This window comes from Pantherophis guttatus, chromosome 7, assembly GCF_059756535.1.
Source record: "Pantherophis guttatus breed Tessera chromosome 7, ASM5975653v1, whole genome shotgun sequence".
Classification (NCBI taxonomy): domain Eukaryota; kingdom Metazoa; phylum Chordata; class Lepidosauria; order Squamata; family Colubridae; genus Pantherophis; species Pantherophis guttatus.
Window position 1 is genome coordinate 72,178,113 of NC_142069.1, and position 72,089 is coordinate 72,250,201.

General features: G+C 40.2%; 1 protein-coding gene and 1 long non-coding RNA gene across 3 annotated transcripts; both read left to right on the forward strand.

Annotated features, from left to right (window-relative positions):
* The first annotated feature begins 4,805 nt into the window (after positions 1-4,805).
* Positions 4,806-34,713, forward strand: MAPK12 (mitogen-activated protein kinase 12). 2 transcript variants are annotated; one of them, XM_034421191.3, is made up of 12 exons: positions 4,806-5,253; positions 9,358-9,487; positions 12,822-12,880; positions 15,603-15,714; positions 21,204-21,233; positions 21,929-21,976; positions 25,056-25,170; positions 26,875-26,943; positions 28,371-28,450; positions 30,236-30,314; positions 30,675-30,848; positions 31,932-34,713. In XM_034421191.3, the coding sequence occupies exons 1-12, from the start codon at positions 5,138-5,140 to the stop codon at positions 32,000-32,002; spliced, it is 1,083 nt and encodes a 360-aa protein (XP_034277082.1). In that variant the 5' UTR covers positions 4,806-5,137; the 3' UTR covers positions 32,003-34,713. The 2 variants fall into 2 exon arrangements, with proteins under 2 accessions (XP_034277082.1, XP_034277073.1); XM_034421182.3 differs by having other exon boundaries at positions 4,807-5,253; positions 26,872-26,943.
* Positions 34,714-35,984: 1,271 nt separating this feature from the next.
* LOC148112920 (uncharacterized) lies at positions 35,985-59,940 on the forward strand. Its single transcript, XR_015729004.1, has 3 exons — positions 35,985-44,240; positions 49,773-49,878; positions 56,133-59,940. It is a non-coding gene; the product is annotated as an uncharacterized LOC148112920 (long non-coding RNA).
* The last annotated feature ends 12,149 nt before the right edge of the window (positions 59,941-72,089 follow it).

Below are 72,089 nucleotides of genomic sequence, written 5' to 3' on the forward strand. Positions count from 1 at the left end.
ATGCCTTCTTGACATGCCTTTTTTTTTGTAAAGTTTTTATTTTATTTTATAGCATACAAAAATTCCAATTTCAATTGAACAGTGTGTTGTCTAGGTACAAATCATTTTAAGAAATAATAATTGAAGTGTTTATAACAATATTCACTGCATTAATATCCATCGCATTAATATTAATAACAATAATAATCATATTATTTGTTTAACCACGTTAACATATCTTCCTTATATCACTGATCCTTCTATATATTTCCCTGTTTCTAGCTCCTGTTTTTGTCAGCTAGCCATTGATAAAATAAGTCCCAAGTCAAAAAAGTATGCTTTCATAGTTAAGCACTGTTGGCCCTGATTATGGTGGCAGTTTAGAGAAGTAGGAGGAAAATGTTCACAAAAACAATTTCTCATGTGAAATTAGATCTTCCACAGAGCCATATTGTTGGAAGAAGTCATGTAGGCCATCTAGTAAAATGTGACATCCATGCAAAAATCCAAATTAAAACATCCTTTACAACTCTACTGACATAACCAGTAAACTGAATCAAACCACCACTGTTTTGAGTCATTGGTCCACAAACAATCTGTTCTCTTCAAAGTCTTCCTGCAATTTAAATCCATTTTTCCACATCTTATTTTCTTGGATTATAATGAGTAACTCTTTTTCATGTGTCAGATTTTCACACTTTTTGATAAATTTCAGAAGTGAATAAATGCAAGAAAAGTAAAGACTAACTCTGAAATATGAAGAAACCTCTTGGTGAAATATCTCATTTTCTTCAGATATATGATCTTGTCTTTCAATGGTTATTATCCTTATACAGTAAAGAGATTTGTGTAAACATAAAAACTAAGGAGTATTGCAAATGCTATTCAGGGACAACTAACTACATTGGACTTAATGCAGTACTAACTTCAGTTGGCAGGTTACAGCATCCCAGAAATAATGGGGAAGAGGGATGCAGAAAACAATTCATTATTAAAAGACGCCCCAATGCTGGAATGCACAAAAAATTTGGTCATTCTCTCTGCCACCCAAGAACTAGAAATATATATCTTCTTAGAAAGTATTTATCTAACTCATATGTATCTAATTCTCTCTCATTCTCTCTCTCTCTCTCTCTCTCTCTCCCTCCCTCCCTCTCTCCTCTCTCTCCCCCTCTCATCTATATAAAGATATATATGTATTCATATGTATATGTATATATATCTTCTTGGCATTTAACCACAAATGGGCAATTCATTCAATATATCCCTGATCTAAAACTATGCAACAAAGCATAGCACACATAATCTCTGCCAAAGAAATATTGCAGACTACAGATGGAAGGTGCTCCCACGCAGATTTTATTTTGTATTTCTGTTATCTCCAGCTCTTGCTTTCCTATTGTCTATATTACTCAGATTTCTCAGCCCACTAGATGTATATCATGAAGTACAACATTGGCTAGAGGGGAAAAGGCTGCAATCAAACTCAAACCCTGGCCCAGGTAATATACCGTAACAATATAGTGTAGAAAGCTGGGGTCTAAAGATAAACTCTAATTTATCTTCCCAGCCTCAATAACATTAATCAGATGATCCCACTGCTATGATGTTGGCTCAAAATCTGGTAACAAATAGAAACAATACACTTTTGAAAATCTTGCCAAAGATCAATTCTACTAAAGGTTGTTCGCTCATATTTTTGTGGTGCACCTGCTGTACTCAGGCAGGGTTGTTTTAGGATCTTCTATTTATTGTTCTGTAACTAGTACTGGCATATAAACCCAGAGGTACAATAGGAAATAGATATTGCCAGTACTTTGTATGACGGCCTTTCTATCTATCAGAGATAGAACTGTCTGCTTGAGACACTGAAGTCAACCTTGGCATGGATAGTCACAGCAGTCATACTTTAATAGAAATCCTTGATGGATCATCAGCTAAGATTCCAGGAGGGGGTTTAGTTCGGTTTGCTTGCTTTGTGTTTGGTTTGGTGTTTTGTACCTCACAAGCAAGCTCCCTGTGGATTAAGTATAACATGCCTAAACAGCTTTCTTCTTGGTGAAGGAATCACTCAAGGTAAGGTGTACAAAGGAGTTTTTAGCAATATCTAGTATTTATGTGTCTGTTTCCTCTAAACGTCATTCTTAAGTACCGTAAGCACTGGAGAAAAAATTAAAGAGACCCTAGCCTTTCCCCCTTTAAGTTACCATGTTTAGAAAAGTTAAACCAATAAGAGATTACACGGTATTTAAGAACTCTAGGCTGGAGAAGACACTTTGAGTGATTAAGATGATTCATAGCTTCTACTTATAATCTATACCCGAACTTTTTACAGAGATAGTAGAGACAAGATTGATAAACTGCAAGTAAATGAAAACTAGCAAATACTAAATTCAATTTATATTACTAGATACCCTTAGGGATATGGTCAAAAGAGTTGACATGGCAACCACAAAGTTGCAATTGAAGCTGTTTTTTCATGAGCGATGCACATTTAAAAAGGCAGAGCTTCAATCCTTCTATCATGGCTGTCATCTTGCCTTTTTTGACCATATAATACAGACACCCTTGGTGTCTTCTTCTTGATCTATCATGCCTAATTGAACTCCCCAGTCAAGAAATCAATCATGGGTGGAACATATTTTTGCCCACATGCTCTTCTGCGGTAATCACAGAAGTCTCCAATTAACCTCCCTTATGAAAAGGGCAATAGAATGCATCACAAATCCTTAGAACAGGACAGCATTTCAATTTCCTGGGACAGGGGTCTGCAACCTTAAATACTCAAAGAGCCATTTGGACTTGTTTCCCACAGAAAAGAAAATACCAGGAGCCACAAAACCTGGGTGGGTGTGGCCAACTTGATGTCACTCACTTGCACCAGTCACATGACCACCCCTAGCTACGCCTACCCAGCTGGTCATTAGGGCCAAGAACCAGTTGTTAAAAAACACCGAGAACCACAAAATCCTTTTGGCACATCTCTCTCTCCCCCCCTCCACCCCCCGCTCTCTTTCTATGTCTCTCTCCCCCTCCCTCTGTATCTCTGTGTCTCTGCCCAGGCTGCTTTTCCATCCCCCCCACCCCCCATCGCCCTTACCTTCTCAGGCCAGGTGAGGAGTGATTGGGACGGGAGGACTAGCCAGTGGTGGGATCACCTGACAGGGAGCCACAGCAGAGGGCCCAAAGAGCTGCATGTGGCTCCGGAGCCGCAGGTTGCTGACCCCTGTCCTAGGACATCCTGCAGCAGACCTCACAATGATTATTTTGGAAAACTAGCATTTTAATTCCATCACTAAGCAAGAGATTGCTGAAGTCACATACCTCAAAAACTCAAAAAGACCATCTCAGTGGGTGTTATCTGCCTAAACACTTCTCCATCACCACCATCCACTTCGCCTCAATCAATCTATTTCTGATCTGTTTCTGATGAAAAAGCTGCAGTTCACAAAAGCTTATTCATTTTTAACTGAATCTGTTGGAAAGAAAAAGTGCTATCAGACTAACAGAGGTTTCCTCCTATGATCTCCATAGAATCAGGCTGTTACAACAGCAAGGAATGCATCATTAGGAAAGTTGAAGGATCAGGTTAGGGACAAATCACCACAGACAAAAATCTATGTGGCTGCTTAGAGCTGACATCAACTTGATGACACAAAATCAACCTTAGCATCTTTATTTTGGTTTTGGATAGCATAACGGATCAAGAGAGTTGGTTGAGCTTCAGATAATCCCAGGTCAGTTTAAGAACAAATCTAAAACTACTTCTGACTGAATTTATAGGATGGCACAATACATTACTGTGTATCAACCCGCTTCATTCCAGTTAAATGTGATGGTGGACAGAACCTAACCCTGAGGCTGAAGGGATCTCATCCAAGGAATTTCCCACAAATTGGAAATTAGGCTTACCGTATGTCCTAGTTTGATTGGGATTTACTTATGTATTTGTATCCCGCCTTTATTATTTTTACAAATAACTCCAGGTGGCAAACATATCCCACACACACCTTCCTCTCCTAACTGGCTTTGCATCTCAGCCAGTTTATAAATCCTGGAGAACAGGGTTGCACCAATCCACAAAAGGAGCATATGTGGCTTTAAAGTTTATGGGCCTTGGCACGCTGCACAAAGGGGGAAACTGAATTGCACTAACTTCCCTGCTGCCAGCTTTACTTGCACACTAACTAGCCTGCAGATTGCCACCCCCCTCCTGCTTGAAAAATATGATAAACCTAGACATGGAAATACTTAGGCTAGGAAGACTGGAGGTGAGACTGAGAGTGAGTAATCTGGGGAGACCATATCTGTGGGCAGGATGGGTTTGGAGGCAGTTTTCTGGGTTTTTAATCGGGACACGCCTAGTATGTTAGGACATCAAGCGGTTAATTATGAAGAAATAACGTCTTCCGTTTTCAGCAGCTAGAGCAGTGTTTCTCAACCTTGGAAGCTTGAAGATGGGTGGACTTCAACTCCCAGAATCCCCCAGCCAGCAACGCTGGCTGGGGGATTCTGGGAGTTGAAGTCCACCCATCTTCAAGCTTCCAAGGTTGAGAAACACTAAGGTAGAAAGAGAATCCCAAGGCCGCCCCGCCCGCCAAAAAACCCCCTCATTTTTGTTCCATTATGTTCCAAAGCAGCTGCTTTGCTCAAACTTGGCATAACCCAAGCCGGCAATTTTCTAACAACGGGGAGGCGACAGTAGCCATTCAGGAGCCAGAAATATCCCGCGGGGTTTTTCCTCTCTCTCTCCCCCTCCCCCACGACCCCACCCCACCTTCCCAAAAAACGAGCGCGGAAGGAAGGGCGGAGAGCGCCGCGCACGTGGCCTTTCGGCGTAGCCAAGGGACCGCCGCGTGGCTCTCCTCCTCCTCCTCCACCCGGGGAAAGCGAATAGGAGGAGCAGGCAAAGGGAGGGTGGGGGCGCGCGCTGGGACCCAGTTAGTTCGGTAGACTCCCCCCCCCCCCAAGCAAGAGGAGATGCACGCGCGCGCGCGCTGTGCCGCACAAAAGGCTTTGCGCGCGCCAGCCAGGCATTAGCAGCGGGTCTAAAGTAGCCCGCCGCCCCTTTTTTTTTTTTCCCAGCTGGATTTTTTGGGTTAGTTTTTTTTTTCCTTCCCCCCTTTGTGGGCAATCTGGGGAAGAGGGAGAGGCCGCGATGACCTCCCCCAGGAAAGGCTTCTACCGCCAGGACATCACCAAGACCGTCTGGGAAGTGAGGGAGCGCTACCGAGAGCTGCAGGCGGTGGGCTCGGGAGCCTACGGCGCCGTCTGGTAAGTGGAAGTTCGCCAAGGCACACCGGGCGCCCTTGCTTCGCGGGCGGAGGAAAGAGCCCCGAAAGGAAGCGCTGCGCTGCTGTCGGAGCGTTAAGTCCGGCGCCGTCCAGCAAGGGAACAATGGCACTGTTTCTAACTCACACACACACACACACAAAATACATCCACACCCCATAAGCCTGTTTTCCGTGGCAGCCGGCAACCAGAGGCGGCCGCACGAAATGCCGGCCGTAGCGCATTTTCTTCCGCAGAGCTGCGGTTCGACCTATTCACACGATACGCTCGGTTTTTCTCTGGGTTTCCTCTCACTTTGCATCAGCCGGGGGGGGGTGTCTCTTTAAAGTGAGGTGACACGAGAAAGCCTCCAGTAATCAGCAGTGAACAAGTATCGTTAATGAAGTTAGCATGCAGGTTTTTAACGTGTCGTGTGAATGCAGCCCGCGTTCCGTTGAAAGCGAACCCAGAACCCCAGCGGGGTGGTGTTAGCAGGACTTCGAATGGCTTTGAAGGTTGAATTTCTTCATTCTGCTCTTTTTTACTGTGTTGTATAGAAAATGCGGAGGGAGGAGAGAGAAAAGTTTTACTTTTACTTTATTGTTTTGGGGCAAAGAAGGGAGTAACGATCTTTGGGAGAGGGGAAAATCTGAAACAACCTTGGGCAGTAAGTTATAATTTTGCAACAACACAAATGTGGCTGGTTTCTGTAAAGGGAAATGTTTATTTTTATCCCCCCAGAAATATTCTCGCAACACATGCCGTTTTTACTAACTGGAAATGACTCAGCCTTTTCACGTCTTTGCTGCCGCAATGAATTAATCAAGGAGAGAACCTAGAACTAAGGAGAAATTTCCTGACAGTTACAACAATTAATCAGTGGAATGACTTGCCTCCAGAAGTTCTGGGTGCGCCACCATTGGAAGTTTTTAAGAAGAGATTGGACAACCATTTGTCTGAAATGGTATAGGGTTTCCTGGCTGAGTAAGGGTTGGACTAGAAGATCTCCAAGGCCCCTTTCAACTCTGTTATTCCATTATTCTGAATGTCTTGTGAGCAATTAAAAACAAAAGCCAAATAAACAGAAAGCCAAATTTTCTGTTGGAAACCCAATTCCAATAATTTATAGCCAACATCTAGCCAACCTAGGAGGATCTGATAAAAAAACAAAAACAAAATTGGACTTGTTTTTATGGCTGGGAGGCCACCAGGTGATTTTATAGCTATAGGGTACAATGGGAAGTTGAAAAAGCAACTCAGGAAAAGGCAATTGCAAACTGCTTCTATATTACTGCCAAAAATACCATGAAATCTGTCCATTACATCACATTACATCCTGTCCCTTCTTCCTATTTCCCTTCCCTTTTAATGCTTCATTCTATTATTTCCATCTGTCAATTACTGATTTCTTTCTTCTGTTGATCCCAGATCTCAAATGGAAATAGGAAAAATTGATGTTTTACTTCCTCTGGCATGTGCCCTGATGATGGTTGGTGCAATTGGCAGTTTGAATGCATTGACAAAACTGCACTTCTGTGACCAGTTATAATTCTGACAGATTTTGGAACATAAAATGCTGGAATCTTGACTTCAGTCTTCACTTACTGTAGAGCAGTGATAGCTAACCTTTTTGCCTTCACATGCCAAAAGCGGGGGAAATGCAGGGGGATCACACGTGCACATGGCCACACCCTTAATTCAGTGCCCCCTGCACATGTGCACACGACCCCCCGCACTCCTCCCGCTTTTGGCACGTGATGGCAAAAAGGTTACCGGTAGGCCCGTTTTTCGCCCTCCCCAGGCTCCAGAGGGTTTCTTGGAGCCTGGGGAGGGTGAAAACGGCCTCCCCCACCCCCTGGAGGCGAGAAACAGCCCTTTTTTCCAACTTCCGGTAGGCCTGGAAGGCCCGAAAATCAGTTGGCTGGCACGTGCATGCGTGCTGGAGCTGAACTAGGGCAATGCTCGCGTGCCCACAGATTTGGCGCTGTGTGCCACCTATGGCATGCCATCACGGCTCTAGAGCCTGTCCAGCTTTTTCCTTTCAGGGTAGCGTTATGATCTGGCCAGGTGGATATATCTCTGACTCATTTTGTGCAATTTATTCATTGGGTAAACTAAATGAAAGTGAATTTATGTGGAAAAGGGTATTCTGAATGGGATTAACTGGAAACAATATTTGGCTCCTTTAAACTTTCCAGTTTCCAGTATGTATTCTAAGTCAACAGAAGCAAAATTGAGCAATGTGAAGCAGTGTTGCATAATGGCAATAATTGAAAAGAGTAATTTTTGCAATATTGAGGATAACAAGACATGGGAAAAATACAAAATACTGAGTTTAAACAATTAAAATGAGTAATTATGAAAGAAAGTGAAATTGTTATTCCTGTAGTTATTGATACATTGGGCAGAATACCACACATATGGAATAAATGTGTACAAGCACTAAGTATTACTTATATTAACTGGATTTACCAAACACTCCACCTTGCTGGACATGTTATGTCTTGGGACATAGAATTATATTTCTAAAGAATACCTGTCAAAGATGTGATTCTTTTTATTCTTTATATATAGGCAGTCATTGCATCTCTTAATTCCTCCAGCCCAAATCTTGCTATGGACAAGAACATTAGGCCCATCTAAGTGAATCTAAATAAGCAAAATTGAAGTAGCTACCTGCAGCTTCAGAAACCCATAATTTTCAATATATCCAAGTCCTATAAGGTACGAAGAGATTTAACCTTCTGAAAATGTTTTCAAACTCCTTGAAGAACAGGCAACTATTGAAATTGCGTGGACTCCTGCATGGTTATATCTGGTGCACTAGCTTAAGTCATGTGGATCAGAAGGTCCTGCTTACAGTCACTCACACCTTCCTCATACCTGTTTGAATTAATGTAATATGCGTTATGTGGGACATCCTTGAAACCACCTTGGTAGCTTCTGCTGGTCCAGAATATAGTTTCGGTAGTGATGATAACATCTAGAGTCTCTCATGTAACACATCTTTTGAGAACTACTGGTTATCAGTTTCCTCCTGAGTGCAAATCAAGGTATTTACCGTTAATGCCCTACATGGCTTCAGCTGGATTTTCTCCCAGTGGCTTCTTCCTGTCCAATAAGACATATATAAGAGTATGCCCAGCTCCCTATGGAATATCATCCCCAGAGACCATGTTGCCTCTGCTTTGGAACAACATTCCCCTTCAAGTTTTAACTGCCTCAAATTCCATTGGCTTTTCAGAACACATCAGAGCATGGCCATGGAAGTGGAAGAGGATGGTGTAACCCCACTTGTTATGTTTGGTTGTTCCTCAGGTGTTGAGGTTATTGTAGAGGTGAATCTAAGTCGCTTCAACCTTTTGGATTGGAGTTGCCTATGACCCCCAGTAAATAACAATACATTATATTGTTGATCTATCTTACACACACACATAACACAGGTGTTTCTCTGTCTCTTACATGAAACATGATCTTAAGTAATTATATTCTGCTGAGGTGAGTTCTTAATTCTTTGATAAAGTATCTGTTTCTCATGCAGAAGTTCTCTGTCTCCTCTTAAAAGGAGGTGATGGAAAGTGATAGAAAAGAGGTGTCAGTGAGTCAGTGCCAGTTAGAGAAACAATACAACTTGAGCAGTTTCTTAGGTTTCTTGTTACAATACACCTCTCAAACTGATAAACTCGGGGGTCTTCAAACTTGGTAGCTTTAAGACTTGTGAACTTCAGCTCCCAGAATTCTCCAGCCAGCATAGCTCTTAAAGTCTTAAAGCTGCCAAGTTTGAAGACCTCTGGATAAACTTATAAATAAGCAGACTAGTTTGTTATTAAGGTAGAAGCATGTTGGTGATGCTAGGAGTGAGCCTCTAGTCAATGAAGAATTTTCCCAAGATAAGCAAACTTCTTGCCACACTTAGAAGGAGAACAGGGCAGAGGTAACCTCATTTGAACAACCATCCTTATTGATTCATAGACACCCTTGTAACACAATTAAAGGTAGAACCTGAATCTTTACACCTTAGAAGGTTAATGCAGTAGCTATTTTGTCTTGACAGGTCCACATGTCTTCTCTATTTACATCTAATTCAACTCTTCTGTCTCTGTTAAGTTCAGCTATTGACCAGAAAAGTGGAAGCAAGGTGGCTATCAAGAAGTTGTACCGCCCATTTCAATCAGAGCTTTTTGCCAAACGAGCCTATCGGGAACTGCGCCTTCTGAAGCACATGAAGCATGAAAATGTGAGTACCTGCTCTAACAAACCGTCTGTTCCACAGCCCAGAAAATCCTTGCGCACTCTGATTTAGCAGCCTAACAGGAACTAGTTCACATAGACTAACATGGATGTAGATGATGATCTAAACCACTGTTGTCGTTGTTTTACTATTTCTTCTAAATAAATAAATTTTGCACAATCTTTCATTCCTCCACTGCCTCATCAACTATTATTAGTAACAGGTCATGACTCATGAGATACAGAAGCCTAGTATGGACAAACATTGACTAACAACTCTAGTTTAGCACCTCATAAACAAACTTCCATTTTTTGCCAAGCGTGGCTATGAGAATGCCATTTAACATTAGTTCTGAGCCCAAACCTGGGATAAATTCAACAGAACAATCCCAAATAAAAGTCATCAATAAAATTATCTATTTAGGCAACACATTTTTTGTGTTTCTGCCTCCTAAAAGTTGTTATTCTTCCAGCTTTAACCTCTTCCAGCCTTAAAATACACTCCTAAAGGGAACACTCAGTCTGCAAAAGCTTATTGAACATTATTGAAAGAATCAGCAGTCAGAATTGGTTAAATGAATAACAGTTAAGCTCTATCCATAATTAAAGTCTATTTAGTTAAAACTGGAACTGAAAAAGACACTAATCTCATAGTCCTGATAATAAAGGAACAGAGCAGGTGGGTGAAAATGCTAACCATAGCTTAATATGTAGCCTAATATTACAGAATGCCAAATTTTAAAAAGCCTTAATGATTAAGAGAGAATTGTTATAGAGCCTAATGAACAAGTGGCGCCAGTTTGATATTTTGTTCACCGAGCCCTTTGGCTGTGTATTTCTGTTTCCATGCTATTGCTATCTTAAATGCCTGGAATTCTGTAGGAACTGTGACTTTACTTTACTTTACTTTTATTTAATTTATATACCGCCCTACTCCCGAAGGACTCAGGGCGGTGAACAGCCAACAATAAAATACATACATACAAAATTTAAAATAAAATCGAATTAAATAGTTTGGCCCAGACAGATTAAAAAAAAAAACCCAATCAATTTAAAACAAATTAAACTTTGAATATTAAAAATATTTAAAAATTGTTTAAAAAGAGGGAGAAACTTTAAAACAGTTTTTAAACTTTAAATGCAGTTTTTGAAATTTTGTTTTAATTATAACTGATTTTTAATATATTGGTACTGCAGTCTTAATTATTTTTGTGATTTGGAATTACAGCATTAAAAAACTATAGATAGATAGATAGATAGATACAATATTTAAATATATATAACGTAAATAGTTTACTACCATATCTGAACAATAATACTTTGTGCAAAATGCCTGTTCCCCTTTTTTGAAAGCTAAAGAGACCAAAGGATTTTGTTATACCAGTTAATACTTCCATGTGTTCTTGACAGGATTACTTTTCAGTCCAATTAAACATTATATGTTTTGTCTAGTAATTATCAGTTCTGATTGTGAATCTGGGGGTTGAGGAAGAGAATGCTGTCTTGTTGCTAGTTACAAATATTCCATTCCACTCAAGCCATAACAGTTTTGTTAAAGTGCTGTTTGAGAGTATTTGTTTTAGCATTGCATTTTAGCATGGAGGAAACTGAATATATTTTGAATCCATTAATTACCCTTTTTCAGCACTAATCATCTATTTTTCTGCCAAGCAAGTAAATTAGTGGGTAAGAATCAGGCAGGTTTGTGTTTTCATGCAAGCTAATTTGGTCAAGGTTTTCTTGATGGGATGCGGTAAATCAAGGCTCAGCACATTTTTGGCTCCTGGCTTTGTCATTTCTCAGATGAACGCTTGTGGGTCATGAATTTTCATGAGAATTTGTGAGATAATTGCAGGCTTGTAATATTTTATCTATTCATTAAATATTTACGGGAGGGGTATCTATGCATGCTGTGTTGCTAAACCAAATCTAAAATGGGTAGAAATCTTTTAGTGGCAAAGGATCATAGTTAATCTTTCTAGATGAATGATGTCTACAAGAGCTTTACATCTTCCATATGAACAGAACTTAGATGGCAGTAATATAGTGAGAGTCTTTATTTTTTAATTGTGATAAATCTTTAAGATTATTTCCTTCTGATACCTACCTCAAAATGGTGTCAGTTTGAGCAGAAACAGTTACAGTAGAGGAATCTCTGAAGATGCACAAAGGAAACTTCAGGTCAACAGTTTTCTCTTCTGATCCAAGGAGAGATTTGCACAAACAAAGCAGTGCAAAAGGAAATTTGATCTCTATTGACAATGCTTCTTCATATGAAGTTTTTATAACTTCTGGAGTGTGTTTAGAGTAGTTGAAGAGATGGGAAATCTCAGCTCCAATTTGCTCTCAGTTGCTCAGATCCAACCTGTATACATGATATGCATACAACATATAGTATACCATTTCCCTACAGCAGGGGTGTCAAACTCAATTTCATTGAGGGCCACATCAAGGCTGTGTTTGACCTCGGGTGGCCAGAGTGGGTATGGCCAGCTCAACGTCACTCGTGTCAGAGGTGCCTATGGTGGCCCAAGCTCTTTGCCAGTGAAAACAGGCTCCTGAGCTCCATTTTCGGCTGCGACAGCCTCCTGCACCTTCTGCCAGTGAAAACGGCGGCCTCCCAAGTTCTGTTTTCTCTGGTAGAGGCACCGCTGGCCGGTCCTCTGCTGTTTCCAGGGTGGCTCCACAGGCCAGATCTAAGCACCCTGCGGGCCAGATCCTGACCCCGGGCCTTGAGTTTGATACCCCTGCCCTACAGCAAAATAAACCCTGAATTCACTAATTATTTGTTTGTCATATTTAAGAACTGTCCGTCTCCTTCACAAAGCAATTCTGGGAAGTGTACAATAAAGTATTAAAAACATATAAAACAGAATGTAAAATTTAAAACAGGCAAGGGATGTTACAAATTGATTAAAAATTGGGGGGGGGGGCTTTCAGGGTACCAACTCTCCCTTTCATTGGCGCAAGAAAAGATGTAGAGCTGTGTTTTTATCACCTTTATGGAAGGCCAAGAGAGTGGGGACCTGTCTCACCTCGGGGGGGGGGGAGGCTTCCACAGAGTGGGGGTAAAGGCAGAGAAAGCTCTCTTTGTGGACCCCAGCAGTCATTCATTAACTGACAGGATCTGAAGCACATCTTTCCTGTATGATCAGGTGGATCAGACTGATGTAATGTGATAAAGACAGTTCCATAGGTAACCTGACCTCATGCAATGTAGGGCTTTAAAGATCATAATCAATAGCTTGAACTGGACCTGGAAGTAGACTGGCAATTAATGTTTCTCATGCAAATAATTGCAATGGCAGTATTTTCTTATTTGTGTTTCTCTTCTTCTGTAGGTAATTGGGCTTTTAGATGTCTTCACACCAGATTCTTCACTGGATAAATTTAATGACTTGTAAGTGTATAATTTTGGGGAAAACTTTGGGTCCTGTGTTATGATTTACACTAAAATAGATGCTGATCTCAAATTTCTCTGTATTTATATTGATGGCATTATTGTTCCTTCTTGCAGACCTGGGCATTTTATGGCTCACAGGTTCTAGTCTGGCACATGACATTGGCATCAATGGGAGAACAGCTTCAGCAATGTTGGGGGGGAGAATGTCGGGGGCAGAATACCTGTGTAGCACCTGCAGATGGTGGGGCATTGGCAGGGTGGCGGTGGCCCTCCACAACATTCCCAGTTTCTCATGTGGCCCCTTGGGAAAATTAGTAGCTACCCCTGTTCTTGGTTAAGCTTGGTCTGAAGTTAACTGGAACAGTTTGGAATCTGGTTCTTCATATTAGGATACATTAATGTAGATGTTGGTGAGTATTGTCATTATGCTGCAAGAATCACGTGACTTTATATAGAATAAAATGACATCACAACCATCTATGTTTTTACAAACTATGAACTTAGAGATAGTTGTTACCTCTTTATAGCATTACGTAGAAAATTAAACTGAAAGATCTTTCTAGTTTTAATGGTTAAGATTTTACCAAATAAATCCGGAGGACATACAGAAGTAATTCATTCATTTATTTGTTAAGTTTATATGCCATTTTTTGTTTTGCCAGATTAGTTAAATATCTGATTTTTTTAAAAAAACAAAAGCATGTTTATTATTTATAATTAGGTATTGGAAGATCTAGTTATTTATTAAAAAGTAGATTGGCTTAGCCATTTAAAACCTAAAGCAACTTTTTCTACTCGACATTAGCCAGGTGTTGATCCACAGTTTCTGTTGTATTCAATCAACATATAAAATGTCTGAGACTGATGGGTGCTGTAGAGTGCAACACTTGGGAAGTTTAAGCTATTTGTCCAAAAATAGAAATATGTAATTTTTCCCGCCCCATCTAGCCAGAGAAGTCTATGAAACTTTTATTAGTTACTTGGGTTTCTGCAATTAATTGCTTCTATAAATAGTTTATTTTCCCCCTTTTCTTTTGCTTTAAATTACTATTACATTTTTCCATCTATTTGTCAGCTTTTAACCCTGTATTTAAAGTCCTGCATTTTCTTATTACATGTGAACACAGTAATATCTATCATACATGTATTAGTTTTAAAAGGCTACAGTTATTAAGTTACTTCAACCATATTTTTTGTCATTGGTTACTTATATTATTGGAATAGCTTGCGAGCTATTCGGCAGCTTTGCAATATTCATAAGCTGTGGCACATTAGCCATAATAAAATCATGGAGGAAAGCACACATCAGTGTTTTCATTATCCAACAATTGTCAGCCCTCCAGGTCTGGTTCTTTGTTATCTTTTTTATCAGAAAGTTCTGCTTTTTCCCTTGCACTAAATATAGTTCCCAGAAGCTGAAAAGTACTTGCTTTTTTTCTGCCCCCTTTTTATGTGTTTAATCGGTTTTCTGCAAATTTCACTGTTTCCCTTTGAATTTAAATAATTGATAGCAGGGTATATATTGGACTACCTTAGACATGTTTAGTGGATTTCATTTAATTTAGTAGGACTTCTAATTAAGCATTAATGATATTTTATTACTTCTGGCAAGCAAGATAATAATTCTCCATGTGCCAGAACTTCTCACATTATCTGTCCTGTTCCAAAGCACCCAAGTCTTGGTCCTTCAAAGTAATTTATATTGCAATCTTCAAAAAAGCAGTTGGAACAGCCTTCATCTTTTTGTCAGTCTTAGTCTTAACAGCACATGTGCCTCTCCTTTGATTGATTGATTATTAGGTTGTGAGTTTGACACCCCTGAGCTAGAGGATGGAGGAATTAAAAGAGTAATTTTGCAACCTGCATCCTCTAGCTCAGCCCAGTTTTATGTGCTAGTATAAAACTATGCCAACTGTAGATAGTGTTATCAATCAACATTTATTGTTCTAAAGCATAAATCATTTGTGGTATTCAGTTTTAAAAAAAAGAACAGAAGCCTTTATATAAGATAATGTTTACCGGAAAATAGGACCAATTTTTACATGGTTATTTTATAATCCAAAGTAAATTCTATCTTGCTCTCAACCTACGTAATGCATTGTAGAAAAGAGTTTTGCCACTGGTTCTCTAGAATTTTAGGAAAGGTTTCAAGGTTTCACTTCTTTTTACATTGACCTTTTTATTATATAGATAGTCCCTGACTTACAACCAGTTGTTTAGTTACAACAGTCCTGGAAAAAATTGACATGACCATTTTTCACACTTGCAACCATTGCGGCATCCCCTGTGATTAAAATTTGATTGATTGGCAGCTAGCATGTATTTATTACAGTTGCAGTGTCCCAGGGACATATGCTTCCCTTTTGCAACTTTCTCACAAGCAAAGTCAATGGGGAAGCCAGATTCACTTAACAACCATGCTACTAACTTAATGACTGCAGTGATTCACTTAACAATTGTGGCAAAATTCAGTTAACAACTCTTTTGCTTAGCAATGAAAGTTTTGGGCTCAAGTTTGGTTGTAAGTCCAGGACTACCTGAATTCTAATTTAGTGTTCATATTTAAAGATAGATTTGTTTTTTCTATACTGTCCTGATATCTTCTAACTGAAATTTTTATAATATGGCATGCCTTTACATGTTAAGTTGCTACTATACAATATTACAATTAGACTATGTAACTTGATTTAGTTAATGTTTAACTGCCTTTTCATTTTAGCTACCTTGTCATGCCATTTATGGGAACAGACTTAAGTAAAATAATGAAGCATGAGAAACTAACTGAAGATAGAATCCAGTTCCTTGTTTACCAGATGTTAAAGGGCCTAAAGGTTAGATTTTTCTCTTATAATTAATTGCTTGTTGGTTTTTGCCACCATTTTCTTGAGACACAATAGCCTTTCCTATGATAAGTAGTAGTTAAGGCATCATGCTAGAAATCAGGAGGTAGTGAGTTCTAGTCCTGCCTTAGGCACAATACTAGCCAGGTAACTTTGGACATGTTATTTTCAGCCCTGGAAAGAGGCAATGGCAAACCACTTCAGAAAACCCTTGCCACAAGAAAACCACAAGGACATAAAGGTTTATAAACCTTGATTATTTGCACAAACCCTTGTAGCTTCTCTATTAGTTCTAAATTTAATTAATTTGAAGATAATGTGAAGATTCTGTTTAATTCGTTTACTTATGAACCTTATTTGTACTGTGTAGAAAATGAGGAATCCTAGCAAATAAAAATAAACTGCTTCATGACTTGTCTGAAGCTGGGGTTGCAGTTTTGGTCCTAAAATATCCAAGTTCTATAGGTAAAGGTAAAGGTTCCCCTTGCACATATGTGCTAGTTGTTCCCGACTCTAGGGGGTGGTGCTTATCTCCGTTTCAAAGCCAAAGAGCCAGCGCTGTCTGAAGATGTCTCTGTGGTCATGTGGCCAGCATGACTAAACACCAAAGGCACACCCTGTTACCTTCCCACCAAAGGTGGTCCCTATTTTTCTACTTGCATTTTTTATGTACTTTCGAAATGCTAGGTTGCAGAAGCTGGGACAAGTAACAGGAGCTCACCCCATTTCGCAACATTAGGGATTCAAACCGCTTAACTGGAGACCTTTCAATCAACAAGCTCAGCATCTGAGCCACTGTGTCCTTTCAAGTTCTATAAGCCTCCTTTAAAACATGTTATAAAATTGTTTTGAAGATCCTGACTTATTTGGGAGCAATCATTTACTCTTCTAGATTCAGAATTTATGGTAAATTATCTCTCCCTTTACTTGCTGAGGGAAGGAGAAAGGAAGGGAAGAATAGAGTAAGGATGGAGATGATGGATAGGGATAAAGTAGAATAGAATGGAGTGGAGAATGGAATGGGAATGGAATGGAATTTTGTGGTCAGTTTAGACCTTGTTGAATTTACTGCAAACCAAGCAAGGAAAACAACAATGGCCTTTGATTACCTTGGGCCTCATGTAGTGCTCTGGTTCTTTTAAGCCAGAAAGCCATCTCAGTTGCAATGTGCAATCTGGCCCAGGTGCAGGGAGAATGGAAAGGCCTAAATATTGTACCTAGTGTTTGCTGAGAAGCAACACCTGGCTGTTTTTCATGTTTGTTTATACTGCCTGTTATGGCAACAAGAAATGAAAACAACCTTTTTGAAAAAGAAATGGATATTTGATATTGTAGTACTGTCACAGAGGATTAAGAATGGTTTCATATATTTATTTGATTGATTTCCTACCTTTCCTTTACAAGTTTGAGGATACTGATAGCATTTATCCTCCCATAACAACAACCCCGTGAGATATATTGAATTGCAAGAGTGATTCTAAATCATCCGCTGCGTTTTCATGGCTCAGGTGGATCTTGAATCTCTCCCTTACCACTCCCTAGTCCATCACATTCATCACTACATTACAGAATCTCCAGCAGAAATCATTGCTTTTCCCTGTTCCTTGTTAGCTTCTTAGGAAGCTTTGCTTACCTAAGAATATTTCCATAATGATCCTTTCCTACTTGTAGGACTAGTAATTCATTTCTTCTACACAAAATATACTGTGAATATGTTGTGCAAATGTAAGGGCTCATGCTAAGATTTTAAATGTTTTTTTTTCTGCTAATATAGTACCCTGTTTCCTCAAAAATAAGACATCCCCTGATAATAAGCCCCATCGGGCTTTTGAGTGCATGCGCTAAAATAAGCCTACCCCTGAAAATAAGCCCTCCCCGAAAATATTTAAACGTAGAGCTGGAAATTAGGTAAGACAGCAAGAGGAGCCCCATCTTGCTCCATGCACCCCAAAATAATAAGACCTCCCCGAAAATAAGGCCAAGTGCTTATTTCGGGGTTCAAAAAAATATAAGACAGGGTCTTATTTTCAGGAAAACACGGTAGAAAGAAGAAGGCTAAGATTAAAATGGCTGAAGGCTCTACTTTGGGAATCCCATAATGATGGCAATGCCATTGTTGAAAGGAAACAAGGACAGAAATAGAACCCAAGTAGAGCTATGGTATACAAAAGCACCATTCAAGCTCTGTTTTGCAAATTCGTTTTATCTGGAAGTTTAGTGCTTGCAAAGAAGAAAGACAGATAATTAGTCTTGAGCCATAGTTCAAAAGACTGGTTTCCTATATATGTAGGTAAGGTGAATTGTTGGTCTGCAGCAAAGAAATAATCATCCAGTTAACAGTGCTTGGTTTGATAGAAGAATTCTGAATTTTCCACTCATATGTTTCTCAATCTAGATATCTGATTTCTGACAACTGAAACAAATATTGATTTCTAGGTTTCTTACATTGCAACTTCCATGAAACACAACTAAAGTATAGGAAGTAGAGTCTTTTTGAATTGAAAAACAAATTTTAATTTCAAAACCTTGTCATGGACACTGACAAAATGGCTGCTTCCTATGAACTCTTGCCCATTCACATAACAAACGTTAGAGTAGGGTAATGGTAAAATCCAATTTTTTTTACTACCGGTTCTATGGGTGTGGCTGGGGAAGTACTGCAAAATCCCCACTCCCGGGGGAAGGATATTGCAAAATCTCCATTCCCACCCCACTCTGGGGCCAGCCAGAGATGGTATTTGCCGGTTCTCCAAACTACTCAAAATTTCTGCTACTGGTTCTACCAGAACCTGTCAGAACCTGCTGGATTTCACCCCTGGAGTGGGGGCATTCAGGTCACAAAATAGCATTTATGAGAAAGCAGACAGATGAGCCTCTTCTATGTCTCATATTCTAATCTTGCAAGATTCTCATTATTGCCTCAAATTACCTTTATCTGTTAACAGTTGGGTATTCATGCAAAGTGCACCATTAAAGACACCATTTTTTATTCTTAAAAACTATAAAGAGGTTTTATGGGATCCAGAGGCATATCTGTAAATATAGACAAAATTACAGCCTGATGTTTCGCTTAGCAAAGACCTTTTTTAAAATCAAGGGAAAAAAAGGAAAGTCCGATCACGATGAAGATGACTACTTGTGGTTCACAGTGGTTCTCTGTGGATTGTTTTTGCCATTGTCTTGCAAAGCTTTGGAAGAACAACAAAAACATTTCATCGATAGCGGAGCTTCCGGTTGACGTCGCGGCAAGACAGTCAGGGAAATAGCGGGCTCTGATGAGTCCCACGAAAACCTGCTGCCGAACCGCTGCCGATGGGTCTGTGGACCGAATCTGTCCTGCAGGGACGGGGGAAGAAGAGGGGCGCCTTGGAAGACCAAGAGGAACAGGCAAGTTCCTCAGAGGTCAGAGGGAACCCTCTGTGAGTCGGCAGCAGGGGGCGGCAGCCATGACAGCTGCCACGAAGCTGGGACAACCGGGCAAGAAAAGTCCTGGAGGAAAGCGAAGTAAAACGGAGCCTTTTGAAGCCAGGTGAGTGACAACAACCCAGGCTTGTAACAACGTTTGGAGCTATATCAGTAACTAGAAAACCCCTAGCCTACAACAGCGGCTAAGTAACAAAGGGGCTTTGAAAAAAAAAATTAAACTGCAACTTTAAAGAACAAGGACCCGAGAAACAACTAATTTTGGAACAAGAATTAAGAGACTTAATTTAGAGATTTGGTAAAAAGACTAAACACTTTAAAATCTGAATTGGACTAAGGGGGGAAAAAGATTTGATACTTTTTTAACCAAAAGAAGAAAATAAAGTCAATGGTTATATAATAAGAAATAAAATGGAGTCTTGCATGACTACTGGGAAATGTGAATTATAGAGAGACACCATCTGGCACAAAGAGGAACTTTGTAACCTCCCTTTGTTATGAGAATTTTGAGCTCTACAGAAAAAAAAATTGCTGAACTGTGGAGGAGGATTTTTCTTTCCTGACTGCAAGCAGCTGGACTTGGGTGAAAAGAAAAGGAATTTACAATGGAACTCCTACAATTGAACAAATAATAACTTGAATGTTGGTGCAGGAATAGAAGAAGGATTTAGCGCAGCCCCAAAAGAAAGAGATTTGATATATTATATCTGGAATAAAAATATGAAAAGAGATCTAATTGGATTTATGGAGAATAAAATTAAAAACTTGGAAAATGGAAAGAAATTTATGTTTGCAGACAAGGAAATGAAGATAATGTGATTAAAAATAAAATAAAGTAAAGATGATTGTAATAAATTAAAGGGAGGCTTTTATAGAAATTAAAATTGTTAAATGAAACTAATTAATACATGTAAAGATATGTTTAATGCAAGAACTATGTTTTAATGGTAAAATGTCAAGATAAAGAATAAGGGTGAATATGATTAATTGAAAATGTTAAAAGGAATTTAAAAATATACTTAAAAATATGTTTTAAGCAAGAACCATGTCTCAAGGTTAAAATGTTATGATTGCTATGAAAAAAGATAAAGGAAAATATGACTAAATGAAAAGCAATGCATAGATGGAGGGAAGCAACAAAGAAAGGTTTAAGTAGAGATTGTTAAACCAACTATGAACGTGCTGTATTTAACAGCCAAAAAATTATAATATGCTGTATAGAACAGCCAAACAAATGGTCATGTTGGGTATCAGCCCAAATGAAACTTAATATGCCATGTAACGGCCAAAAAACAAAAATATAGATGCTGTGTTCAACAGCCAAACAAACCTGAAGATGCCGTGTAACGGCCAAAAAACAAAACTAATATGCTATGTTCAACAGCCAAACAAACCTGAAGATGCCGTGTAACGGCCAAAAAACAAAACTAATATGCTGTGTTCAACAGCCAAACAAAGGGCATGCTGGGTAACGGCCAAAAAATAAAAATATGCTATATTTAATAGCTAAAACAAACGGTTATGCTGTGATTAACAGTCAAGAAATAGAAATGATTGGTTTAACATCAAAGATAATAAAAAGAGGTGGAATGATCAAAACAAGGAGGTGCATGTTGAGAGTGATAGTTAAGATAAAATGCATAAATTAGTTTTAATACTAATTAAATAATTAATGAATGTTTAATTTGTCTAATATAATTGTATGATTTATATTGTCAAAATATCTATCTAAGCAAATGAAAGAGAAAAATGAATTGTTAACTGGATAGGATTTAAGATTTAAGTAATGGGTTTTTGAGGATAATGATATAGTTATATATATATTATATATATAGTTATATGAGGGAAATATCTGTTTAAAATATTGAGTTGCGTTAATTGAAAATAAGATTAGTTAATGATTTGTTTCAATTTGTGACCAGAGCGAAAGCTTCATTTTGAAAAGATATGTTCTATTTTATTTATTTTTTGTTTTAAAAAATAAACATTTATCAAAAAAAACCCAAAACATTTCATCGATAGCAAATGAGTAAAATATTTTTTGTTTCTTTCCGCAGTATATCCATTCATCTGGCATAATTCATAGAGTAAGTAAAACTCTTCAAGCTTTCCTTTTTTATAGGTTTAGATAGGTTTAGATATTTTTGTAGCAAGATTCTCTTCAATCACATATCCATATATAATGCTTGGAGTTTTATACTGAAATTTTATACTGAAATATACAAAGAAAGATAATGTTTATTGCACAATTTCAAATATTGATACCTACAAGGCTTCTTTGAAAAAGTCTTTGCTGTTTTAATGAGAACTTGATAATGTATTCCTTGGGTTCTTTGATGTACTGTTTGCAAAGTCACAGTTTAAATGCAAATTAAACTATCCTTCAGGAATTATTACAATAACTATTTCCAATTCAGTATAAACGCAATGAATAGTGTGATTGATTGAAAGGAAATCAGGATTTTGCATGCTTGTAATATTTTCATTTTGCTCAGTGGAAATGTTATAGTGATATACATGCACATACCTGTTTGACTTTGGATTTTTTTAAAAAAATACTTTGCTTGCTCCCTTGGCTTCTGTAATTGTTCAGTCACTGCCAGAGAAGCTTCTGATCCCTTGAGTATCGGTCCCTATGTTCATATTTGGCAACACATCAGCCCATTTGCATTCTGGGCCATTGTTTGTCTTGAACAAATGAAAAAAATGCCTTCCTTTGAAATAAATACTTCCAATTGCAAATGAATTCAATTTTAGATTTCTTGTTTTAAATATTTTATAGGATTTAAAACCTGGAAATCTAGCGGTTAATGAAGACTGCGAGTTGAAGGTAAGAAACTGAATGCTCTAGTGGCTTTTTCAGAAGTAAATACTGGGGAATCTGGAATTATGTCAGATACAACTAACGCAAAAAGCATTTTAAAAATGAGAACAGGTTGCAGTCTGTAGCACTATTGTGTGAAATAATAGACTGTTAATGTCTGTGTGCCTGGATTAACTGCATATTTCCTCAGTAAGGATAGACTCTGCAACATTGCACACTATGTAAGGATGATTGCTTGTAAAAGAAGTTTGTTAACATTTTTCCAGAAGCTTTAAGCTTGAATGTTTTCATAATTATTCGATTTCATCCCGTTGTTTGTAAGAAGACAGCAGAATCAAGTCTTTGTCTTTTACAAAACACCATTTCTCTTTTTCAAAAGGTATCTTTAATTAAGCTGTGGAAAATAAGATACAAGTTGGAAACATAGCATGCAGTCCTAGATTGGGGTAATGGGAATAAAATGCTGAGCAGACACTCTAGGGCAGTGATGGCTAACCTTTTTGCTGGTGTGTGCCAAAAGCGGGGGGGGAGTGCAGGGGGGGTTGTGTGCATGTGTGACCACACCCATAATTCAATGCCCCCCCCCGTGCATGCGTACACGACCCCCTGTGCTCCCCCCCGCTTTTGGCACATGATGGCACAGTGGGCTAGGTAAGCCCGTTTTTCACCCTCCCCAGGCTCCAGAGGCTTTTTTGCACCCTGGGGAGGGCGAAAACAGCCTTCCCCATCCCTCCAGAGGCCGGAAATGGCCCGTTTCCCAGCTTCCGGTGGGACCAGAAGGCCTGTTTTCCGCTCTCCCCAGGCTCAGAGGCTTTCTAGGAGCCTGGGGAGGGCGAAAATGGCCTTTCTCTCCCCCCCAACCCTCCGGAGGCCGGAAATGGCCCATTTCCCGACTTCCAGTGGGACCAGAAGGCCCATTTTTCACTCTCCAGGCTCCAGAGGCTTTCTGGAGGTCCTCTGGAGGCAGGAAACAGCCCATTTCCCAAATTCCAGTGAGTTCAGAAGGCCCGAAAATCAGCTGGCTGGCACATCCATGTGAGCTGGAGCTGAGCTAGGGCAATGTTTGTGTGCCCACAGATATGGCTCTGTGTGCCACCTGTGGCACGTGTGCCATAAGTTTGCCATCATGGCTCTAGGGCTTTTCACTTTCATTTAAGACAATTGAGCATCTTAATAAAGGCTCTGTTGATGGGGTTCATATAAAAAGCTTCAAAAATTAAATTATTTTTGAGTTACTATTGTTAGTATGGATTGGCTGAAGCTACAAGCAGTTCAGTATGATCTTCAATTTGGGTCTATGTTACAACCGTAACTGGTTATTGAGTTCAGGATTTGTATGAATTCATGGCAAACACACAATATTTCCAACAAGCAATAATCCCTAGGACAGCACATAAAGGCAACATAAATTGCTTAAGTTTTGTTAGAGCATCATAGGTGTGTTTAAACAGATTCACTGTTTTTTAAAACATATTCCAACAGAAAAAGAGAAATTAAACAGAGGGTCAGATGTAGAGTATTTTCAAAGAAATCTTGTAGCAAAATCCTCTGAAAGTATGCAAAGCTTCTTACCTGCCAACTATTAAATTGCAACTTTAATATAAGAAAGCAATTACAGGTAGTCCACAATTTATGACCAGTTATTTAATGATTGCTCAGTCATTACAGCCTTGAAATGGGTGCTTTAGAGATCATAAAGTGCTTCCTGCCATAATAAAATGTCACATTGCTCTCCGATCGCATGACTGCATTTTGAGCACTTGGCAACCTGTTCACATTTACAATCAGTTGCCAAATGTCCTGAAAATTACAATTTTCGCTGCCAGGTCCTCCAGTGTTGGGGACAGATCAAGCTCAGAGCTAGCCTAGAATCACTGCTTGACTGCTAAAGGGCTAAGGTCATTCCTAAGAGTAGGCTGCTAGACTGAGGAGATTCCTATATTATAGACAGAACATAATAAAGTAGTTAACTCAAACTGTGTGTGTGTGTGTGTGTGTGTGTGTGTGTGTGTGTGTGTGTGTGTGTGTGTTTGCCTAACACCCAGAAAGTCAATAAGCATTCTGGTGATTGTTCTCCTTGGCCTGGGCCCTCTCCACCATGCCCTGGAAGCCCAAACCACAGCAGTCTGCTTAACAACCCACAGCTGCAAGTTGGAGATTGCAGGATTGCAGTCAGTGAACAAAATAGTTCCATTGTATGTCAAGCAACAAGATTTCAGGTCCAGTTTTGGTTATAAGTGGAGGATTACCTGTAAGTGCTTTATTTCATTTTTTCACTTTTAAAATCATAGCAATTTAATTTTTAAAAAATTGCATTGAGTTGGAGCCACATATTGGTACATGCAGTAATGAGTAGTGAGACTGATTTTCAAATTGTATTTCCATCCACTTTGAGCATAGTAACCCTGAACCCTATGTAATGCTTGGAGCCTGAGGTCTTTGACCCTTTGAATGGCATTTTGGAATATCTGATAATGGGGGAAGAAAATCTATGTCTGCCAGCTACATTGTCATGGCCTAAAGTAAGCTCAAAGCTTTCTCAGTAGCTTTGAATATAAATAATAAGCCAAATTCATGTTATTTCAGTTTTCTGCCTTTATGATTATATATTGTAAAAAATAATTCCTGTGAACTGAGATTTCCACTTACTACTGTCAGGAAAAATGTAATATGCCAAACTTGCATTTATGATGTTTGAATAAATAGCATGTAATGAATAGGCCTTTGAGATTCTTATCCTTTACTTGCAAAAATGATATTTAATATGAACAAAGCTACAAAACCCAAATAACAATTTGCATTCCTCTAAAATAAGGGTATTATTTCATTGCAATCAATTATTTGGATAATGTTGTAAATTGAATGAGAAAATATATGGATATGAGAAATAAGTATTTTAGCAGTGCGACAGAAATGTAATGTCGCCTGTTAGGCATCTCTCTTAACTATTTTCAAGGGAATAGATTTATATTTTTAGGGAAATGTTTAGGAATATTTTCTAACTTGAACAAATCTCATTCCAATTCAAGGTTTTTATGATAATTCTAGAAATGAAAATTGATTATATTTTGTTCCTCTAAAACAGATTTTAGATTTTGGGCTGGCAAGACATACAGATAGTGAGATGACTGGCTATGTGGTTACTAGGTGGTATCGAGCCCCAGAAGTTATACTTAATTGGATGCATTATACACAAACAGGTAATTTTTGTATTTGCTAGAAACTCTTGTTCTGTGCTGGGGTTTCTGTAACCACTGATTATATAATTTCATCACTTCTATTGCAAAAGAGTAGCAGCTTTACAAAAACTACCTTGTGATCACTTTGTAGACCAACCAAAAAACTCAGTTTTTTTATTTGCAGAGACATTGAATAAAATTGCAAAGAATTAAACAACAGATAGTGTAACTGTTTGCATATTAATTTCTATATCATTTCTAGAGGGAAACATCTTAGTTCTAATCATCTGCAGGACATTAGGTAGGTTTCTGAAACTCTTGGGTTTCAAGGCTTTGCCATTTCTGCAATGTCTGACTTCACTTGTCTGGTTTTCCTATTCAGCCATTCTTAACAGTGGCCCCTTACTATAGGGCAGTGATGACTAACCTTTTCCAAACCGAGTGCCCAAAGCACACGCAAATGCGCGTGTGCATGCCCGAACCCCCCAAATGCAATACACGCTCGGCCCCATATGTGCCCCGCGCATGTGCTTGCGACACCCCCACATGTGCCTTGCGCCCCCCCATGTATGCGCATGACCACTGCCCCCATGCACATGCGACTCACACACACACACACACACACACACACACACACACACACACACACCGCCCCTGTGCATGCACAGCAGAGACCCGATGACCAGCTGGCCTGTGGGAGGTGCACGCGTATGCGCAACAGAGCTGAACTGGGGTGACAGCTTGTGTGCCCACAGAGAGGGCGCTGTGTGCCACCTATGGCACGTGTGCTATAGGTTCGTCATCACGGCTATAGGGACTTGGAAGCCAAGTACTATATGTAACTCCTGAAAACTCTGCTACAAGTACTCTTTATTTACCAATCATTTGTTCAGCAACCATTTGTAGGTACAGTAGCACTGAAAAAGGAGACTTATAACTGATTCTGAAAGTTTTGCCAGGTCCCAGCAACCCCATCATGTTGGCCTCTCAAACCATCACATATCTTGCGGCCCAATTACCATCATTAAATGAAGACTACCCGTATTGCCTTTCATACATGTAGTCCTATGTCAGATACATGTATCATCATTGTAATTACATAAAATATCCCACAATTTCCTCCTCCTCCTCTTCCTCTTCATGCTATTCTGCAGACTTAGACCAACAATTACTTGCTCTGTGCTACTTTTGAGTATTAATTACTATATTATTTAATTATTAGTTATTACCATACTGATTACACTTCTGACAAGGGAAGCTGGTATTTGCAGAAAACCTGCCGCAATAATAAGCCAACAATAGAAGCTTTATTTGTATTTTTTTAAAATAATAGTCCACTGGTACATAGAACTCACTGAGTTTTATGAGTAGATAAAATGGAAATGATACTATATCATGCTGAGCTCCTTACATGAAAATTTAAAATGTAATAAAGAACTGGCACAACAGACAGCTTTGATTTGGATATACCTAGCAGCTTCATCAATGCTAAAGAACAGAAACTTTGAAACAAAGAAGATTCCTGTAGCTCAGACTGTTAACGTTCTAAAAAAGCATTCATTGAACTATTGAAATTGCAGAAATAGAACATACATTTTCAGTTACAAATCACAAAACACTGATTTTGCGTTGTTGCTTTTTTTAAAGGTTTTGTTGTTGATTGATGAGCTGAATTTAGATGCTGCTCACATCAATTTAATGGGTGCATTTTCTGTATTTCAGTAGATATCTGGTCGGTGGGGTGTATAATGGCTGAGATGGTAACGGGAAGGCCCCTTTTCAAGGGCAATGATCGTATCCTTTCTTGATGAATGCTTCACATTAAGTTGGAGAAATATGCAAAAATTCAGGTATCAAAGTAAGTCACTTCGTAATCACTTCAAGTGAAAAATGATCAGTTGAGCTATATACCAGTACTTGCAAACATCAAGCCAGCTTTGGAGGTATATAGCTTTGCCACGAAGTTGCCAGATTAATAGTTTGTCACAGCTCATAGCAACAGCATTTAGGCTTATATACAGTACCACCCTGTAGCACTTTACAGCAGTCTATGGGCAGTTTACAATGAAGAAGCATTATTTGTATATTGCACTCATTTTACTGATCTTGGAAAGGTTGAAGGCTCTAGCCATGTCAGGATCGAACTCCAGGCTCTGAGTGGGCAGAGTTTGCCTGCAATACTGCATTTTAAGTACTGCTCCACCAGGGCTCTTATTTTAATTAAATTAAATATAATTAAATGCTGGTTGAAAGTCACATTTTTTGTTCCAACATTTGGCATATAGGATTGCATTTTAGTTTATATGTGTTGATGCAGCTAAACTTTGAGTTTATCCTTTTTTCTCTCTCTCTCTTTTTTTTTTACTGTCATGGACATTTTTAGAGGCACAAAATGAGTTATGAAGAATCAGTGTTTAAAGACAACATAGCTTTCTATCTTCAAAATTTGGAAGATGAGATCATTGATACTAGTTTAACAAAGAAAGAAATCTAAAATTTTAATGTAGGTATCAAATCTTTTACAAATTGTTAGCCTGAAATCACTTGAGATGACCAAAAGTGTGGTAAAAAAAACAAAAGTGAAGATGACCCATTAATGAATATTCGATTTGATTTTTTATTTGATTTTTATAACGCCCTTTTCCAGCAGGACTCAGGGCGGTGAAAGCCGAGATAAAACATAGCATATAAAATTTAAAAACAGTTTAAAAGATATTAAATAATTTCGGCCCACAATTTAAAACAACCCAGCTAAAACCAATTTCAAATTAAAACCGAAAGGATGGGATCAAGCCAGCCCGGCTAGATGAAATAAATGAGTTTTCAGAGCCCGACGAAAAGTCCGGAGGTCTGGTATCGTGCGTATCTCTGGGGGTAGGTCGTTCCAGAGGGCAGGTGCCGCTACAGAGAAGGCTCTCCCCCTGGGGGTCACCAGCCGACATTGTCTGGCCGACGGCACCCTGAGGAGTTCCTCTCTGTGCGAGCGTACTGGCCGGTGGGAGCTATTGGCGGCAGAAGGCGGTCTCGTAGATACCCCGGCCCTAAGCCATTTGAGGAGTATCCTTTTAGTTGTGAATTCCTAGCCAACTGCTGGTAGTTATGAAAAAGTATATGAAGTATGTATGTTACATGCTTTGATTTCAACAGTAAAATCAGATTAATTATATCGTTTTTTAAATAACATGCTGACTGAATATTTGATTCCTGACTTTGACATTCAGATCTGGACCAGCTTACAGAAATTATGAAAGTTACAGGCACACCAACTCAGGATTTTGTTCAGAAACTACAAAGCCAAGATGTAAGTTGCTGCTTTTGCCAAATTTACATGAGCAGGTTCAGAAATAGATGGTTCTGTGGTATTTAAATGCACTAGTTCTATTTTGAGATTTTCTTTTAACACAGCATAGAAAGCAGCAAACCAAGGAAATCTGGTTAGAAACTATTAGAAACTTTTTTAGTTCACAGTCATCCATACCTCATTAATATAAATTATTGCTGTCTTAAACGCTATACATCATAGGAAATTTTACGTGGTTCTAATTTTTAAAGAAATATTTCAGGCACCTTGTGTTTAAAACTTTAAATTAATTATTGTGATTCTTTTACCCTTAAGATGTTGCTGAGCTTCCCCTTTCTATGTGAGGTATACTTGATGTGAGAAATTGTCACAAGATCGCAAGAAAATGATAGGTGGAAACTGTTTATCCTATCCAATAGAGACCTCTGACATCACTTCTGATGAGATCCATAGCTATATAAATTTAATTAATAAAAATTAAAAATCATATAGACAAAAATAAAAGGCACAAGAATGTAAAACTTGATTTCACTACAAATTGGATTTATATTGTATACAGGTAATCCTTGACTTACGACCACAATTGAGTCCAGAATTTATGTTGTTAAGCAAGTTGTTAAGTGAGTCATGTCCAATTTTACAACCTTTTTGTTAAGTAAATCTGGCCTCTCGTATTGACTTTGCTTGTCGGAAGCCAGCTGTGAAGGTTGTAAATGGCAATCACATGACACCCCCCCCCCGGGTACTGGAACTGTCATAAATACATGTCAATTGCCAGTGCCCAAATTTTGATCAAGTGACCATGGTGATGTTCTAATGTTGTAAGTGCAAGGCTCAGTTGTAAGTCACTTTTCTAATGCCGTTGTAACTTCAAATATTCACTAAACAAACAGTTGTAAGTTGAGAACCACTTGTACATAGCACTTTTGTACTGGCCTTATAAGCTTTTCTGTAGTAAGCCAATCAGAAGTTCTAATAACAGCCTGGGTTTGAGATCTGAGCGCCCTGTGACAGGGTGAGTTCCCATTACTTCTACTATCTCCTGCCCACCTAGCAGTTCGAAATAATGCAAAATGTGAATAGATAAATAGGTAACAGTTTGGTGGGAAGATAACAGTATTCTGTGCACCTCAGTGTATAGTCATGCTGGCCACATGACCATGGAAGCTTCTTTGGACAGTGCTGGTTCTCGGCTAAGAAACATAAATGAGCACCACCCCCTAGAATTGGGCATAGCAATAGCATTTAGACTTATATACCACTTCACAGTGCTTTACAGCCCTCTAAGCGGTTTACAGAGTCAACATATTGCCTCCAACAATCTGGGTCCTCATTTTACCAACCTCAGAAGGATGCAAGGCTAAGTCAACCTTGAGCCTGGTGAGAATCGAACTGCCAAATTGCTGGCAGCCGGCAGTCAGCAGAAGTAGCCTGCAGTACTGCATTCTAATGATATGACTGGAAAAGGGAAATTGTGTGTATGTGTGTGTGTGTACACACATTTCCAAGATTCATAATTTGCCTGCATCTATGGTCTGAGAAAAAATTAAATTATCTTAAACTATAGAAATTACTGAAAGTAGGGAAATTGTATGAATTAATTTAGGAACTTCAGATCCAAAGTGAACTCTTATGTAATTTGTCTGTGTATTCCACACGTGCATTTTCCCCCATATATTCACCAGGAATAAAACCCAGTTTGATAGCATCCAATTTCTTTTTCTTCATTTCATTTCCTGAATTAATAAACAATATCCAGTAATCTTTGTGTCTATTTATTTTAAGGCAAAAAATTATATCAAAAGCCTTCCACAAGTACAGAAAAAAGATTTTGCTGCCATTTTGAAAAATGCAAACCCTTCAGGTAAGTTAAATATTGATAGATGTAGTATATTAGAAAATTATGTGATATCAGGATAGTAAACAGACTGACTTATCTTCTATCCTATCACATAAGAAAACTTTCAAGATTGTCTTTGTACCCTGTGAAAATTTTATTGTAGAATTATTTTCTGAATAATTTCTTCATAATTGTCAGATTATCTGGCTAATAAAGGTCAGCTTTTCCTGCTAGATACATTTCATTATAAATTAAACTTCTTTGAGCTTTTGCTCTTTGAAGAACTACATGATCTCTAGAAGATGCAGAACTTACACAAAATACATGCTTGATCTATTTCCAGCGAATTTGTCCTTAAACTTCCTTTCTGATTTGTTGATCCAGCTGTGAACCTTTTGGAAAAGATGCTGGTATTAGACCCAGAGAAGAGAATAACAGCAAGTGAAGCTTTGGCACATTCTTATTTTGAAACCATTCATGATCCTGACGAGGAAAACAAAGCAGAGAAATATGATGACACTTTTGACAACATGGATCTGCCCCTGGATGAATGGAAGTGTATGTTTGGAATTGTTGTGTTGAATAGCAGTCTTCTAATGACGATGAGATTGGTGTAGGAAACCTTATCTACATTCGTCAAATAGATTTTTACACATTTTAATTAAAATATAATTCAGGGGAACTGAAGAATCTGCTGCATTAAATAAGACACATAGAAATACTTCTCTGTCCTTGCTGTTCCATTCTGTCTCTTTGACCTACATTATTCCCTCTCTTCCAATTAATTTTCCAAACTCTTAGACAAATGTCTTTTCTACGCTCAATTCTACAATTGGCTTGAATACACATGGATGGGCAAGAAATGAGAGAACAGCAAGGAGAAATGAAAATAGCTATGAAAGCTGCTATAAGCAGAAGTGGCAAGGTATAAATTTAATAGTAATTACTAAAGCTGCCCTTATTATGAGGGGGAAATATTATTTGCTGACAGCATTCTGTAAATTTTGCATTACGGGAATTAATTGGGGAGATATATGCAAGCAATATACTTCCATGCCATGAAAATCATCAACTGCTTTCTGTATTAGGTGGCTTTCAACGTACCGTAGTAGGAGCAAACTGGCTCTTTTTCTGAAAATCAGTGAAGGAAGAGGAAGGGGAACTGCACCATCTTGGTTTCTAGTCATTGGATGCTTAAAATACCTGAAATATATAATTGGAAAAGCTACCATCATCAACAGCTATGTGCAGCTATGCCTTAATTGGACCAATTCAAATTTACAAAATAGAGCCCAAAATTCAAGATGTTATATATAATGAGGTTAATTTATTGCTGCTAGCATTTTAGAATTGAATATAATAAATTGTGTTTTAAAAGTTAGTCTATAGCTAAATGGGAGACCTCAAGCTTAAGCTACTGACGACATTGGTTAATACACTTATTAACACATTTATGAGATCTCAAGAAAAGATAAACAATTTTAGTGAACAAATGTGACATGCTTGCCTACACCAAGCTCCAGATCACTTTCCTCCTTCTCCCAAATCTGGATTACTGCACCATCTTACTAAATTTTGATTTTTTTTAAAAAAAAAATCTGAATCTAACGGGAATATTTTTGTTTTCTTTAACTTTTATAGGTATCACGTATAAAGAAGTTGTAAACTTTAACCCATTGCAATTGGCTGAGTCAAAAGAAACGGTAGTATAACCTCAAGCTGTGTGTTTGTTTAAAAACTGAGTAAAGAAAAGAGACTGTAAATGTTATATTTATGTAAATGTATATGTATATATGTATATAATTGTATAAATCTTTTATTAATAAATTAGATGTAACCATTTTAATATGAATTTTGAAGCGGTTGTGCTCAAAACTTTTTATATCGTAAATTACAGCAGTCCCTCTTAAAAGAACCTTAGCCTTATTATAATAGAAACAAAACTTTTCCCCCCAAAATGGATATTCATACGATTACCACCTCTATTATGATATTTTTCAAGGTATGCTTCAATTACAGATAGTCCTTGACTTATGACCACAGTTGGGATCAGAATTTCCATCATAAATCATTGTGATTGTAAGTTGAATTACATCTGATTTTATGATAATTTTTACAGCCATTAAGTGAATCAACACAATTGTTAAAGTGAATCACACGATCAGTAAGCAAATCCAGCTTTCTCAATGGACATTTTTTCCCAAAAATGACAAAAAGGTCACAAATTGCTGCAACCATGTGAACCGATTGCCAAGCAGCCCAATTGCGATCACATGACTGCAGGGATGATGCGTTAGTCATAAGTGAAAGTACAGATTATAAATTGCTTTTCCCAAGGCTGTTGTAACTTTGAACCATCATTAAATGTCATAAGTTGAGGACTGCCTGTACGTACATATTGAGTCCATTGAGCACATTTGTTGAGAACCAGTTATCTATATTTCGAATATTTGCTTGGAAGCTAGTGCCTTTATAAAAGAGATTATATGATTATGTGAATGTTTCATTCTGCCCCATGAGCATCTCTAGAAACAATTCTGCAGGCCCTTCTCTTCTTCCTAATTTATAGCTTTCCTAGTATATAGGTTACCTATGTGTTCATAATTTCTGGTACTTTAAAAAAAAATTATTTGAAAAACACAGCAATTTTCTTCACTGTGTGCTCACACTCAATAGGAAAACAACTCATAATGTGCATATTGAACATCAGTTTCATAGTGTTGCAGCTAGCAGTATGGGCCCTTTGAACATGGAAAATTTACAGTCAAATTCCTGTATCTTACAGTGGCCGAAAGCCCCTCAACCAGCTCTTCAAACAGAGATTATCTGAAACATCATAATCTAATTGCCAAACAATTACTGAAAATGTTTATTCTAGAGATCTTTATTTTTCTACAATAGAACTTTACATACTTGATTTTAAGGGGAAACATTGGGTAGTCAGTTTTATTTAGTCAGGTCTAAAAAAAAAGTACCGTATTTTTCGGAGTATAAGACACACATTAGTTTTTGGGGAGGAAAACAAGGGAAAAAAATTCTATCTTTGCCTACCAGCATCCGTCGGTATTCATCTGCTTAGTGTCCTTGCAGCAAATAGCAAACAGCCCGGTCGGTTTCAACACGTTATCGCAGCCTGATTCAGCACGAGCAGCAGATTGGCGGATGGATCGGCCTTCCGGAATACCCCCAATCAGCTGTTCCAGGCTGCAGGGATTGTCACAGACCATTGCCGCCTCCATGCCTCGCATTTTTGGCCTCTGTGCCTCGTGTTTTTGGCCTCTGAACGCTCCATTTTAGACTCGTTCCAGGCTGCGGGGATCGCCACAGCACATCGCTGCCTCCGCGCGTTACATTTTCAGCCTCCACACACCCCGTTTTTGGCCTCTGCATGTCGCATTTTCAAGCGGTTCCAAGTGGCAGGGATCACCGCTGCCGCTGATCCCCGCCACCTGGAACTGCCCGAAAATGCAATACGCGGAGGCAAAAACAGGACGTGCAGAGGTCAAAAACTCAACGTGCAGAGGCGGCGATATACTGCGGCAATTCCCACAGCCTGGAACAGGTCTAAAACAGCGTGTGGAGGCCAAAAACGTGACACGCTGAGGCTGAAAACAGCCGAAGGGTGGGGGCGGGAGGGCTACATTCGGTGTATAAGACGCAGCCAAATTTTCACCCTCTTTGGGGGGCGGGAGTGCATCTTATACTCTGAAAAATACGGTACATGACAAGTGAAAAAAGGCAAGACAGCATAAGAAGGTTTCTTTCAGCATTCTTACTTTGAAATGAAAGCGTGGAGTGGATGTATGTGTGTACACATGTTCATCTGCACTGAGTAGATTACATTTTGATTAAGTCAGATTCTCTTGTTCAGTAATTCCTATTGTGATTGGCACAGGTAATACAAGGGTTTAACTTAGTAATATTTCCTAGTTGTGTTGCTTTAAATTTGATAAACTAATTAAAACAGGGACTTTTTTTACATGCAAAACGTACAATCTGTTTGGTTTCTGCCATGTCTATGCTGAATTTTATCTAAATTCACTGCTTTGTTTTTGCATATTTGTTTTTCTGTGCGGGGTTCTTTCAATGAAAGAAATCTAGAATCCCAAACTCAACCTTCTGTAACTGTGAATATGCTCCTTTAAAAAAACATGTATGAAAAATGGTTAATGATTATTGAAATAATCCATCTCTCTGGTGAAAATAAGCCTTCATAAGATATGACTGTTGACTTGGAAATATAGCATGCCATTCCTTTTACTTATCAATTCTGTTGATGCTGAGAAACTCAGGAATAAAAAAAAACAGTAACTCTTTCCTTTTAAAATTAAATGTAAATACAAGTGTGTTGTAAATTAAATGTATTGTAAATTCTTTGCAATGCTTTGTCTACCTCCAACTTCAATAAATAACAGTAATAATGTTTTCTTCTCCTCTCTTCTGAACAGTTTTTTGTGAGGCTAGCATTTTTTTTAAAGGCAAATATTAATTGCAATTAAAATCAGGTGAAAACAGCTGCAAGGATACAAAAAACGCTCTCTCTTTTTTTTTTTTGTTCAATTAATCACAACAACCATGTGATCCCTAGAAAAAAGGCAGCTTCTTCAAACAGTTCCTGTATCTTTTTGCAATAAAATTCCAAATTGCAGCACAGTTCTATCAGGTTACACCAGTAGTTCAAACTGGAAGGCAATATCAAGTGTTCATTTAGGGAACATCATCTAAATGGAAGTATCAAGTTGGGATTTTCTGGAGCTCTTGTGCTGATTTAGTGGTTGTCAGGATTTATGCAGCCTAAAATTCTCTCAGATTAGACAGTTACCTGTGTAACCTGAACTGGCCTATTGGGGACACAGAATAAAGGAGTGACCTATTATGTATGTTGTATTCAAGTTGCCTATTTTTAAGTGTGAAGAGAATAGGCAGGCTTCATGTGCTCCCAGTAACGTAACCTTCAGCATGAAAGTATGGTGTCCTTGCTAGGTCCATCTTAATGCAAGGAAGATTTTTTTTCCTCAAAATAATTTTCATTTCTAAGTGTCCCTTCAAGATTGAGAGAAGATGATAGATCAAAGACCTCACTTGTTTTGCTTGCCTTCCTTCAGGCAACCATCTATCCTTTTGTATCCAATCTAGTTAGCTATTTGCTTAACTCTGGCAAATATTTCCAACATGGCTTATCGACTTTCTTCTAGTACATCTTCATAAAAGGTACAATTTATTTGTGGAAGCAAATACTGAAGGATGATATGCTAGGAGCAAGGTAACTTTTGATGAAGGACGCTTTCATGTAGATAAGTTTTTTGCAAGATAATCCTTCTGGGTGCATAAATGGCCTTAAATGCTAAATAAGCACATGAAGTGATGCTCCATCTAGCCCCTACTGTTAATACGTAGGCCTGGAAATCCTATTGTCACTGGATCCTTCCAAGGACAAAGCTGGTGAGAATGGAAAAATAAAACAGGTTTGTATCCTTGATCTAATCTGATGAAGAATAACTGATCCAATTGTTCTGGTATGTTAGCCTTTTGGGGATTTACTATTTTTCAGTCATTTTGATACATAGCTTGAAAGTTTTATACAGGTAGTCCTTGACTTATACTATTCCTTTAGTGACCATTTGAAATTACAATGCACTGAAAAAAGTGACATGACCATTTTTCACCTGACCATTGCTGCTCTGATCACATGATCAAAATTTGGATACTTGCCAACTGGCTCATAATTTGTGCTGGTTGCCATGCCCAGGGTCATGTGAACCTTTTATGACATTCTGACAAGCAAAGTTAATGAGGAAGCCAGATTCACTTAACCATATTAACTTGACAGCTGTAACGATTCACTTAACAACTATGGCAACAGAAGTGATAAAATGGGGCAAAACTCAAACTGTCTCACTTAACAACAAATGTTGGGCTCAATTGTCATTAGTTGAGGACTACCTATACATATGGCGTATTTTTAAAACCATGTGTCCCTGAAAGCTGCTGCAATTATCATTTTCTTCACCCTGAATTTCCCTTCTGTGCAATTTAAAAAAATACATTTCACAGATCAGACACCTGTAGCCATAAATTATGATACAAGTATTCAGTTGTGCCTTATGTATAAAAATAGATATTTGTATAGACAGTAATACTGTAATGTGAGTTATATGAAAGTGTCCAAAAGTGGTCTGGGTGTTTTTCTAATTTGAAATCCTTGTCACTTATGGTCACGACGGTCTTTTTAATATTAAAATCAATGCCTTTCAAAGTTATGCCCATTTAAAATGATTCAGATCAATTGCTTTGCAATTTGCAAGGAGGCAGCAGCTTTATGCTTTTTTAATTAAAGTAGGCTTACTTCCTTTAGGTATCCACGGTCCTTCCAGTCTTCCATTTATGCCTGCAAAAAAGCCAATATTAAGAAATCCATTCATTAAAGTAAATGGAATTCAGATTCAAGTGTATGCTGAAAAAAGCCAGCTTTCATCATGGGGCAGCAGAGAATAATTTCCTTGCACAGATCCCAAACATTCCCTCCCGCTCTTTTTGAAGCCTGCATGACCCCAATGAATCCTCAGTATTGCCTTGGAATTCTTGAATTAACACTAACTGCTTTAGAAGAATAATAGGAGAGGCTTGTCATAAACCATAGTACTTGTAGACCTTGACTTACAACAGTTCATTTAGTGACCGAAGTTTCAACAGCACTGAAAAAAGTGACTTATGACTTGCAGCGTACCCATGGTCACATGATCAAAATTCAGAGACTTGAAACTGGTTCATATTTGTGGCAGCTGCAGTGTCCCAGGGTCACATGATCATCTTTTGTAACCTGACAAAGTCAATGGGGAAGATTCACTTAACAGCCATGTTACTAATTTAATAACTGCAGTGGTTTACTTAACAACTGTAGCAAGTAAAGCAGGGGTGGGTTCTACTTACCTTTACTCCCGGTTTGCAGCGGGGCCGCGCACACTTCTGCACATGCGCAGATCGTCATTTATGACGTCCGTTTATGACATAAATCTCCTGCCAATTTTACTACCAGTTCTATAGAACTGGACAGAACCGGGAGCAACCCACCACTGAAGTAAGGTCATAAAATGGGGTAAAATTCACTTAACAACTGTCTCACTTGGCAACAGAAATTTTGGGGTCAATTGTGGTCATAAGTCAAGGACTCCCTATTGTGATTTGCTTATATCTGCATGCACCTTTAAGAAAACATTCGGTTGATTAGGTTGGGAGAAAGAAACACATCCGTTTCTGTGGCTGATGGTAGCCAAGCGCGTGAAAACTTTTGATGTGTCTCCATTATGGATGAGGTCTGTTTTAGAATTATAGATAGTGGTTATAAAAAGACATCACAACCGGTTTTCAGGATTGTATTTATGAATTTATATTCATCCTGTCATAACAGCTCAAGATGACATTGAAGGGAATCCTTGACCTATTATTTCTCCATAGCAACAGCTTTTGATTAGATAAGCATGTCTTTATTAGGGTGTTTGCATAGTGCAAAATAAGAATTAGCCAGGGCGTTATTATTGTTAATGGAAAAATTTTTCAGCAACTTTTTATTGTAGGATGTGCTCAAAGAAAGTATGGCTACTGCACAATTAATAAAAACATAAATGCAACCACTGATGGGAGATAATTATTTTAGAACTATTTACTTAAAGGAGAAGGGATATAGGCTTGAGAATTTATGAAAATTGATAAAAACAACTTTTGAAATAAACACTACTTTTACTTCAGCTGAGAAAAAACAATGCATTTTATTGTAATGATAATAGGGAAACACTCATTTCTCAACTCACAAGAGGTTTTTTTTTTTAATTTTTTAGTACCTATTATTTAAGATTTAATTTTCAATTCAATTCACAGTCTGGGACTGATGAAAATTTAACACTTTAAGTCCTAACCAAGGACCTAAGAGCTGTTAAGGTAGCATCTGAGTATATAGGCAGTTCCAAGTAAGGTGTTTGTTGTTGTTGTTGTTGTTTCAAAGTCAGAATATTCAGGTCTAATATAAATTCAAAATTTCCATGTTTTTTGGGTATTGCTCCAAGGGTTCCTCTTACTATTGGTAGAACCATTGATTTCTTCCTCCATAATCGCTTAACTTCAATTTGCACATCACGATATTTCATTATTTTTTCTAGTTGTTTCTCTTCAATTCGTGCAGCACCTGAGCCACACTTTTTTCTTTTCTTTTCAACAATAGTGATGTCAGGTGTGTTGTGGGCCAGATGTCTGTCTCTGGACCTCACAAGATCTCGACCTGTTCGTTTTCAATAACTTTGTCAACTTGGTGTCCCCAGTAATTTTTGCTGCATTCGTACCCAAACTTCTGGCAAAACTTCCAATGTATAATTTTGGCAATTCAATCATGATGTTGCAGATGACAATGACTATTATTATTATCTCTTTTATTCATTAAACATGAAAACTCACTCAACTGGACATTTAAAAATGTGTCACAAATACCATTGATTGGTGCGAATGGCTGATACAGGTTGCTGCCAGCATCCTAGGTATCAACCAAGTATCTTCTTAAAATATACGATGTTCCAAATAATAATAATAATAATTGGGCATGGCTTAAGATGTGAACCATCAAGAAAGAAAGGGAAAGTTTAATACTCGCTGTTCAAGAACAAGCACTACAAACTAATGCCATGAAAGCGAAGATACAAAAATCCACCGACAATCCAAATTGCCGACTTTGCAACAACAAAGTCGAAACTGTTTCACATTTAATATGTGAATGCAGCAAGACTGCACAAACTGATTACAACCAGGTTGCTAAATTAATCCACTGGTCATTATGTAAAAAATACGATTTACCTGTATCCAAAAAGTCATGGGAACATAAAATGGAAAAAGTTATAGAAAATGAGAAGGTGAAGATCTTGTGGAACTTCCGAATACAGACAGATCATCATTTGGAACACAACACGCCAGATACCACAGTTGTCAAAAATCGAAACGTACAATTTACTGACATTGCGGTACCAGGAGATGCCAGAGTTGAAGAAAAAGAACTGGAAAATATCACAAAATATCGCAACCTGACCATTGAAACTATGCGATTATGGATGAAACATGTAACAGTGATACCCATTGTGATCAGGGCACTTGGTACCATATCCAAGAATTTTATAAGATACATCAACAAATTGCAGCTTCCTGCAATAACACCAGCAGAACTGCAAAAAACTGCTACTTGGAACATCGTATATTTTAAGAAGGTACTTGGTTGATACCTAGGACGCTGGCAGCAACCCGTATCAACCATTCGTACCAGTCAATGGTACTTGCGATGCATTTTTGAATGTTCAGTTGACTTGAGTTTCATGTTTAATGAATAAAGTATATTGTTGTTGTTATTATTATTATTGAAATTTCTTGATCCTATCCTATTGAACCCAACTGCCTAGGATTTGAAAAACATGAAGCAATTTACATGTCATTTCCTTGAGTAAGTTTATATGCCCTAATTTAAAGTTTGCATTAGAGATGTGAGAAAAGGAAATCCAAATCCAAACAATTTATTTCAATAGCTTTAATGTACAACAAAAAAACAGCAACCTACCAGTGCATACTGTACACGGAACAGTGGCTTTCAATCTATATATCTTCATGGTGGAAAATCAGAGGTCAAGTCAAACATGTTGGATGAAAAGGGTGTGATCAGATGCATCCAGTCATCTCCCAGAAAGACAGCCTCCTATTCCAGTGATGGCTAACCTTTTTGCCATCACGTGCCAGGAGAGGGGGGGCGGGGGAGGGTCACGCGTGCACGTGCCCATGCGCATGTGTGCGCAACCCCCTCCCCCCCGCTCCTGGCACAGGATGGCCTGGTAGGCCCGTTTTTCTTTCTTACCTAGTTCCAGATCCTCTCTGTGTATCTGGGAACGGTGAAAACAGCCTTTTCCACTCCCTTGGAGGCCCTACGGAGGCTGAAAGGGCCCATTTCCCAACTCCCGGTGGGACAGGAAGTGACATTTTTTGCTGTCCCCAACCTCTAGAACCTCTCTAGAAGTCTCTAGGAGCCTCTCTAGGAGCCTCTCTAGGAGTCTCTGGAGGCCGGGGACAGGAAAAAACGTCACTTCCTGTCCCACCGGGAGTGGGGAAATGGGCCCTTTCAGCCTCCGTAGGGCCTCCAAGGGAGTGGGAAAGGCTGTTTTCGCCGTTTCCAGATACACAGAGAGGATCTGGAGCCAGGTAAGAAAGAAAAACGGACCTTCCCCCCCACCCAGGCCCTACAGAGGCAGGAAACAGCCTGTTTCCCTACTTCTGGTGGGCCCAGAAGGCCCAAAAATCAGCTGGCCGGCGCGCACATGCGCCCCAGAGCTGAGCTGGCGTGCCCATTAATATGGCTCCGCGTGCCACCTGTGGCACACGTGCCATAGGTTCACCATCATGGTCCTATTCCCTCTAAAGATCCAGGTATTTCAGAAATATATGACTTTATATTAAAGATAAACAATTTAAAGCTCCAGACGGCATTCTTGTTGCTTGAGCTGACAAACCATAAAAGCTGTGCAATTCTTTCAGCAGCTGTGAAAGCTGCCTGATTTTAATATATAGCCTGCAGTTTTAGCTCTTCGTCGGCTTGAGGAAGGGCTACTACACCATCTGCCATTTTTAGTAATAGGGAGTCCGTTCAGTAAGAGCTCTGACTTACATACAAATCCATGTTAAAGACAGTTAAGAACTGTAGCCATTCTTAATTAGTGATTTTGTTTGCAGGTGATATATCATCTATTGTAAATTCTAGTAAAACAACTAAGGACATTAAGATAGATTTGAACTAATTTGCAGAAGTACCAGGGTTAACCAATCATTTTTTGTGTTCTTCCATACCTTTCCTAAAATATTAAGTGAGATAGCTAGTATTTTAAATAGACCCATAGGAAATCCTTCTAATATCTAGGAATTAATTTTATTTAAAAAATCAACAAACTAACAATAATTTCACACCAATGTGAAAAAAATAAATAAAATGAAAAAGTGGGATAAAAATAGTTAAATATTCTCGGTTGAATTGCGAGAGTTAATGTGATGGCTCTTCCAAAATTAAATACTGTTTTTTATTTCAAACTTTTCCAGTAGAAGTACCAAATAGAATATGGCAAAGAAAAGGTTTTTTTCTTGTTTCAAAACTAAACAGTTAAGAATTAAGAGAAAGAGCATGTAAAAAGGTTCTATTTTTACAATTATGCTATCAGCAGCAGATTTGGGGCACATTCCCTTTACATTGGAAAAGTAGGGAAGGAAAACCTTGCAGTAGTCAGCATTCATTTGTCTGCCTGTCTATCTGTTTACTGCTGTAAACAGCTGTGTTTTATCTTCAGTGACTTTAAGGCAGTGGACAGTTTACAAACAATAATAAAAACAACAACAGTTGTAAAAAGACAGAAATCAGCAAAGAACCTCCCAGATCCCCCAAATGCAAGCCACGTCCACCACCAAAAGCAGTAACATACAAGTGGAAAAGGACCGGACAGAGAATGTATGATCGCTATTGAGTACACTGTTATCTATATGTATATAAATCAATATATGAACTTTATATATAAATGGCAAATTGAAGTAAGGGAGAAAAATGGATATGTAAGAAATGTTTACCTATGTGAAATTGTTGAAAAGAAAATTGTAAAAATTTCTTTGTTTTTCAAAAAAAAACCCTTTAATAAAAATTATTTTTTAAAAAAACATGTTTCTCTTAGCAACAAATTTTGGGCTGAATTGTGGTCGTAAATCAAGGACTACCTGTTCCACAAATCTGTAAATACTTTATATTAAACATGAAAAAACTCTCTATAGCAGTAGTTCTCAAACTCTGGGTCATACTTTCTAGGTCATACTGGGTCATATTTTTCTAGGGGAAAATGAACAAATTTAAGTGCAAATTAAGTCAGCCTTGCACATAAAAAAAACCTTCATCTGGTGTGAAAATTGGCTCCATATCTTCCTGAATCTATGGTGATCACATGAAATGATTCCTCTTTTTAAAGCACCATGTGGTTTTTTTATTTGGCAAGAATATATTCTATAAAAGAGAGAAGTTTTTTCCCTGATCTGGGTTTAGGGTTCTGCATGTTGGAGAATGCACCTGGTGTTGCAAATCAATTGAGCTGAAGAGGAATTGCTAGAAAGTGATTGCTGGTTTTAAGACATGGCTCTGTATCTTGGGGGAGGGATCTGGTTGGGGAGGGATATTCTCTTCCCCTCTCTTCCACTTGAACTTTGCTGTGTACTGTTTCATGCAAACAAAGAATTGAGAGGGGGGAGCTGTGATGTGCACCAAAGAACAAAAAGTACTGGCAGAGAGCTATCATAATAAGTCTTGCTCGAGTGGGTGGTTTAATAGAGCTTCCATTCTAAGGGGCAGTCTATCAGCCTGTTGGATAAAAGGGAAAAATCTGATCCGTTGGCTTCCTTAAGAACCGGATCCCTCAATACTGGAACTAGTCTAAAAGAGTCATGTGATTTGGGGCCCAGCATCATTAAGCTATGCAACATTTTCTTTGGGTAGAATCTTTTCTATAAATATTTTTTTTCTGGCCTGAATTTGTTTGAGAAATGATGTGTGAAGTTAAAAACCTCAAGAGAGAATTTCTCTGCTCTCTTTCTCTGTCCTTAAACTCAGCACTATCTTAACAATAGTTTGGCCTGCAGAAAAAGGTATTTGAGAGAGCTGACTCTAGACCCAGCAGAGTTGATATACACACACAAAAGCAGTTTTGCAAAAAAAACCCTGATTTTGACTGGAACAAGAGCTATAAGGCAGGCTATATATAAAGAGCTTTGGTTTCTGTACCAAAAGATGAGAAAAAGGCAGCTTTAAAGATTTGTTAGTAGGTTCCTAGAAATATTTGGCTGCCAAAAGCGTACATAAAAAAGGTGGAGCAGGTCACCTTTGGTAGGATCCCAAAGGAGGCCTTCACCTCTCTGGGAATTCTTTTGGCTCTATGACTTCATCCACCCAAGGTCAAAGGTCACTAACTCAGTTGTTAGCGAGCAAAGCGAATATGGCTTCCAAGATGTAAATAGGTCTTCAGTTGGGCTAGCTCTAAAGATTTTCTCAATTTTCCATTTTGTTGGATGGAATAGTCCTCGATTCTAGCTGAAAAGTAAAGCCGGGAAAGGGGGCTCTTCCTTTAGGGGGGGGCAGTGATTGGGGCTTGGTTGGCTATGATTTAAGTTTTCTGAAGACAGGCTGCTGTGATGCCTGAAGTCAGATTGCTTCTCTCCTGTGCTTTTTTTCATTGAAGTATAGAACAGCTTGTGACATCCGGTAGTACAACTTGAATGGCTTTGTCTGGTTGAACCGTTGCTTGCATATTCTGCAATCTTTTCAGGAAAAAAAAAACTATTTAGGGGGAGGGAGGTTTGTTTATGTGGGTAAGGAGGCAGGCTGTAGAAGACATCTATGATCTGATCTTCAAAGTTGTCCAGAAGAAGCAACACACCTAGTCACTAAATGACTAGTGAGGGAGAAAAAAATAAGTTTGCCTATTGATCTCTGCAATGTATTAAGTCTGCTGAAGTAGGAAGTAACATTCTGTTCGTTGATTGGTTAAAGTAACGTTCTGTTCGTTGATTGGTTAAGCCGCCTGACAGCTGGCAATATAAGAGCTGTCAGGCAGAGTTCCAAGCTGTTTTCAGTTATAGCTGTGGCAGTTAGCCCAGCTGTTGTTAATAAATGGTTAATTACATGATCTTCGCATTGTCCATCGTCCTTGATCCAGCCAATACATTTCAACTGGCGACGAGGATCAACTGGTCGATCTACCGGTCATAGTAATAAGAAACAAGAGAGATTTAAACTGAAGAAGCAAAACGTGAGTCAGTTAAGGAAAAAAAAAAGAAGAAGAAGAAGAGGAAATGGCGTCCGCACAGACCGTTCCTCCTTTCAATCCCAGTGCAGAGACGTGGGAGGCTTATTTGGTACGTTTTGAATGTTTCTTAATTGCAAATGATTATACAAAGCTGACACCTGAGCGCAAACGCGCTTATTTCCTAAGTTTCTGCGGTACTGAAATGTTTGATACTGCAATGACATTAATGGCCCCACAATCTGTACATTCGGGAACATGGGAAGACTTTATAAAAAAATTAAAAAAACATTACGCACCAGCCCCCTAAAGAATAGCCCGCCGCCAACACTTTTACCATCGTGATCAGGCCCCTGGAGAGACTATTAATCAATATGTTGCGGCTCTGAGGAGGGCAGCCAGGCATTGTGAATTCTTTGATTTAGAAGATTATCTCCTAGATAGACTTGTCAGTGGGGTCAGGGACCAAAGTCTTAAAAGGCATCTGATTGCGAATCACGACCTCACATTTCAAATGGCATTGGATGAGGCGTGTGCTGCAGAACTGGCAGCATTGTCACTAGCCGAGTTGCCCCGTGGATATACTACACCTAAGACGGAAAAAGACTCATTGTCTGTAAATGAGACAAATGAGAATCTGTCAGATTCTGATGGTGACTTTGAAGTGTGCTGTCTTCAAGAATCTAGAAAACAAAACTCTGGCCCAACTAGAATGTCAAGGGGGCCAAACGCATGTTTCAGCTGTGGAGGAAATCATCTGCGCGCTAATTGCCATTTTAAAAACACAGAGTGCCGCCGCTGCAGCCACAAAGGTCATCTCGCCAGAGTATGCAGAGCCCCTCAGCCACAGTTCGAATCACGTGTGCTGCAGGATGGGGGCCGACAATATCGTCCTAATCCGTCTAAAGTTCGTAATAGTAACCAACGATCTTCCTCTGATGTGAATTTAGTAACACCACCAAATATGTTGAGCCAGCAGAAGATTCGTCTTACAGTATTCATTGAATGGAAACCGTGCACCATGGAAGTTGATTCCGGCTCCACTACATCCTTGGTGTCATGGAGTACAATTAAACGACTAGTTCCAAAACTGGCTAAACGACAACTAGATCCCTGCCATCTCCTGCTAAAAGATTGCCAAGGAGCCAACATTCCAATTGTCGGAAGTGGCACATTCTGAGTACAATTTAAGAAGTTTAGTGGATTATTATCACTAGTCATTGTGGAAGAAAAATTCCCCAGCCTGTTGGGCCTTAATTGGTTCGATGCATTAGGTCTAACTATACAAGGGATTAATGCCATCTCAACATCTGAACTGGACATGTTATGTAATGAATTCCCCTCAGTTTTCTCTGAGGAATTAGGAAAATACACCGGACAACCGGTTTCGTTCAGTCTCGACCCTCAAGTGCAGCCTCGCCGCCTTAAACCGCGAAGAGTACCGTTTGCATTGCGACCAAAGGTGGATGCTGAATTTGACAAATTAATAGCACAACATATCCTGGAGCCTGTTGAGTACGCACCATAGGAGACCCCCATTGTTATTGCCATGAAGGCGGATGGTTCAGCAACAATTAATCGTGCATTACAGGCGCATGCATACCCCGTTCCTATTGTGCAATATTTGTTGCACTCCTTGGGTAGTGGCTCCATATTTGCTAAATTAGATTTAGCACAGGCATATCAACAACTGCCTGTGGATGACCAAACAGTGGATGCACAAACTATAGTGACACACCGGGGTGCTTTCCATTGCCGCCACCTCCAATTTGGGGTTTCAGTCACCCCGGGAATCTTCCAGAGCATGATGGAGCGTTTACTTAATGGAATTCCCGGGGTTGTACCGTACTTTGACGACGTATTAGTATCGGCCACCAGCACCACCGAACTCCTTAAAAGACTCAGATCGGTTCTAACCGAATTCCAGAGAGTGGGGCTTAAAGTTAACTGAAGCAAATGTATTGTAGCTGCTTCCAAAATCGAGTTCTTGGGTTTCCTAATTGATGGTAAGGGTATACACCCTACAGAGTCTAAGACAAATGCTATTTTACATGCCCCTGCTCCCACCAACAAGGCCGAACTTCAAGCCTTCTTAGGCCTTTTAAACTTTTATGCAATTTTCATACCACACAAGGATCTATTGCGGAACCTTTGCATCATTTACTGAACCGGGGGACACGTTGGAACTGGGATTCAACTGCAGCTGCTGCATTTACTAATGTCAAACATATACTCATTTCAAACTCTGTCCTCGCTCACTACTGCGAGTCCCTACCCCTCGTGCTAGCGTGTGATGCTTCTCCTTATGGCATGGGAGCAGTCTTAAATCACCGTTTCCCTGATGACCGTGAAGCCCCCGTTGCATTTTTCTCCTGGACTTTGGCTTCAGCGAAGCGAAATTATTCACAGCTAGACAAGGAGGCTCTAGCATTGGTAGCTTGAGTCAAGCGGTTTCATCATTACCTATATGGTCGACCTTTTACACTAGTGACGGATCATAAGTCTCTGCTTGGTCTACTAGCAGCTGACCGTCAAACTCCGTAATTCCTATCCCCGAGATTCACCAGGTGGTCTGTGTTTTTATCTGCCTACGACTACACGCCCCTGTACGTGCCAAGCAAGAATCTGGCCCATGCTGATGCCCTCAGACGGTGCCCCTTGCCAACGTTGCTCTCTGACCCAGCTCCCGCCTCATCAATCCTGATGATTGAAGACTCACCTTTCGTTTTGACGGCAGCTGACATTGCTCAAGTTTCATCCCGTGATCCAGAGATCACGGGATGAAACGAGCTTTTTGTCTGGCCTGAATTTCTGTTTGAGAAATGATGTGTGAAGTTAAAAACCTCAAGAGAGAATTTCTCTGCTCTCTTTCTCTGTCCTTAAACTCAGCACTATCTTAACAATAGTTTGGCCTGCAGAAAAAGGTATCTGAGAGAGTTGACATATACACACACAAGCAGTTTTGCAAAAAAACCTGATTTTGACTGGAACAAGAGCTATAAGGTAGGCTATATATAAAGAGCTTTGGTTTCTGTACCAAAAGATGAGAAAAAGGCAGCTTTAAAGATTTGTTAGTAGGTTCCTAGAGATATTTGGCTGCCAAAAGCGTACATAAAAAAGGTGAAGCAGGTCACCTTTGGTAGGATCCCAAAGGAGGCCTTCACCTCTCTGGGAATTCTTTTGGCTCTATGACTTCATCCACCCAAGGTCAAAGGTCACTAACTCAGTTGTTAGTGAGCAAAGCGAATATGGTTTCCAAAATGTAAATAGGTCTTCAGACAGGCTAGCTCTAAAGATTTTCTCAATTTTCCACTTTGTTGGATGGAATAGTCCTCGATTCTAGCTGAAAAGTAAAGCCGGGAAAGGGGGCTCTTCCTTTAGGGGAGGGGCAGTGATTGGGGCTTGGTTGGCTATGATTTAAGTTTTCTGAAGACAGGCTGCTGTGATGCCTGAAGTCAGATTGCTTCTCTCCTGTGCTTTTTTTCATTGAAGTATAGAACAGCTTGTGACATCCGGTAGTACAACTTGAATGGCTTTGTCTGGTTGAACCGTTGCTTGCATATTCTGCAATCTTTTCAGGAAAAAAAAAACTATTTAGGGGGAGGGAGGTTTGTTTATGTGTGGGTAAGGAGGCAGGCTGTAGAAGACATCTATGATCTGATCTTCAAAGTTGTCCAGAAGAAGCAACACACCTAGTCACTAAATGACTAGTGAGGGAGAAAAAAATAAGTTTGCCTATTGATCTCTGTAATGTATTAAGTCTGCTGAAGTAGGAAGTAACATTTTGTTCATTGATTGGTTAAAGTAACGTTCTGTTCGTTGATTGGTTAAGCCGCCTGACAGCTGGCAATATAAGAGCTGTCAGGCAGAGTTCCAAGCTGTTTTCAGTTATAGCTGTGGCAGTTAGCCCAGCTGTTGTTAATAAACGGTTAATTACATGATCTTCGCATTGTCCATCGTCCTTGATCCAGCCAATACATTTCAATCTCCAAAAAACATTGTGGTGAGAAGAGCCTTTACCCTGGGATAGAGAAACTGAGAAGGGTAAGATAGGGAAGGGATGTTCTCAGGACTGGGCTCCTTCACAGAGGAGCTTCTCTCTTTGGCCAAATGCTCTCTCTGACCCAGACATAGAGCAGGTAGAATCTGGAAAAGAGATTTTAGTCAATTCCATTCATTTTCTTCGGTTCCTGAGATTCCGAGAATGTTCTAGGCAAGTCTTCCAATGCTGTTTTGGGACAAAAAGCAGAAACACCAGGAGAGCAAGTCCTTCAAACTCTACATTGAAGGACACAAGCAAGCTTTCTGGCCGAAGAAAGATGAAAATTATCATCAAAATGGAACTCCACAAAGTGGAGCAGCATAGTGAGTACACACTTTGGACTGGATGGGGACACTGAGAGGGAAAAGGATGGAGCTCCTTCAGGAGTGGACTCTTCTATCCAGGCATCTTCTGCCTCTTCCTATATTCAAGGATGCGAAAAGGGACTGGGCAGAGCCAAAATTGTTCCTGACCCTCTAAGCACCCCTTGTTATCGAAAGAGACCTGAAGACGAGCCAATACTTGCAGTAAGAGGTCTCTGAGAGGAGGAGCAAGACAAACCAAATAGCAGGTACCCTTGGAAGTAGAGGTTTCTTTGGCTGGGCTTTGCCTCTGGGTTTCAATCCCAGTCTTTTTTGCCCAATCTCAGTGTTATACAAAAGATTCCTTAGGATGGATAGAGTCGCAGAAGGGTTTCAAGCATTCCTTCTATACGGAAGAGCACTGGGGACTCTGGGAGAAAGTGCTCCATAGCTGCCCTGACTGACAGCCTGAATCTTTTCAATCGCATAGGAGCATCACATAATCCAGGCCCTCAGTGTGATCACTGCACTATTTCGCCTTAAGAATAGTGGGAAAATGAGGGTCTCAGTACCCAGAAATAAATGTATATATAGTCTTCTTGTGATGGGAAGCGGGGAGAGTTAATGGGTGGCAGTCAAGGAGGATGGGGAGATATCAGAGGGAAAGGGAGAGGAGGAAAGCTACTATGAATTCTCAGGAGGTTTAGCAAAAGCTCAAAAGGGTCTTTAACATGGGGGCAATTTGGACTGAAATGTGAGGTGCTGCAGCAGCATAGCAAGTTAAAATGGGCTGGGACAAAGAAGAAGTTCTGAAGCAACTTGGTTGACCTTGAAACCTCTAATTCTCTCCACTCGTTTCCTGGCAGGCTTTGTTGCAGAATTTAACCAGCTTCACGGCCAGATTAGCTGCCTTGCTAGCAATATACAATATCAGCTCAGCCTTTTGTTTCTTTTGTAGTGTGTAAAGAAAGTCTGTTTGTAGTACTCAGTGAGTAAGAAGGGGAAGGCCACTCAGAGAGTGATTCAAGCCCTGGTCACCTTGCAGCTCAATAGGCCACAATTTACATAGGGTTGGTCTTGAATACTACTCAGAAGTTTCATTTAAAGCATGCCCATTTTGGATCCTTTCAATTGGGGTCACCAAAACAAAGGAAACTTTTTCCTTATGAAGTGGAGAGAAGAGAGGGAAAGGTGGCTTAATCTCCCCAGATCTAGCAGTTGACCCAGCTTATCCTATTCTTATGTGAAAAATGAAATAGGGTTGCTCACTAATATGGGCACTCTTCTTTTGATCCCACAGCAAGGTCACACCAGCCATGGATCCACCAGTGGAATGCATGCTGTTAGACATCTCTATCTTCTACTGGATGGCTACCATGGAGATACAAGATGAAGATGTTCCTGAGGTACCTTCTTTAGCAACGTTTCTGGGATTTCCTTTCTGCTGTTGGTATTGATGGGAAAATGTTTCCCAAAAGTAATAAGCACCATCTCTTACGTTTCATACCAGAAATACCTTACAATGTTCCTGCTATGGTAAAATTAAGTAAAGAAACAAAAATAGAAGTATTATTCAGAGATGGTAATGTATTGTTAACTAACAATGGAAAAGAAGTTGGAAACGTAGTCATATCAGGAGGACTACCTTACTATATACCATCTCACGAGTCTATTGAACAGATAAATGCTAACTTTATTAATGAAGATGAAAATAGTGATGGTGTAGAGGAAAAAGAAGGGGAAGAGAACATAGATGACAATTGTAATACTGATGACTATGGAAAAGAAGGGGAAGAGAAATTAGATGATGGTTGTAATACTAATGAATGTAACACAGAAAGGGAAAATAATAACAATATTGATAACATTGATGTTGAACATGTAACTGAACCAATCAATAACAAATGTATTTTTATCGGTAAACCTATACATGATAATTGCACCCACCTATTACACCGAAGATTGGGACACATTGGTTTCCTGATTATAAAAAAGATGTTAAACTGTTCAAAAGGTCTTAAAGTAAACAACTGTGATAATTATTTAGAATGTTCTATTTGTAAAAGCTCAAAATTAAAAAACAGACCCCGGCCAAAGAAATCTATAAGGAGCACCACACACATTTTTCAGCTGGTGCACATGGATATAGCAGGGCCAATGAAGCCTTCAATTGGTAACAAACGTTTCTTCCTTTCGATTGTCGATGATCATAGTAGGTACAGTTTCACTACTGCAATGCTCTCTACATGGGGCTCCCCTTGCGGTGCACCCGGAGGCTCCAGCTGGTGCAGAATGCAGCTGCGCGGGGGATTATGGGAGTGAGAGGGCGCTCCCATGTGACACCTCTCCTGCGTGAGCTGCATTGGCTCCTGGTGGACTTCCGGGTGCGCTTCAAGGTATTGGTTACCACCTTTAAAGCGCTCCATGGCATCGGACCTGGGTATTTGCGGGACCGCCTTCTGCCACCAATAGCCCCCCACCGGCCAGTACGCTCCCACAGAGCGGGACTCCTCAGGGTGCCGTCAGCTAGGCAGTGTCGGCTGGCGACCCCCAGGGGGAGGGCCTTCTCTGTGGCAGCACCTGCCCTCTGGAACGATTTGCCCCCGGAGATACGGAGGATATTAGATCTCCGGGCTTTTCGCCGCACCCTAAAAACTTTTCTCTTCCATCAGGCAGGGCTGGCATGAACCCCCCCCCCCCCGTTTTTGAGATATTAGATTTTTAATTGTTTAATGGGTTTTAGTCGTAAGGTTCTTAATTTTTCGGCCAAAGGATATAATTCTTTTAAATTTTTAACTATTGTATTGGATGTTTTTTACTTGGCTGTGCACCGCCCTGTGTCCACCAGGAGAAGGGCGGTATACAAATTTAAATAAAATAAAATAAAAATAAAATAAATGTACACCCACCCTTTCGTGTACACCCTTGTGTACACAAAAGCGAAACATTTGCAAAATTCAAAGAATTTTATAAGAGAGTCGAAACTCAACATAATATCAAAGTCAAACAGATAATGACAGACAGAGGTTCTGAATTCATGTGCAAAGAATTTGGTAATTGGATTAACACAAATGTTTTGATACATGACAAAACTTCACCGTTTTCGGTGTATCAAAATGGAGTAGTTGAACGCAGAAATTGTATTTTACAGACTATGGTTAGGTGTGTGTTGGAAGATGCAGGATTAAGTTTTTCATATTGGGGAGAGGCCGTTCTATGTTCAAATTATACATTGAATAGATTATGGTCTTTGTATTATGGTAATACAAAAAACTCCATATGAAATCATGTATAAATGCAAACCCAAATTATCTCACCTTCACGTTTTTGGGGTAATGGCCAACGTACATATTCCCAAACAATTTAGAAAAAAAAGGGACAAAATCTCAAAAAGGCTAAGATTCATAGGTTATGAGTCTAAAACCAAAGCATATAGATTTATGGACAACGATCATAAAATAATAATTTCAGGATCGGCGAATTTTGATGAAAATGCAAACTAGAGCAAAATACATTCAAACGAAATCATAATAGATAAACACACATATAAAGATAATCAAACACAATCAAAACCTCACATACACATCAACAAATCAATCAAACATAAAATAGCAATTAAGGATTGGAAAGAAGGCCATCACATCATTAATACATGAGACATTGATAAAGAGGACACCAACGAATCATCTGAAAATACTAATAATGCAGACAAAAACATCAGAAGATCACCTAGATCAAACAAAGAGAACACACCTAAAATCTTAAAGGACTATGTGATGTTCATTAATTGCGATGTCACTACGCCCAAAAACTATGAGGACATTTTGACTCTTCCCGAGGAGGAACAAATAAAGTGGAAAAATGCCATGCAAAAAGAGATGGATAGTATAAGGGCACTAAAAGTATATACACTAGCTACAGTTCCCAAACACAAAAAAACAATTGGAACGAGATGGGTATTCAAGATAAAACATTTAGAAGATAACAAAAATTTATATAAGGCAAGACTTGTAGTACAAGGGTTTTCTCAAAGATTTCCAGATGATTACACAGATACCTATTCTTCTACAGTCAGGTCAGAAAGTGTAAAAAGAGCACTAGTCATTGCATCAATTCTAAACGAACATGTGTTTCAATTTGATGTACAGACAGTGTACTTACATGCACAACTAGATAAAAAATTTTATGTCAGAGCACCACCAGGAATTGACCAAGATGAGGGCAAAACATGGTTATTAAAGAAAAGTCTCTATGGTCTGCAACAATTGGGTAAGCGTTGGTATGATTGTCTTTCTAAAACACTTAGGTTGTTAGGTTTCACCGCAACATCAGCTGACAAATGTGTGTATGTCAGGAGAGATCAAGGTTCCTATGAAAAAGGTATATGTTGACAATATTTTGTACATCGGTAAAAGTGAATCCAAGTGTGATCAATTTGCTCAAAAGCTCAATGAACATTTTTCACTAAAATCATTGGGAAAGGTTGATAAATACCTGGGAGTTCAAATTACCAAAACTGAGAATGGTTTCATACTATCCCAAAAAGAAAAAAAAATAGAATTGTTATTGAAATGCAACATGACCAACGCTAAACCATCTGATATGCCTATGCAGGCTGATTTTATAAGAAATATGTATAATGATGATGAAATTTTTAATGAAAATACACTATATCGATCAACAATCGGTTCATTGCTCTATATAGCTAATTGGACCAGACCCGATATATCTTTCCCTGTCAACTTACTATCTAGACATGTAAATAACCCGAAGGTATATCACTGGAAAGCTGTTAAAAGACTGCTAAAGTATCTGAAACATACAATGAACACCACATTAACACTCATCCCAAGCATATCCAAGTCACCAATACTCTCATGTTATGCAGATGCGGATTGGGCTAGTGACATTAAAATGAGAAAAGGCACCTTAGATTATATCATATATTTAAATAAAAGCCCAATACATTGGTACATGGGAAAACAAAAGCTTGTATCAACCTCAACTACAGAAGCAGAGTTTGTATGTTTGTCAAAAGCGGCAAACAATTTAATATGGTTCAATGATTTAATGATAGACATTTGGAAAGAGCCTGCATATCCAATAATCATACGGGAAGACAACAAAGCCACCATTGACATATCTAAAGCTGACGCAATTGGTCAAAGATCCAGACATATAGACATTAAATATAAACATGTGAGACAGTTATCAGAAATGGGATTTATAAAAGTGGTACATTGTAAAACGAAAGAACAAACCGCAGATATATTAATTAAACCACTACCATCAAATCAGCATATGTATTTAACAAAGAGACTATGTGTAAATATATAAATAGTGTATTATAGTTACAGTACTTGTAATTATTTTGATTAAACCAATCTGGTATTAGAAGGGGCATTGTTGAGATGAAATACCAGAGTGTTTTAATCTGGAATAAACATCACCAATATAACATATTCTATTTAAACTACATGTCCCATAATGCAATGTTCCACTTTCCCCTCCCACCTGATATAAAAGGTACTCACCTTCTCTTTGTACTTCACTCTCGTTTGTGTTCCAGTGATACAATATACCTAGAAAGAAGATTAAAGGATAGACTTATTATTTTAGAAACAAAATAAAACATATATTTTGATTCTATTGATATGGAGTTGTTTGGCTTGATCCTTTTTAATATAACAAGGAGGCCTTTGGCCTCACGCTCAGAAGCCTTCTTCGACACTTTCCCACCACAGAACAGTTCATTTTTATTCTGAAGGTAAGGGCCCCGAAATCCCATGAGGAGCTTGATGAGTGCAAACATTCACAGAATCAAGTGTTTAAACTCCTATCAAATGTCCCTGTGTGAACAATAACTAGAGAATTGTTGACAGGCATCAAGTACCATGAGAACTTGGCTTGTCACAAAAGTTGCTGTTCTTCAGGCAGGGATCTCTTTGGAATAAAATTTAGGAATGCTGGAGCATTATTAGAGGGACTGGACAATCCCAGAGGCTGAGAGAAGGATGTATTATAAATTGAATACATTGTGGTTTGGCAGTGAGATTCTTGGGTCTCAGAAATGAGCAAAAGTGTCCTTTGTCAATTCCACAGCACTTTGACCCATATGGGAGATTGTTCTCACCGGCGCTAAATCAGCTCCTCTACTGTGGAAACCATCATCCCAGGATCGATGTACATAGCAAACCTAAAGTGCCATGAATTGTAGCCTTTGAGTCCCCGCTGCTCTTAGGACTCCACTCTCTAATAACCACTCACTTGGAACCAAAAACCATTTCTGGGGAGGGTGTCTTGCTGGTAATATTTGTGTGATGGGCCATGGGAAGGAGAATTACTGCCCAAGACACCTTGGCAACAGTGAGAGGCATTTCTTTATCTTACAGCTCAATGAAGTCCAGCAGGCTTTTCCAGAAGTTCCCAAGGAAATCTGGAATGCTACAAAGACCTATGAAAACATTAATGAAAGTAACTCTATTTAGAACACTAAGGAGAAGGGGTGAGGGTATCAGCACATAAAGTGACAGAAAATCAGTCCCATGCTTGATTTACCCCTCCAATGGTAATCCTCAATTTACGACCTGTTGCTGTTCAACTGTTCAAAGTCATGGCAGACTTGAAAAGAGTTACTTATGACCTGTCCTTTTAGTTATGACAGTCACACCAACCCTAAACTCATGATCACATTTTGAGTACTTGGCAATAAGTTCAAATTTATGATCATTTGAAGCATTCAATGTTTACATGATCACAGTTTGAGATGTTTTTGTTGTTTTTAGAGCAAAATAAAAAAATGGCAAAAAACAGCCACTAGATAATCTACATTTGGACTTAATCACCATGTGATTCACTTAACAACTGTTGTAAAAATGATTGTAAAATCGAATACTGTCCTGTAGTGACTTGATTTAAAACTGCAATGATTTACCACCAAAATGTTGAGCTCAGTTATTGTCATAAGTTGAGGAAAACTACCATAGGCGGAAAACCTGTGTATGTTTTCCATCTATGTAGCAAACAGATTAAATTTCAATATCTCTTTGTCTTTCAAATTTTCTCCCTTTGTTTGGAGCCATAAGGTCCTCTGCCATTTTTCAACTTCCCTCCTTAGTTTCTGTTAGAGAAAATTTATTTCTCTATAGCTGTGCCTATTAATGGCTTTTGGAATGGACAGATACATAAGCCAATCACAGGGCAGCTAATATGTTTAAATCTCCAGGGTCCTACCCTAACTGTCATAGTTAGAAGTATAAAAGGAGATTGTCAGAAATTCTTTGCTCTTCGATCTTCACTCGTCTTAGCTATTTGGTCTTAGGTCTTAACTCTTCTAGGATCTTCCGTTAAACAACTGTGAGCAGTTTGAAAGTCTGTTAGAAGAGCAGTTCTGGTGGTTTATAATAACATTTCTTCTGAGGAAGAATAGTCATAGATAACATAGCTTAGAGAGAATAGATATAGATATAGATATATAGCTGACAGGATAATTAATCATAGTAACTAAGTGCTGTTTATTAATTATATATATATATTGTTATGTTTTTATTATATAAATAAAAACATTTACTATTAAATGATTTAAAGGCTCATTTGTTAAAGTAGAAATTCATAGAGACAAAGGTTCACAGTTCATTGATTTTATTAACCTCCACAACAGTTTCCTCAACTTTCATTTCCATGGACGTGACCTAGCAGTAGAGGAGCTGTGACCTCCCATCCTCCGCCGTTGATCCACCTATATTCAAGGATGGGTGAAGATAAGTTCTACTCTATCTCAGGAAATGGCCCTTGATTTGTTCCATCTACAACTTACAGCAATTATTTGTAATAGTTGAATTTGCTCTGTTGTACTTTCTGACCTTATAGCAAATCCTGGTATTTGTGCTTCTAGATCATTGGAAGAATGGACCTCTCTACTATGAAGTTCTCCTTTGAGTTTCGAAGATGGCACTGAGACTGCGTGTGTTGTGTAGCAGATGCTAACTATGGTATAATTGGTTTTAATATGCTGCAGCAGGTTGGTAGTATGGAGGATTGGACTAAGAGATTGTTGAATTTCTGCAAATGTGAGTTTTTCTTCTATCAAAAATATGGTTTACTGATTTTGCCATGTAATTTGTCTCTTCTTAAGCTGTTTAGAAGCTTGGACAAAATTCCACGTGGTGCCTGAATCCCGCCTGCTTGTTTGAGCTGTCACTGACTGACTATCATCTCCCCAGGATAGATGAACAATGAAACACTGCAAATCCATGAACTCTACTGATGGATAGACTAGGATTTTTGATGGGAAAGTGTTTTTTCTTGTATCTATGGGACCTTTATATGTCCCCAATTACATGCCACCCATTTAAGGCAAGCATAAGATAAAGAATACAGAAGTTCAGTCAAAATGCCTACCTTCAGACTTTCAAGATTCTGTTAATGTAGTCTTGCAATAAGATAGAATTAACTAAATCAATCATGTTTCCTATCTGGTTTACCTGGGAGGTCTGACACAATGTCTGGAGATTTTATGGGGTATGTGTTTGTGTGGTAGCTTCCCAGGTAAAGCAGACAGGAACCATGACTAAATGTGTTAATTCTACCTTATTGTTAAGGCTACATTAACAGAATCTTGAAAGTCTAAAAGTAGCTCTTTTGATTGAATTTTTATCTTCTTTATATAGTGATTTTTACACGAGTGGCATATATCTGGAGACATAAACATCCCATAGACATAATGTATCTTTATGTATAAGTATTTATTTTTTGTTTTATATTCTATTTTAATGATTTAATTAATTTTATGGTTGTTTCCCATATACATTTGTATGTATGTATATGTACCTATATGTATATGTATTTATTTTTCTTGTCATATTCTGTTTTTAATGGTTCAATTAGTTTTATGGTTGTTTGCCACCCAGTGTCACTTGTTTGAGATGGGCACCTGTACAAATTGAATAAATAAATAAATACACTTTGGATATTAAAGTTAAAGATATTAGAGTTAAAGCTCTCGTGCATGCCCAAGATGGCGACTCCCGATGGAGCTCCGGTTTTGCGGGGGTGATGTCCTGGCGGTTAGGGGGTCCTTAGGGCCAACTGTCCACCTATGGCCCATGGTGTGGTGAGAGGGCAAATTCGCCGATCCGATGGGAGCATTTTCGGCTCCGGAAGACCTTTTTGGAGAGCAGTTTATGACTTCGCTCTCCGGAACAGCTTGTACTGAGACGGGCGGTGCTGGCGGGATATAAGACGGCGAGACAGGCCAGGAGCTTCGTGACAGCCGGCCCTGCATTCATCGGAGGCTGCCGGAGGGATGGCAGTGCGCGGCTGCAATGGCCATCTGGCACCCTGGGCGAGACTCCGTTGGTCCCTGGCGAGGACAGGAGTTGCCTGCGGAGGCCAGCGGTGGGCGGAGTCGGCGCGGAGGAGGCCGATGGTGATAGCGGCAGTGATGACGGCACCCAAAATGGCGGTTACAGGCGGCGGTTACAGACGGCGGTAATGGGAGCAGTGGAGACCAAAGAGGCCACAAACGGGAGAGTAGGGACCTGCCTAACTATTTTCAACCGAAACTCCTGGGCGACGGAGGGATGCCGACCCTTTCATTGTTGGGCCTGCCCTGGACCGCCTCCCCCTCTCTTTCTATGGGGGGGGTTAAACCTTTATGCATGGAAGACCTGAAGGAGGCTAAGGTGATTAGAAGAGGATTGTTGTGTCTATCATGGGGGGCTTTGCTTCTGCAAAGTGACTGCCTTATTCCATCTCCCCCTCCTCTATTTTTATCTCCCGTGCCCCTTTTGTAGCCGGTTATTGGCTTTTTGTGATCATTTGCTATCCAGGTTTTGTTGTTTCCTGTATGTCAGGATGAGAGTTTCTTTTTATGTCATCTGAGTCTCCCTGATTTTCGCCTACTATATATTTCCCACAGACTATCCGTGTCTCTGAACTCAAGGATTGGCTATTCCATCTGTGCCTAGGTACAACATTGAAAGAACAGGACTAAAGCTGCTGTTTTTCTCCCTTATATCTGGTTGCCGTGAGAGGGTGACCGATGTTTACATCTGAGTTCAAAATGGCTTAAGTTTTTTCTACCGCTGATGTGAGAGATCAGTGGGACTAAAATGACTTGTACCTCTGATTGATACTCTCTCCACAGGACCCTGGATAACTAGGACATGCCTACCAACTATGGACTATCTAACTACAAAATGTACTCATTGGGAGAACTCCTCAAACTGCGAGATGCCCCCCTCTCGCAGGTCTGGCCCTCTTCTTTATCGAGGGCCTATCTCGATGATGGACTTTGGAGTCCGGAGAGATGGCATACAGCAAAAAGAGGGTTATGGGTTTTTTTAGGGAAACGTTTTAATAAGATTTTAAGAGATTCTGGGAGGGGGGTAGGTTGCGTGGGTTCGGGGGAAGACCTGCGGGGGAGGGTATCTGGGCCAGCCGAGGGGCGTGGCATGGGAGGTACGGACTCGGGGGTCAAGGAGAGGATTAGAGATTACAATACAGATGGCCATAACATCGATACTGTAGGTGGGAGGGGCAGATATTGCGGGAGCAGGGGGCCACATCATCTTGCGGGAGTGCGTCCTCGCTGGTTACAAGCGGTGGCACGCTCCGGCCCTCAAAGCTCTTCTTGTTCCCCAGGTTGCACGGAACCTCGGGCCCCAGGCCTTCGGCTGATGCTGTGCAACGCCAGGTCCGTGGTAAATAAAGCCTCCCTCATTTGTGACCTTATTCAGGAGGGGGGTGCGGACCTGGTGGGTATTACGGAGACCTGGTTGGGCCAGGAGGGGGGAGCCCCCCTTGTTGATATGTGCCCACCAGGTTTCCGTGCTTTCCATCAGCCAAGGTCACAGGGGAGGGGCGGAGGGGTGGCGGTTGTTATTAACGAAGGTCTTGGACCGAGGGAGGCCACTATTCCTCAGATGGCTGGATGTGAGTCCCTCCTTGTGAAGTGGGGTCATAGGGTTCAGTTGGGCTTGCTAGTCACGTACCTGGCTCCCTGCCACGTGGCAGCAGCCCTGCCTGAGCTGCTTGACGTTATAGCCGCGGTGGCGGTTGACACCCCCAGGCTTATGGTCATGGGAGATTTTAACCTGTCATCAGTCGGTGAGACGTCTGAAGTGGCTCGGGAGTTCATGGCTTCCATGACGGCTATGGACCTGACCCAGTTAATTTATGGCTCTACTCACATGGGGGGACAGACCCCTTGGAGGGTGGAGCTGAGGATTTTGTACAATATCTCTATGACAAAATCACTCAGATTCGAGAACAGCTGGACTCTGACTGGATAGATCCAGGGGAGATGACAAGGGCAGGTCCTGAGAATATTATTTGGGAAGAGTTTGATCCTGTGACTCCCGAAAGCGTGGACAGGATACTGAACAGACTGAATGCGACCACATGTTTATTGGACCCGTGTCCCTCCTGGTTGGTACTGGCCTCCCGGGAGGTGACGCGAGGCTGGCTCCAGGAGATTATAAATGCTTCTTTGAGTGAGGGTGTCTTTCCCACCGCCTTGAAAGAGGCGGTGGTGAGGCCCCTCCTCAAAAAGCCCTCCCTGGACCCAGCTGTGTTAGCAAATTATCGTCCTGTCTCCAACCTTCGCTTTGTTGCAAAGGTTGTTGAGAGTGTGGTTGCACGACAACTGCCTCAGTACCTGGATGAATCGAATTATCTAGATCCGTTCCAGTCGGGCTTCAGGCCTGGGTACAGCACAGAGACGGCATTGGTCGCATTGGTTGATGATCTCTGGAGGGCTCGGGACAGGGGTTGCTCCTCTGTCCTGGTCCTATTAGACCTCTCAGCGGCTTTTGATACCATCGACCATGATATCATGCTGCACCGGTTGGAAGAGTTGGGGGTGGGGGGCACTGTTTTACAGTAGTTCTCCTCCTTTCTCTCTGACCGGTCGCAGTCTGTGTTGACAGGGGGGCAGAGGTTGACCCCAAGGCCCCTTGTATGTGGGGTGCCGCAAGGATCGGTCCTCTCGCCCCTTCTGTTCAACATTTATGTGAAGCCGATGGGTGAGATCATCTGTGGTTTTGGGGTGAAGTACCATCAGTACGCTGATGACACCCAGCTGTACATCTCCACCCCAGACCACCCCAATGATGCCCTCGAGGTGATGTCCCGGTGCCTGGAGGCCGTACAGATCTGGATGGGGAGGAACAGACTCAGGCTCAACCCATCCAAGACCGAGTGGCTGTGGTTTCCGTCGTCCCGATATAGTCAGTTGGCGCCATCTCTGACTATTGGGGGCGAGTCGTTGGCCCCCACAGTTGGGGTTCGCAACTTGGGCGTCCTCCTGGACTCACGACTGTCTTTAGAAGAGCATATGACGGCCGTGGCCAAGAGGACTTTTTATCAGGTTCGCCTGATTCGCCAGTTGCGTCCCTTTCTGGATCGGGACTCGTTACGCACGGTCACTCACGCCCTTGTCACCTCACACCTGGATTATTGTAATGCTCTCTACATGGGGCTCCCCTTGAGGAGCACCCGGAGGCTCCAACTGGTCCAGAATGCGGCTGCGCGGGTGGTGACGGGAGCGATGTGGCGCTCTCATGTGACCCCCCTCCTGTGCGAGCTGCACTGGCTCCTGGTGGTCTTCCGGGTGCGCTTCAAGGTTTTGGTTACTACCTTTAGAGCGCTCCATGGCTCAGGACCAGGGTACTTACGAGACCGCCTCCTGCCACCAGTAGTCTCTCACCGACCAGTTCGCTCCCATAGAGAGGGGCTCCTCGGGGTGCCGTCGGCCAAACAATGTCGACTGGTGGCCCCCAGGGGGAGAGTCTTCTCTGTGGGGGCACCTGCCATCTGGAATGGGCTTCCCCCGGAGATACAGAGGATCCAAGACTTACGCATCTTCCGCCGCGCCCTAAAAACGTTTTTATTCCAACAGGCTGGTCTGGCCTAACTCTCCCTTTTAAATTGGCTTTTCAATTGGCTTTTAAATTGGGCTTTAAATCTCTTTTAGATAAATTGGATGTTTTAATCTTTGAGCCTAAATTATTTAATCTGTTTTTTAATAGTTTTTAACTTTTGTATGTCTTTGTATTTTATTTTTGGCTGTTCACCACCCTGAGTCCTTCGGGAGTAGGGCGGTATACAAATATGAAAAATAAATAAATAAATAAATAAATAAATAAATAAATAAATAAATAAATAAATAAATAAATAAATAAATAAATAAATAAATAAATAAATAAATAAATAAATAAATAAATATTATTCCTTGATCTGTTTTCCTAAAAAATATGTGCTCTTTTCTTTATTTCATTATTTTTTAAAACTTATATTTGTTTGGTTATCTGATCCCCATATAAGTTTGTGTCTTGAAGTAAATTATGCATTGGATCCATCTAAGGCACCTTCTGTCCATAAAAACTTTTGAGTATAACTGAACTGAAATTTTAAACAGCCAGGAGAAACAAGCCCATGGACTCGTTGAGAACCTAAGGAATGTTTTATAAGAATTTATAAAGTCCCAAAAGAACAAACATTTATTTATTTGTTTGTTTGTTTGTTTGTTTTAAAAGCATCATACAGTATATCTTTAGGAAAAGATTGAGGTGCCCATTAAGTTAACTGTATTTCACCATAAGGAACAGAGATTATTTCTATGATCCCAAAAAAGAATAAGATCTCAATAAACCTAAAGAATGCTTCTTAAAATTAACAGTACATTTTTAGGAAAAGGTTTCACAAGGGCATAAGAGAATCATACATTGGGTGTTGTTTGATATGATTTATATGACCTGGGAAATAAGTAAGACAAAAGACAGAGAAAGGCCAAGTATTGCAGGAAGTTAAAACAAAGACAATGTAAGCCCTGAAGGAGGGTGCTAAGACTGAAGGTAGAGTCCCCTAAATTAGACCAGATACAGGACCTCATCCATCCTCTGTGAATGTGGTTCACAAATAGTCTAAACAGCGTGAGAGAGTAAATGGAGGTGGGGTGGGGGGGAGAGGAAGGAAAGTAATGGGAATAACAGCCAAAAAAGAATAAGAATAAGATAGTTGGTGTTTCCATGTTGGCAACTTGATTTTGTAGGAAAGGTAAAAACAAAAGCTTTAAGTTTGATGACTTCTTTTTCAATGTGGTAGATCTAATTGTCAACTCTGAAGCTGGCCTGACTGAGGCTTTAGTGTTACCACTATGGAGATGAGGGTTAGGAAGTGGGGGGGGGAATAGAGATAGCTGTGGGGGTTAGTAACCAAAACAAAATAGTTTCCTCTGGGAACCAAGGACATTCCCACAGGTGGCTAAAGAGAGGAGTAGTGAAGTTACCAAACAACCGGACAGCACATTGATTGGACTATGCGACTGACTGATTGGGAAAAAGGGGAAAACTTTTACTTTTAATTAGGTGAAAACCGTGGGAACTGTTAGAGTTGATTTTCACCAGTCTGTGCCAATATAATGTATCCAATAAAATGTTCTTTAAAAAATCTACCTGCCTTGGAGTTCTGTTTGCCATGGATATATTACTTGGAACCCTGACACTAATAATATTACCAATGCCTAGATTAGAATTAGCAACTATCTATCTATCTATAGGTGGCACCTACCACCGGCGCGGATTTCTAAAATGTTTCCCAGTACATCTTCACTCTGCTGGAAATGTAAAGCACAAAAAGGGACATACTACCACATGTAGTAGTCATGTCCCAAAGCTAAACAATTCTGGATCAACATTAAAATGCAATTGGAACAAATAACAACTCAAAAAGTACCATTAAAACCGGAAACATACTTATTAGGAATACCTACACGTAAATATGAAAAAGAAATAATATATTTAATAACACATATATTGACTGCATCAAGAATCACATATGCACAAAATTGGAAACAAGAAGAAATCCCAACTCAAGATAGAATAGTATCTAAAATTATGGAATGTGCTGAGATAGATAGACTCACCAAGGAAATTCAAGGAAAGGAAGAATCTGAATATTATCTATCTAAAAAAATTCCGTTGGGCAGCAAACCAAAATGGCGGCTCCGCAGTGAACCCCGAGCTTAGGGAGGCGATGTTCGATATTTTCAGGGGTGTCGGGGGTCAGTTAACTATCTTTTGACCCCCTCCCAGCGAGCCGAGGTGTTGCCAGCTCGATAGAGCCGTGGATGGAGCCCGAGGAACAGCTGACTGTCAGGGAGGAGGTTAGAGGACAGCGGCAGTACCTGGAGGCTTGGCTGCAAAGACGCCCCCGTTGTTGGTGGTGAAGAGGTGAGCATTACAAACGTTAGGATCCCTCAGTTTTTGAGGGATCTGGACACTCCCTCCCTTTTTTTCTGAAGCATGGAAGGGGCTTAATGGGCTGAATGGCCTGAAGATCAAGCTTATGGGGAAGGAACTGAGAATTGTCAGCTGGGGGATGACAGTTGGTCTCCCCCTTAACTGTTCCCCCCCCCCTTATTAGGCTTAGGCCTAATAGGGCCACTCAGCATAAATTTACAATTTTTGATTGATCTGCAGCCTTATTTGACCATTATTTGACCATCTTGTCCTCCCTGGGTTACCCGGATTATTCGTTATTCAATCATTTATTCCATCCTATGACTACACCTTGCTTTTTTCTGAACTAAGCCTCAGCTATCGCTGGTGTGAGAATGGGAGGAGGCACAGACATCGAGAGTCTTGGACTATAGTGGGACGGACCATCTCTCATTTGACCTTATGATTCTGGTTTGGGTCACCTAGAAAGGGCGACCTTTGAGACTTTTTTCCCCACCATTGAATAGACTTATTATAATCACAAGACTTCCCATCGTCATGATAGGACGATGATGTCCCGATGTTCTGATGTTTTTAGCATATTGTCTTCTCTTTAACATCTTTTCCTCCCTTATTTAATCTACCTGTTTTTACCATCTCTAACACCCTTTAATAGAAAATGATCCTTCATCACTCTCAGCTCATTATTATTCTTTAATGTAGTCAACTGCAGAGCTCCTTGAACTGAGAGACTCCACCCTCTCGCAGGTTTGGCCCTCTCAACTATCGAGGGCTGCCCTTGATGACGGGTTTTGGAACCCCGAGAGGTGGTACGCTAAAAAACGGAAACTCTGGGGTTTTTAAAATAGATTTTTAGATCCAATTTTAAGGGGATTCGGGAGGAGGGTGGTTTTTAATAATAAAAATGAGACTGGGGGGGTCTCTTAAGGATCAGCAGCCATGCCATTTTGACAGTCCCAGCGGGTTGGGGAGGTTGGGAGTTGTAGGAGATGCTCGGAGGAGGGTGGGACAAGCTATACCTGTGATGGTGGGAAGGGGCAGAAGAAATCGAAGTAAGGGTGGGGAGCATCACACCAGATGCATTCGGATGGTGACTTGCTCCCATAACTCCTGCTCACCCTGCTTTCCTGGGGATATGAGAGCGAAGGACCCTGGTTTCTGTCTGATATATGTGAATGCCAGGTCCGTGATGAATAAGGCTCTCCTCATATGAGATCTTATTGATGAGGAGGTGCGGACCTGGCCTGTATCACGGAGATCTCGTTGGGGCAAGAGGGGGGAATCCCTCTCTCTGATTTATGCCCCTCAGGCTTTCGTGTCCTGCACCAGCCGCAACACCAGGGAAGGGGTGGGGGGGTGGCAGTAGTTGTTAGAGAAAGTCTGAGTCCTAGGGAGGTCACTGTTCCTCAGATAGGCAGGTGTGAGTCTCTTCTATTGAAGTGGGACCCTGGAGTTCAGTCGGGCTTGTTGGTCACATACCTATCTCCCAGCTATGTTGCCACAGCCCTGCCCGCACTGCTTGATGTTTTGTCTGAGGTGGCACTTGAACTCCCCAGCCTTTTAGTTGTGGGAGATTTTAATCTGCCTTCGATTGATGAGTCATCTGAGACAGTCCGGGAGTTCATGGCCTCCATGGCAGCCATAGACCTGACTCAGGTTATTCAGGGCCCAACTCATAGGGGAGGACACACACTCGACCTGGTTTTTCTCTCTGGGCAGTGGATAAATGGTCATGGTAAGGGGGAACTTTCCATCACTCCCCTGTCATGGACTGACCATTCCCTCCTTAGACTAGACTTTCAATCTGCCAACCCCTGCCGCTGGGAGATGGGACCCATAAAATGGTTCTGCCCTAGGCGCCTGATGGTCCCAGAAAGGTTCTTGAAGGAGCTTGGGACATTTCCCACCTCTCAATCCTGCGATTCAGCTGAGGCTCTGGTGGCATCCTGGGAACGGGTGGCTACCGATGCCTTGGACAGAATCGCACCTTTGCGGCCTCTAACCCGACGCAGATCCCGGATTGCTCCTTGGTTTTCCATGGAGCTCCGGGAAATGAAACGTCGGAAAAGATGCTTAGAGGAGAGTTGGAGGTCCTCCTGATCTGAATCTGACCGAACACAGTTAAGAACCCATATTAGGTCTTATCTAGTGGCGATGGAAGTGGCAAAACGTCACTACTTTGCCGCCCTCATTGCATCTGCAGAAAACTGCCCAGCAGCCCTGTTTCGTATGACCCGCTCCCTCCTCAATCAGGAAGCGAGGGAAGACCCTTTGCAGGGCGGAGCTGAGGATTTTGTACAGTTTCTGCATGATAAAATCAATCAGATCCGGATGGGATTGGACTCTGACTGGGCAGAATCCAATCGGGAGACTAGGGTGGGTCTTGAGAATAATATCTGGATTGAGTTTGACCCTTTTTCTGTCAAGGAAGCGGACAGGATTGTGGGCAACCTTAGTTCCTCCACTTGCTTATTGGACCCTTGTCCCTCCTGGTTGGTTTCGGCTGCCAGAGAGGTGACTAGAGACTGGATCCAGGCAATTGTCAATGCTTCGTTGAGAGAGGGGAACTTCCCCACCTCTCTTAAGGAGGCGGTGGTTCGACCTCTCCTCAAGAAGCCTTCCCTGGATCCAGACTCACTTAATAACTATCGTCCCGTCTCCAACCTTCGCTTCATCGTGAAGGTTGTTGAGACTGTAGTGGCTCAACAGCTCCCACAATTCCTGGAGGAAACGGAATACTTTGACCCGTACCAATCAGGCTTCCGACACGGTCACAGCACGGAAACGGCATTGGTCACTCTGGTGAATGATCTCTGGCGGGCTTGGGATGGGGGTTGTTCCTCCATCCTGGTCCTACTTGATCTCTCAGCAGCTTTTGATACCATCGACCATGGTATCCTACTGCAGCAACTTGTGGGGTTAGGGATGGGAGGCACTGTCTTACGGTGGTTTTCCTCCTACCTCTCGGGTCGCTTTCAGTTTGTATGGGCAGGAGGGCAGAGATCCACCCCGAGGTCCCTTAATTGTGGGATGCCTCAGGGGTCAGTTCTCTCCCCCCTGCTCTTTAACATCGATATGAAGCCACTGGGTGAGATCATTTGTGGCTTTGGGGTGAGATATCATCAATATCCTGATGATACCCAATTATACATCTCCACCCCAGACCACCGCAGAGATGCCCTTTCTGTGATGTCCCTTTGCCTGGAGGAGGTACGGGCCTGGATGGGCAGAAACAGACTCAAACTCAATCCCTCTAAGACTGAGTGGCTGTGGATGCCGGCATCTCGGCTTTCAGAGGCTCCATCACTTTTGATAGATGGGGAAAAACTTGCACCCGTTGATAGGGCTCGCAACTTGGGTGTCCTCCTGGATGCTCGGCTATCCCTAGAAGACCATCTAACGGCCGTGACCAGGGGGACCTTCACACAGGTTCGCCTGGTGCGCCAGTTGCGCCCTTTCCTGGACTGAGATGACCTTCGCACAGTCACTCATGCCCTGGTTACTTCCCGCTTGGATTACTGCAATTCCTTCTGCATGGGCCTGCCCCTGAGATGCACCCGGAGACTCCAGCTGATCCAGAATGCAGATGCATGGGTTGTTATGGGAGCCCCTCATTACTCCCATATAACACCCCTCCTGCGTGAGCTGCACTGGTTACCAGTGGTTCTCTGGGTCCGCTTCAAGGTGCTAGTCCTCACCTATAAGGCTCTTCATGACTTAGGTCCAGGATATTTGCATGACCTTCTCCTGCCTGCCTCTCCCCGTCCTGTTCGCTCACATAGGGCTGCTCTCCTCAGGGTTCCGACAGCGAGCCAATGTCACCTTGCTGTGCCCAGGGGTAGGGCGTTCTCTGTGGGTGCTCCCACCCTCTGGAATGAATTACCTACTGAGCTCCGGACAGCTCCTGATCTCCGCTCCTTCCGTTGGGACTTGAAGACTTGGCTTTTCAAACAAATAGGCTGAGACTGATTCCGGGCTTTATTATTTACTACTAATTAATTATTTGGATTAAATTATGATTTTATTGTACTTGTTTCTTAACTTGTGTTCACCGCCCTGAGTCCTTCGGGAGAATGGCAACATATAAATACATGTAATAAATAAATAAATAAATCTGGTCTGGCAAAGGTGGTATCAATAGTTAGAGGGGGAAAAAAAAGAAAGAAAAATCAAATAAAAGGAAGAGTAAAATAAATTTCTATATCAAATGAAATTTAATAAAGAAATACCAGATATCAATAAAATAATATCATTATATAAGGTGAGAGAAAGAATATATACTGAAGAATATAGGTTATTGATATTGTAATAATTCAGACATTACATTTAAATGTCATTAAGATGATGCTTGTTGTATATTGTTTTACTTGTATTTATAAATGTATTTTGTGGTTTCTTAAATTAATAAAAGTTTACAAAAAAAAAAAAAAAGAATTAGCAACTATGATTCTGTGCAATTCCCAGTCTCAAAAGATAAATTGCCTTTGGGAGTTGTGGGTGCCCCAACACTCACTTTTAAGAAGAGACTGGAAACCATTTATCAGAAATAGTATAGGTCTCGTTCTACAGCAGGGAGTTGGATTAGATGACCTCCAAGATCCCTTCCAACTTTGTTACTGTACAAAGTAACAAGCAGGGCTGTCCATATTGCCCCTTATTATTTAATTGTTATAGAAACCCTAGTAGTAGGTCTTTGGAACAATAAAGAAATCAAAGAGAGAAAAACGAGAGAAAAATTATCTACAGCCTCTGTGGGCACAGCCAAAGGGAGGCAGACCACGGATTACGCCGAGTCTTGAACTTCTGGCCTTCATGTTCAGAGGGTAAGGGGGGAGGGGGCCTTCTAATGCTGTTCTTGTTTTTCAGCAACTGCCCCCTTGTTCTCTGGCCATTTCATAAGTGGGGAAGAAGAGTCTAGTGAAACTGCTTTACTGCCTCCTCTGTCAGGTTTTCATGTGAACCCAGATTTCAAAAAAGCCATGCAACTACAAAGAAGCCATATAAATATTGCGGGGGGGGGGAGAGAGAGCTGGAGGGGAGGATCATGTAGGTGAAGAAGTCCACACACCCCTTGAATTCCATTAACTCTTACCTAGCACCAATTTAGTGCTGACCATTAGTGGACTAGATTCTTGTTTGTAGGCCTGAGCAATAAATCTTTTGAATTTAACATGTCCTGATTCTTCAGGATTAACAGTACTTTTTTTTTCAAAAGTCAAAGTTCATGTTCTTTCATCCCTTTTCTAAAATACTAAGTGAGATAACTAGTATTTTAAATATATCTATGGAAAGGAAATCCTTCAAATCTCTATGAATTAATATTATTAAAATATCAACAAACCATTTAATAATAATTTCATCCCAATATTAAAAAAAAAAAATTAAAAAAGAAATGACAAAGTGGGATAAAAATATTTAAATATTCTGAGTTGAATTGTGGCAGTTAAAATGTTGGCTCTTTCAAAATTAAATGTTTTATTTCCAGCTCTTCCACTAGAAGTACCAAATTAAATTTGCCTAAGAAAAAAATGATTTTTCTAATTTTAGAAGTAAAAAGTGAAGAATTAATAGAAATACCAGATATAGACCTCAGAAACAAGGATGATGAGGAGTTTCATTTTTATAAATATACTATCAACATCAGATTTGAGGCACATCTTTCTATAAAATGGGAACTTCCCCACTACCACTACCACCCCACCAGTCTGGATTTAGGGTTTAGCATGAGGGAGAATGCATCGTGATGTTGAATTGGAGTGAAGAGGAAGAGATAGAAACTGATTGCTGATCTTAAGATATGGCTCCATGTCTTGAGGAGGGATGTGGTTGACAAGGGATATTCTCTTTCTCGCTCTCTCTTGTACATGGACTTTGCATGCAGAAGAAAAAGAAGGGTATCTTCATCCAAGCAAAAAAAATTGAGAAGGCTGAGCAGTAATGTGGACCACAGGGACACTGCCAGGAAAGTAACTCGAAGAGAGCAGTACCGTAATAAGCAGTCTTGTTCAAGTGGGTGCCTTAACAGAGCTTCCATACAGTGGCAATCTACACTGGGAGAGCTAGGGATCAAAAAGTCTGATCCTTTGCCTTCCTTGAGCTGGATCCCTCACCTTTGGAACATGTCTAAAAGAGGGTCATGTGATTTGGGCCCCCAGCATCATGAAACTACACCATATTTTGTCTGGGTAGAATGTGAATATGAATACATTTTTTTCTGGATTGGATTACTGTATGAAAAATGAGCTCGGTAGTTAAAAACCTGGGGAGTATTTTAAGGACAGAGAGCTCTGTCCTTAAACTCAGCTCTTTCTAACAATTCTCTGGCATACAAAAAAAGCATATAAACCAAAATAACAGAGGCAGCTGATCCTAGACACAGGGTTGAAGAAAAAAAAAAAACAGCCTGTCATCTCCATGGGAATTCTATTGGCTTTATTATTTCATCCATCCAGGCTCAACTGTCACTAATTATCAGTTGTCGGTTAGTACAGAGAAAGATGTCTTCCAAGTTGTAAGTTGTTCTTCAGAAGGGCTGCTCTAGTGCTTTCTTAATGTTTTCTTCTTATTTGGGGTGGGTGGGTGAGGTTTGTTTGTATGTGGGGAAGGAGATAGACTGTAGAAGACATCTATGCTGATGTTCAAAGTTGTCCAGAGGGAACAACACACCTGATCACTATATACAGCAAAGGAGAAAAAAAATATTCCTACTGATCTGTAAAAAGCATTGTGGTGAGAAGACCATTTGCCTAGGAACGTGGTATTGAGAAGGGTAAGGTAGGGAAGAGATGCCCTCAGGACTGGGCTCCTTCACAGAGATTTATTCAGAAGGAACTTCTCTCTCTCTCCAAATTCTCTCACTAGCTCAGAGATTGAGCAGAGGCCAAATCTTTTTTGAATCACTAAGAACCCCTTCCTACTGAAGCTCTTCTGACCACCCTGCCTTCCCCTTGAGGCTTTCTGCCTTCTGGGAAACACCTCAACAATTTACCAGAGATCCACACTGGCAAATTTAGACTGTGATTATCCTAACCAGGCCAAAGAGCGCTATAAAGAAAATAATTTCCAATGGTAAGAAATTATCTTAATATTGTGGTAGAGGAAAACAGGAGGTATCTTCATCCAAGCAGAAATAAAATTGTGAGCTTACGCACGAGAGGGGGATGTAGGGACAGCCACAGACAACATGCTTCCAAAAGTCAGTGAGTCTTGCTCAAGCAGCTAACTTAATGGAGCTTCCACATTAAGAGGCAGTATACATCCAAAGAGCTAATCCTCCGCAGCAATACAATGGAAAATAGGCTGTTTTGTGATTTTAGAGGATAACTTCCCAAAGACACTGGCCTGGCATTGCTAGTATGCAGAAATGCTGAGCTAAAGGATGACAGCTACCACCTCACAATGCTTAATGGCAAGGAGGTCTGGAGTGTCCTTGGAAACTCCAGGGCTTTTGTGTCCTCCTCCATCTGCCTCTGGATTTAACTCTCAGTTATTCCCTTTCCCATTTCCAGAACTTCCAGTAAGTTGGATTTCTCAAGAGCTGCTGGATTCAAAGCAACCCTACTCATTTTCTAGCTAACCTCTCAGAGGATTGGGATAGTCCAGAGCTGGGTATTTATTGTCATCTTAGAAAAAGGAAACGGGGAGTATAAATTGCAAGCCTTCGCTGATGACATAGTACTTATCTTAGAAAAACCGCTACAATCAGGACTAAAATTACTGACTAAAATACAGCAATATGGAGAAGTGACGGGCTTGAAAATCAACAAACAAAAAACTAAAATTTTAACAAAGAATCTCACCAAACACCAAGAAAAGAGTTGGAAAATATGCTAGGAATGCAAACAACAAAAAAGGTCAAATACCTAGGAGTGTGGCTCACCAACAAAATATCGATGCTGAAGGAAGACAATTATACTAAACTGGCTAAACAAGTAGAAAAAGACTTGGAAAAGTGGACAAAACTCCAGTTAACTTTTTAAGGTAAAATTGCCACTATCAAAATGAATATTTTACCAAGAGTGCTGTACTTATTCAGGGTAATTCCAGTAAACCCGGGCAGAACGTACTTTAAAGATTTGGACAGGATGATACTAAAATACATATGGCAGGAAAAAAAGGCAAGAATCAAATTAAAGCACTTACAGGATAAACAAGATAGAGGAGGAATGGGTTTATTATGAAGCGTCAGCATTAACATGGATAAAGGATTGGATTGAATTGAAGAACAGACGAACATTAACATTGGAAAGTTTCGACTTGATAAAGGGATGGCATGCATACCTATGGGAAGACAAACCCACAAAACAAGAACAATTCCGTAGACATATTGTGAGGAATACCCTGATCAAAACCTGGAACAAAATTAGAAAGATTCA

Coding starts and splice junctions, on each gene's coding strand:
- MAPK12 (XM_034421182.3), top strand. CDS start 5,138: ATGACCTCCCCCAGGAAAGGCTTCTACCGCCAGGACATCACCAAGACC. Junction 9,488..12,821: donor AGCACATGAAGCATGAAAAT/GTGAGTACCTGC, acceptor CTTCTTCTGTAG/GTAATTGGGCTTTTAGATGT. Junction 25,171..26,871: donor GATGCATTATACACAAACAG/GTAATTTTTGTA, acceptor TCTGTATTTCAG/TAGATATCTGGTCGGTGGGG.